At 39.0% G+C, this 72,089-nt stretch overlaps 3 protein-coding genes across 4 annotated transcripts in view; 1 reads left to right on the top strand and 2 right to left on the bottom strand.

Annotated features, from left to right (window-relative positions):
• Window positions 1-10,148, bottom strand: part of si:zfos-911d5.4 (uncharacterized) — a 17,473-nt gene extending 7,325 nt beyond the window's left edge. Inside the window, exons 1-6 of one of the 2 annotated variants that reach the window (XM_063482098.1) lie at window positions 9,829-10,148; window positions 9,259-9,383; window positions 8,163-8,263; window positions 7,762-7,910; window positions 6,706-6,934; window positions 5,257-5,477 (exon numbers count right to left, since the gene is read on the bottom strand). In XM_063482098.1, the coding sequence (XP_063338168.1) occupies window positions 5,257-5,477; window positions 6,706-6,934; window positions 7,762-7,910; window positions 8,163-8,263; window positions 9,259-9,377 (819 nt within the window). In that variant the 5' untranslated portion in view covers window positions 9,378-9,383; window positions 9,829-10,148. The remainder of the gene's footprint in view (window positions 1-5,256; window positions 5,478-6,705; window positions 6,935-7,761; window positions 7,911-8,162; window positions 8,264-9,258; window positions 9,384-9,828) is intronic. The other variant, XM_063482099.1, reaches the window with a different exon arrangement.
• A 19,004-nt stretch (window positions 10,149-29,152) lies between these two features.
• Window positions 29,153-36,100, top strand: LOC134633104 (G-protein coupled receptor 26-like). The gene is made up of 3 exons (XM_063481960.1): window positions 29,153-30,219; window positions 30,836-30,949; window positions 33,000-36,100. Exons 1-3 carry the CDS (start codon window positions 29,552-29,554, stop codon window positions 33,226-33,228), a joined length of 1,011 nt encoding a protein of 336 aa, XP_063338030.1. The 5' UTR covers window positions 29,153-29,551; the 3' UTR covers window positions 33,229-36,100.
• A 7,712-nt stretch (window positions 36,101-43,812) lies between these two features.
• Window positions 43,813-71,158, bottom strand: cpxm2 (carboxypeptidase X (M14 family), member 2). The gene is made up of 15 exons (XM_063481959.1): window positions 71,090-71,158; window positions 70,445-70,921; window positions 67,756-67,857; window positions 63,372-63,481; window positions 60,875-61,014; window positions 56,510-56,594; window positions 54,760-54,910; window positions 54,373-54,461; window positions 51,606-51,729; window positions 51,234-51,430; window positions 49,370-49,549; window positions 48,358-48,655; window positions 47,949-48,088; window positions 47,535-47,634; window positions 43,813-44,610 (listed from the first exon to the last, which is right to left on the bottom strand). The coding sequence occupies exons 2-15, from the start codon at window positions 70,725-70,727 to the stop codon at window positions 44,354-44,356; spliced, it is 2,256 nt and encodes a 751-aa protein (XP_063338029.1). The 5' UTR covers window positions 70,728-70,921; window positions 71,090-71,158; the 3' UTR covers window positions 43,813-44,353.
• Between the last annotated feature and the right edge of the window lie 931 nt (window positions 71,159-72,089).

Genomic DNA, 72,089 nt, shown 5'->3' with positions numbered 1-72,089 from the left:
TGGAATGGCTGTATTGTGATACCAATATTATCTTGGGCAACATATTGAATCATATCACGAGTTTCTCTTTGACTCCCAACCCTATCCATTAAGATAGAGGTGGTGACATTTCTGTCCATGTTAATAACTGTGCTCGTCTGAGGCCAAAAAAAAAGAACTAAACAAATTATATATATATATATACACATACACACACATATATATATATATATATATATATATATATATTTTTTTTTTTTTTTTTTTTAAATGCCTGGTTAAGTTCCGATTAGATATGACTCCCCTTCCAACCTGCCTCAGCTAACAGGAAGCCATTAGGCTGGGCAATAACCATTTGCATGCGGTCACCCAGCTCTGACTGTATTTCCATCCACATAAGTGCATTTTCTGCGAGAGGTTAAAATATGAATCCCCCTCCTTTTTCTCCTCAATAGGTCTGGTTGTCTGGCTGACTTGAGAGGGCACAATCTATGACTGATTTAATTTGCTCTTTACGAACATCTCTAACAGCATTACCCCCAGAGCATACACTGACTGCCCCCATCTGACTCCATTAACTCCCAAATCAGGTTTAAAGACCATATTGATGCCGTCCGTTATTAAGGGTGATTATCAAAACAACAGACAATGGGCCAAAGTGTCTGTTAACTAGTTTATCCATAATTTCACATAACTGTAACAGATGGCAGGGCTGTCAATTATATACTGTATCTGCAGTGCACAGCAGTCACACACTGTCTGGATATGCAGCATATTAGCATTTACATTAAAAGAATGAGAGTCTGCTCACAAATAGTCAAAGAAAGCCTGAGAACAAAAATAAAATACAAATGTATCTATTCAGAAAAAAAAAAGGTGAGAACCTGCATCCATCTGGCTTTCAGGTAGAGGCTTGCTGTAATTTAAAAAAACGAAAAGTGACAAAAAAAATTTAAAAAATTACAGTTTTTGCCGTTTAAGCCACTTCAGCACCTTTATTCTCCTCAATTAACGAGAATGGCTTTTGAAGCTGTAATTAAGTGCCTCTGCTCCACTCGGCCTCTTCATTATTCATGAATCCCTATTGATCATATCTTCGAACCTATGCTGCGGGGATCACTCTAATATCCTGAATCCATAAAACAAATAACTGAGCCTACAGAGATAAAAATGAACATGCTGGCCAATGACCACAGAAAAGTTTCTTTTAAATACTAAAACCAGCATTTAATGCCAAGTTAGATAATGTCACAGAATCATCAACTGGAGAAAAAAGTTATCTATGAAGCTTACATGGTCTTATTAAATGTGCTATGACAAAGGATTGTGCAACAATTCAATAATGGTTTCTGACTTTCCGTGGTGATCACAGAATCATATAATAAAGGATATAACTAATGATTTTCATTTCAAAATACTTTATTTTTGTTGTTGTTCAAATTTGAATGTTGAAAATGTTCAACTGAACATTTTACATAGCTGAACATTCAGATATTTGAACTAAGTGAAGAATCACACTGAAATACAGTTCACTGCATGGAACTTCATATTAATGGTGCTAACATATTTAAAAAGAAACTCCTGTTAGTGCAACCATATTACAAAACCCTATTAATGCACATGCTGTATTTTCTAGACAAAGTATACAAATTAACAATATTCTATATATATGCATGCAGTACAGCAGATATTATTACCCACAGTGCCCTGCAAACCCGGGCTCATTCCACATTCACGGAAATTATTTGCTAATGAATAATAATGGCTTGGAGCTTAATCTTAAACATGTATTCAAATTTAGTGAAACTCAAACTCCACCTGTGTTAAGTAGGAATGTGTAAAACATGAACTCTAACGTTTCATGTTTAACTAAATTAACAAAAGAGCACTTGAAGAGCCCTCTAAAATGACTGGAACTGCATGCTGGGTGATGAATTTGGAGGAAACACATTGAGTCATCTTCAAACTGACAGATGCAGAATCTCTCCACGGGACTCTTCACTGTGGTTCAGTGCTCGAGTGAAAAAATAGATTTTTTTTTCTTTTTTTTACTAAGTTTAATCACATGCTATTACAAGGCAGCTTTTATCATTGCCTTCCACTATATAAGTGCCGGTGTCTTCACTAGTTCATTACAGACACTTGTGATTCTGCAGCACTCTTCTCATGTGTAATTGCACGGTTATTTTTCCTCCGTAGCTTCCTACACACTCTTTGGCGTGAATTATTTCCAATTCCAGTTTCCTTTCGAGAGCGATCCTCCAATTACAGAAATCTGAACATCATGGTAGTGTCCACATAATTTTCATCTCTGCTGGGAAATGCAATGCAACTAATAGATCTTTCTTTCTAGAAAAAAAAATCAATCTAAAAACTTTTCTTTGAAAACTTTTCCACAGTGGAGATATCATCCTACGCACTGCGTCCCTACAGGCTTGTTGGGTACGCAATGAAATAAGTGAGCTATGAATCTAGAATTAGCACCTAAATTGTAGTCTCAGTGACAACTTTAAAGTGTGCTTTGTTTAATTTTGCATAACTGAAAAAAAACTACAGCTGTCTTCTTTCTTCTTTTTTTTTTCTTTTAGTGAAACAGATCCTTTGATAAGTGGAGTTATAGCCATGCTCATACAGAACACATAGAATATGGTTTCTAATGATTATCATAAATATTTGAAAGTAAGAGTAATGGGGAAGGCATATATTTACCTCAAAGGGGTGAATGCTGTTTTTTCACTACAGTAAAAGAAACCCAAAAAGACACAGTGGCTGACAATATTATCTATTTAGACAGCAGAATTTGCAGGCTTTGTAAATGGCCTGCTCCTGGCCTTTTGTGTGCCTCCATTCATTATCACACAAAGCAGTTGATGTCTACCCTCTCTGCCTTTTCTGTGCTAAGCACCAAGTGCACCAGCTGTCCATTACAGGCTCGTGACGCGTGCAGCCTGGGAGATGGCCAAATGGAGAGGAATGTCATGGTGGAGTTAAATTAACAAGCTACATTTGTGTGGAATCTGTAGCTTGTCAGGGAGACAAGATGTATCTCCGGCAACCGAGATCTGATTATTTGTACCATTCTCCGTTAGCCGAGATGTTGTCTGTGAATTTGCAGATTTTCACCTACCGGCTTTGCCTCTATTAATCAGCTAGGAGGGGCTGTGTAGTCAAGTTACGCTCAAAAGAACTTAATTGTTGCTTCACAGCTCTGCAATTAATAGATGCTCTGTATAGGCTGACTGCAAGTCAGAAACTTTTTTTTTTTTTTTTAAATCAGGGTCTTCTCTTGAATAAACTGCATTATATGAACTGGCCTTATTAGAAGAGGGGACAATATGAAGATGAATATCACAAGTAACCTGCACTTTAAATTATGACATGAATAGATCTTCAGCTCTTTCTCTCTCCTTAACACACACAGACACACACACACACACACACACACCGTAATTACCCCTCAATCCATACAAATTGAATGAAGCCAGAACCGTGGTCTAAGAATATAGACCATAATTAATAAATTACAGCCACTCCACTCAATCATTCTCCACTTTGGTGCATGTAGACATCCCATTCTCTGCAGAGTAATTGCCTGCGCTCACAGAAAACACACCTACTGCCTCCACGGCAGCTTTCTGAATGCATCTGGTGCCACTTCATGCAACCTAACAGATGCCCGAGAGAAACCGTAGGTCATGTTGGAGATCTTCTAGCCTGTGTTTACAAGTTAAAAAAAAAAAATCAAAAGCATGCATTATTTGTAGGCTCTGAAAATGGGGGTAGCTATCAGGTTTCTTTGCTGCCCCCCCAAACTTCCCCTGGCAGCTGCTGCACATGAGCAGAGAGCATTTTTTTCTCTCCTAAAGACAAAGTAGGTGACACAGTGAATTAAAAAGGTCAAAACCTCCAAATATTTAAAGTCCAAATTCAGGGCCAGAATCGATTTCCTGCATCAACACACCTAGAAACCGATCAGAGAAATAAAACCAATTTCACAAAAGCATATTAACCATCTATTCTCCAATTTCCTTTTTTTTGTTTTTAATATGAGGATGAGGTTTGCATCATTGTGCCTCCATTTGCAAATATCTCTTTGAAAATAATATATTTTCTTGTCATGTTTTGTGTCCCCCTGGGCAAGAAAAGAGCCCACTGGAGACTGTCTAATGACTGCTGGGTCATGTATCAAATACACAGCAGCTGGAGGCGAGGGGGGAGAGTACATACAGTCTGGGGTGCTGGGTGGTGGGGGCAAACTAATGCCTGAGCAGGCTTGCATGGACATCGCAGGCTGAGTGTCTGGGTGTTCGAGGGTGGGTGTGAATCTGTAATGGATGCTGAGCTGGGTCACACTCACTGGTCTTTAAAGAAGTAACATTTAGTTAACTGACAAGCAGAAAAGAGGCACCACTGCCAAGTGAAAATAATTAAAGGTTCGATACTGCTTTTTGGAAGAAAAAAAAAATGTAACAAAACGACATTTTTTTGTGTGAATCTAACGTTCTATCATCACTGCAATTTAACTTCTATATAAACCACCTTTTCAGTCATTGCTCTAGTGACTGCTAAGATTTGCCAATCGCATCCTGAGAGGCAACATATACCGAGTCTGAATGAAATCTGCTTATTAACCCAAAACATAAAATCAATTTTAATCAGCTCAAATTATACCTTTTAGACTGTGATGGAAACAAAATCCCTGCCCTAACGCTTCAATAACACCCAGGGTGTCCATTAAAATGATCTGAGAGAGAAAGAGTGTAGGTGGTCGAACTGGTTTAAAAAAACGAACCAAATTCAACCATTTACATTTTGTGAAAAAAGCATTTGTTTGGAAAATTGGTCAGTACAATTTGAATTAATTTATATCTAAATGCTGAACACTGTACTCAGTTAGACCGCTCTCTGTGGTGTGGTGCAAAAAAAAGAAAAAACGGTTCACTTTCTTATCTTAATTGCTAAACTGTATCACTTCATCTGTGTTTATACAGTAATTTTCTCATACTTCTAAACAGAAATGATCCTAATTGTATTCAAATAACTGTGAAATTGGTGTCATGTTCTGGGGGTCTTCAGCACAAATGAAACCTGTGTTTTTCCAGTTACCAGAACAACAGGGGATAATTGACGGAGGCAGTCATAAAGTGCTACTGCCACCTGCTGGTTCATGATGAGCGTGATGCTTCACATTATCATTTGGACAAAGCATTCGATCCCAAGTTACAAATGGCGTTTATGTTTGTGACTGGTTCATCAGAACCACAGTAGTGGACTGACCTGAGGAGCGTGTCCCAGCAGGGCCCAAAGCGAGTCAGCAGAAAGGGTCTTGACACTGGAAAACTCAAGGGTGTCCGTCTCCTGGCGGTTGAGAGCGATATACGGGCAGCTCTGGAAGTCTCCTTTTAGCTGCTCGCCACAGTGCAGCCGCAACAAATCCCACGTTCCCACCCTCCTCAGGACCTCTCGCACTGATTCCATCTGCCTGTACGACAGATGACCTGCAGGTCAAGAAAAACACAAGTTTAACTGGCTTTTTATGAGCCTTTGCCAATTTAGTCATATTTATTGCTAAATTTAAGTCAGAAGTTTACAAAACACCCATGAATGTCGTGGTAATTTGGGGCTGTAAATGATTTCTTTGAACTGTTCTGTTTACAGGTTGGAATAATTGCACAGCATAGATCTACATAAAACAAGGGGTTCACAATTGTGAATTGATTTTGGATTTCCTCTAATCCACACACGGTCAAAAATATACATACAGGCTAAAATCTACACATACATTTACTTCAATATTTTAATAAGTAGTGCTAAAAATTATACGATGTCTTTTAACTTGACAAGGCCAAGGTCAACTAAGTTTCTCTTTCTCATAAAAAAGTATATGTTTGACAGCTCTCATTGGATTGATCAACACGTAGAACAATGGAGAAGGAACTCAGTGAAGATCTAAGAAGGAGCACTATAAAGTTACAGAAGTTGAGATGGTCTCTTGGAGGAATTGGTAAACTGCAGATTCCAAGACCATCAGCTCAAACAACTGTATGAAAGTACAAGTTATTCAAATGTATGACATCTTTGCCAAATGAGAAGAAAATGGTTACCATGCTCAGGACCAACTCAGGAACCACCAAGCCTGCCATGAATTAGAAATTGCTAGAATACTAGCATCACTATCCTGTTGGTGGTGGCATCACTCTCTAGGGCTGTTTTGCTGCCAGTGGTAGTCGTGTATTGCACAAAGTGGATGGAATAATACAGGAGTAGGATTACCTCCAGTTTCTTCGGCTTGATCAGTTGCAGTGATCCTAAACACACATTGATAAAGCAAGCTAAACCAACCAATTTAAACATATATCCAGGCAGAATTATGCAAGACACTTGTTGATGGCTATCAAAAGTGTGGAACTTGCTAAGGAACAGTTAACCAAATATTAGTGGGGGTATATGTTTATATTAGGCCTGTATTGATACTTTGGCCATGTGTGGATTAGAGAAAATCCTAAATAAATTCAAAATTGATAAATGTATGCTGTACAAATTACCATGACATTCGTGCCCATGATGAGTGTCTGTAAATTTCCAATTGATTCCACCAGAACTTTAGGCAGCAGTGGATATCTTCACAAGTTTTAGGACATAGTAACAGACATATATCGTGTTATTATAGATCAATTATTTTTGCAATGTGTTGGAACACTGAGCGAAGTGTTAACGCATATTCACCAGAGATCCAGGAGGGCGTCAGCGCATCTGATATCCAGGCAATATAGCCCTCCTTGAAAGATTTGAGGAAGTCCTCTATTTGGCTGTGGGAGACCAGCTCCCTCTTCTTCCTCAGCTCCTTATCCAGTTCACAATCTGGTGAGAGGAAGATGATTCTGGGGAAGAAGAGACTTTGGCGCACAGACACTCCACTCCTCTTCAAATGGCTGCATAAGTTTGCTGTTTTAGTCTAAGAGACAGACATTAGGTAGATACTTATTATTTCATTTTCTTTATTAGTATCTAAGTAATAAAAACCTTTTCAGAAGCCTGGATTGTTTTGGTTAAAAAGATGATTTGTTTCATCCAACCAGCCAACAACCGATATCCACTTTGCATAAAACACCTGGAGAAAAGTAGCAAAATGTTCAGCAGTTATCTAATTTAAAGACCAGCCAATTAACGTATTAAATGTTCCAGTATTTACGTGAACAGGATGTCTCAACATTCCTCCTGCAATGACCTGAATCACACACGATGTAGATGTGTACTTTTAAATTTCAAAGAGGGCCCATTTAGAGAAATTATGTAACCTCAAATTTGTCGTGTTTTGTGTAGATTAATGAAGTTAATAGATCCAATTCAAGCAGAACACGTTTCAATATTGCAGTGTGTGTTTGCCATTGAACTGTTCTGTCAAGCTTCAAGTCCAATTTGAGCATCTATAGAAATGGAAATGAATGACTCCTAACAGACCCAGCCACATAAGGTAACAGCTGTGTTTAGGCACCTGCCTGCTTTCATTCCCACCCCCCACCCTCCTCAAACCGTGAATACAATTATGGCCTTTCAAATGAAGAGTGCCCACTTAGGAAGTTTAGGAAGCACTTCTGTATTTAAAATTTCCATATAAATTGTTATAGTGACTCAGAATCTCTTAACCCGACCACAGTTTGGATGAAAACAGTGTATTGGACAATTGGTTGGACCTTGGACTCGAGTGTGCCAGACAGTTTGACATTTAGGTTTTCATGGAGCCATTGCAACATTTCAGATAAAACTTGTCTTTTTTTTTACCATGATAGCTTTGAGTGGATCTTCAGTCTGCTCAATGCAGGTATTGGTAAAGTTCTGGTCCTCTTCTTTCACTTGCACATGCCAGTTTTGGTTGTGAGCAGACACTGTGCCTCTCCAGGGTTTAACATCTATGCAGAAGATCCCATGACCTTAGCAAAGAGATCAAGAAACATTAATCCTTGTCACTAGTCTTATACTATTAGTGTTACTGTTAGAATATAACTTATCCTTTCCTAAAGCCATTTTAATTCGTAGCATGCAGCAAAATAGACAATTACAAAAACTGCTGTCCGCTTAAATAATCTTAAACATTTAGATGGAGATGCTAAATCTTACATCCCTATGTCATATGTATATTATTTTCACATATTATTCCATGCATTTCTTCAGCAGATACCCACCTGAAAGAATAACAAGGTTGATGTCATCTTTGGTTGTCTGAAGCTGGTCGGGGATACGCAGATTACAGAAAACATATTCCTTTTTCAGCCCGGTGAGTTTCCTACAGAGGAAGTAAATGGTAAAAATATATATTTTTGTTACTCCACTTGAGCATAGTGGTACAAGCTGCAAGCAGAACAGTGATAAATTATCATGTTGCCTTTAAACTCCACCAATGCTACCCCGATAGAGGTTATATTAGATCATCCTAAGCTGCTCCATCTCCACTATTATGCTGTTGAGTGCTGTCACAGGTTGTGGACACCAGTGTTAGGGTTGCAGGTTGTAGGCGATGGACAAGAACAATGAGGTGAAAGACACTGCAATGCTCAGAGTGAAGTGCATGGGCAGAGGATGGATTTCAGCGGTGGGTAGGGGAACAGTAATTACAGGCAAAGATTGCTATAAGGGACAACTCTACCCAACTTAACCAAAAAACAAAACAAAACAAAGATTATGGGCTTTATTGCCCACAATACTGCTAGCTGGGGGTTTGGTTGATGCATTACCTGTAACGGATTATAAACGGTATGCAGGACCACAGTCACTTTTTCTCAGATGTTACAGAATTATTCTGTCTCCTAAATTTAAAGTATCTGATTTTATTTTATTTCATTTCATTGTTTTATGAACACAAATCTTCTATATTGCTGCTAAAAAGGAAAGCTGTACAAAATAAAATTCCTTTACAGTTTTGGACTGTATTGCAACTCACTTCACTGTCTCAATAAAGTGCTCTGTGTGCTGAAATAAAGTAGAAAAGCACCTCTCCACCACACTCTTACCTCATGGGACCAAGATCTAGTTTAAGGGTAGACTCTTCTGCTGCTCCTTAGAGCACAGGTGCTACACCTTTAATATGATGCATCAAGAAAAAGACAAATCTGGACTTCAATCATTTCTAAGCCCCATTTAGGGCCCAGTGACCCCCCCCCCCCCCCCCCTGCCCCCCAAATAAACTGTGCCCCTGGGGGTTTACCACTGCCAGTGTATCCCTGTACTTTACTTGACACACACTAACTGTACGACTAAGGTTTAAGTTGACCTAATACTTACATCACGCTTTGTAAAAAGTCAGGTACTGTCGGTGTCTGCTTTGGGATTTGGCCATGGGCAGCTTCTGAAGCTTTGGAGGTGAGATGGAGCTGGCTCAGCAGACTTCCAAGCTGAAACATCCTAGTCTTCATTATAAGCACATAAACAAAATGAGAATAAAGAAAAGCATAAGCATTACAGTTGTTGGGGTATTTTTACAGAAAGACAACGCCATTGTAAGGAAATGTAAATGATTTGTCTATATGTAACGGGAGATGTTTCCCGTAACTCATAAACTGGAGACCGAAACCCCTTATTAAACGCTATATTGTCGTAAAATCCAGCATGTTTGTGTACACTTTTGTCCCCCCCCCCCCCACCCTTTCTTTTCTCTTTTTTCAGTCCAATCAAACTTTTAGCAAAACAAATTCACCATTTTCATCACTCCAGCATTTGCACTGCTTGCGTTTAACGGCGTGCTCGCAGCTACAGTCGGTTTAACCGCATTGTTGACGGTCTTTGGACGCTTGAACTTTAACGAACCTCAGAGAGGAGAACAAAGCGGCATGCTGACGCCAAACAAATACGTACTGTTCAGGTATCGCGCTGTTTACGGAGCCTCTGAAGATGGAAACATCAGAGAATTCAGTTCGACATTTTCCCGGCGTTAACGTCAGCCTGCGCGTCTTTTTCCCCCCTCTCCAAGGTAACTCTATCCAGAACAGCTGTTTCAAAATTTTGCCGACTCCCCCTCCTCCCCCTTTCTGGCTGCACTTCCACTGTTCCTGGAAGAAGTAAACAACAGACCACGTGCAAGACCTGCAGCATCGGATTTCTCCCACGGAGGAGTGACGTCACTCAGCCATCACTGCAGTGTTTGCATGATGATGCATTCAGGGAACCATTACTGTTGTTTTCATCCGCTGTGTAAATCGCAATAACGCTGTACAAAAGTACAAAGTCGGTACATGAAAAAGCCACACAATGATATGTGTGAGTAAATGTAAACAAGTGTAGGTGTATTTGGAGACTAACGTAGTGAAAAATGAACAGTAGCAGAGTCTAGGAGAGGAAAAATATTAGACCAAGCTCCATCTGCTTCACACACGGGCAAAACAGCCCCCCCCCCACGTGACCTAAAGGAGGAACAAATAACCCCCCCAAAACCAACAAGAGATAACATTATGCAAGAATCTACAGAGGGGGAAGGGGGTCAACTGCCCACCCTGCTGTAGAGCCTTATTTATCCCTCCTTCCCCCTATTTTAAGCTTAAGCTCTCCTAAAAGAAATAGCTGAAATCAGTCCTGTACAGTAATTTAAGCTCTTTTCCTGCATTTGTTTTCTTTTTTATTTCTTTATTGCTGTATTTGTTTTGTATTTATTTGGGGGAAATGTTATTGTTTTATTTATACCTAAAAATGTATTCGTTTTCTAAGAAGAGATCATGATACAATGAATAGTTTTAAAGTGTTTTTGTGTATATATTGTTGATTCCATTTACATATAAGGGCTTTTCACATACTTTAATGAAGAGGTATCTGCCACCCTGTGTATACCTCTTCACCCTCTTTTGCCCCCCATGTAAAATTTTCTAGATCCACCTCTGACAGTTCTGCAATATCAGACAACTGGCAAGATGTAGGTTAAGGTTGATGTAGTATCATTTTCTTTCTAATCAGAAACCATGTTTCTATTTCATTGTTCATCTGCCTATATCATCTAGCAGCTTTAATTTTTACGTCATGATCATTCTGTTTTCTTTCATGAAATTTCAAAATAAATAGATAATAGAAATAAATAGTGTTGGGAGGAAAAAGATCACTCCATTCACATGGTATGAAAAACAGCTCCATAACTGGTACCAATTGGACATTCATTTGTCTTCTTTGGATCTTGTCTGCCTTTGTTCTGGTATCTGTTGAGGTCCGGGTTCTGATGAGGCCAATCCATGACTGAAACTGCTGTCAGGCATTTTGTAGATGGCACTGCATGATGGATCAAAATCTAATCATACTTTTACTTTTCTGCGTTCATAATTCCATCAAATGATGAAATGCAGGTCCAAACCATGAAAGAACCTCCACCGTGTTTTACAAATGGCTGTAGAGTCTAACTGTTCCTGATTCTCTCCTGACTTTCTCAGTAAAAAATTTACACCGACTTGAATTTTAAATTTGGATTCATCACTTCATAACACCTGCTGCCACTGATTTTCAGTCCAGTTTTTGTATAATTTGGCACATCTCAGCCACTTCCCTTCCTTAAGAATGGCTTCTTGACAGCCATCCTTCCACTAAGACCATTTCTGATGAGGCTTCAGTGAACAGTAAATGGAGCAACTGAAGGGAATGACTAAAGACTGAAAATGTGTGAAAAAGCAGCAACCACATCCCTCTCTGGAAAACTATTGCTCAAAACCATGTTAAAAAATACAAGAAAGTCTGGCTCCTTGGAGGCAAAATATAAAGAAATGAAAGGTGCGTCCAAACTTTTGCATACACGAATAACCTTGATTTGTCCAGGTAGTAGTTAGTGCATTTACCACCTTTTCACCATATCGTGTGTTCAAAACCAGAATGGTACTGTGTTCATTATTCAAAAAGAATATCTGTGCTTTTGAAGGTGGAAATGCATCTCACTGAAGCTAGATTTTATTGTTAACAAAACATAAAGTTGCCAGAACCTTTGTGTAAATATGTAATTATTTGTCAGTAACAAAAGCGAAAAGTTAAAAAAAAACACAGAAATGTATTGAACTGAGCTTTTTGGGCTTTTTCTTTTTTACATTACACTGTATCTGAGGCCACTGGAACAAATTGGACATGCTGATGAATATGAATGTGCTTTGGGGTTAATGGGTTAATATACACACTACCAAGTCCAGACTTCAAAATAATTTAGTGAAGCTGTCTAAAATAGTGTGACTTAACATTTTCAAAGCATACACAGATGACAAATACATGTTCCACGCTGTTTTTTCTTCCTGAACTCATAGATCGTCAGTGAGGATTTGCTGGCACATCCAACAGGATTCTCACATCCTGCATGAGCCTACAGAGAGGATATTACAAAAGTGATGAAGAATATTTAATTCAGAAGTAAATACACAGTGAATATCTCAATGTGGTGATAAACAATATCCGGATAGCACAAAATACTATGAAAGAGCAGATAGCCAAATCAGCTCATATGGGCTCAATGGAAGCCAATAAACAGAGGCACTCTGCCTCTCCTGACCTTCACTTCTGGTTTAGATCGGGGCGATAAAGCAGGCGCAACCTCAATAAAACCCGTACAATGGAGTAAAATAAATAGATATTAAATTAAAGCAGAGGCGATACTGGCTGAACCGCCGCAGGAATTTGAGAACAAAAGCTCCTTTGTGAAGTTTAATATTGTCTACAATCACCACCTTATGATACATTTGCAATCAATTTCATCTCTTGCCTTGATGTATCAACACATATAATCATCTTGTATTGGAACTTGCAAATGACTTGTGTGTGCGAGAGGTGCCACGTTTAGATATTAAATGTGCTCCGTGCTCCCAGTTTGGCCTTTTTGGTCGGCATTAATATCAAATTCATAATCTCTGAGTCTCATCGGTGACTGGCCAAGGGAGGAGTTTATGGTGTCAAATATTGGCATGAGTGCGTGTTTGTCTGGCACAAACTTTACACTGATTCATTCGATGCTCTTTTAGGCTCATCAAATTTTCAAAAAGAAGTATTTTGCAGATAAATTTGAAACTGCTTACAGATACTGCTGCTGCAGAACCTGCACTGTTATCTTCTGCCTTTTGTCCTGGACTAAAATATGGGTGCTCTTCAAGTCTATTGCATCCTTGAAGTGGATCCTGAAGCCACCATTGTTAGCGTCAATATAATTTTCACCTAATGCACCTGAAGAGCTCCACAGCATGCACGTGAGGAGTTTCGGAGGGGTTTCGGGTCCCCTTGAGAGGGGAATTAGGCTCAGAGTTCACACTTGGGGGCTTAGCTACTATTTTGTAAAGGGCTTGGTGGCAGTAGTAGAAGGAAACACCATAATCTAAAAAATGCTAGCAGTATGGATTTCATGCATTTACATTGCTAGTATCGTGCTGCAGTGTACATGAGGTGTCTTGCTCTGCAAAAGGAGGTCATTTTTCACACTGATGACATTTCCATTTTAAATCCTTCATATTAAATACCTCATTTGCAGAAGTAATGACTGCGCAACATCACTGATGCTCTGCTCACTAATTTTTACTCATTTCCTGTGAATTATTTATATGAGAGATTCTCCATATGCTCTCTGAGGATTCATGTCCATTCGTTTCACAGAGAATTAGCATTTTACAGTGAAGAGTATAAAGAGCTTAACTGCCCCAATCAAATAGGGTGATTTAAATCCTGTCTAATCAAGATGTTTAATAGGAGGGGTTGCAGCTAGATGTCTCAAATAAATGGTATGAAAATATCCTAGGTCATAATTCCCCCCCCGCAAAATCAGGGCCGTGTCACCTGAAACAGACTGGATGCGTGAAAAAAAGTCGTTTTTGGGGGCGCACTGCAAAAAAGGAAGCTCAAAATAGACAAATAAAAATGTATTTGATACAATAAATACAGTTAAGCCTGATCTAATAATGAAAATCTGAACATCAGCCCCAGGACTGACCCTGGATAAGCTTCTTTGTGACTGGCCTGCTGCTATAATTAGTTGTGCTTTATGAAGAGGTAATTTGTCTGCTAAAGTTTAATTGTTCAATTATCACTGGATGTGAGAGGATGCCTTGATGCCATTTCATCAGGTTTGAAAATAGTGTTGAACCCCTCGTGCCACGTATTGTAATAGTTGGCAATTATGGAGAGAGCCCTCTACCTAAGTTGAGTGATGCATGCTGCCCCTGCTGAAAAGCCTTTGCTACCTGCCTGCTGCAGTTGTTGGCAGTGAAGAGTGGGTCCATTCAGGCTCCAGAGCTGAACCAGACAGGCTCTCAGTGCAGAAAAGGACCTCAACCAGCTCCTGATAGACAGCATAAATACCAACTATATAAGCACTGCTGAGGACTACATGTCAAAACAACATTATCGCAGAGTAAACAAGAGAGGACGAATTGAGCTTTCAGTCTTTTCAGAAAAGAAACGCTTGCTCCTTTTCGTTTTGAAAAGAGGGCAAAATCAGTATGAGCTGAAATAAACTGCCTCGTCCTCAACGTCACATTTCAACCTGTGAAACATGGCACTGAAACACTGAAACTTCTGAATGCGTTTGTTGTTGAGCGCAACTCACCTGCTGATGAAGTACTTTCCAGTTGTTTTCTCGATTTCTCTGGAGAAACAGCAATATAAGAAAATGTACAAATGCATTATTATTCCATTTCAAACACATTTTTCCTCAATGCCCTTATTGTCAGATTCATTATGTTTTATAAGAAAATATTTTATTGAAACTAAAAAAGACTAAGAAATCCATAGTATACAGTCTGAAGAAAACAACAAAGATGCTAAATCTGTGTGTTTTTAGGTATCTGTAACAAAGACATTTATCATGTAATTACAGCAATATCGTCAGTTTCAAATGACCTGGGTTGTTGACCAGTGATTATGGTCTTTTCAGGGGCCCAGATGGAAATCCAGGAGCTCACCCAGCAGCTTTTCAGTATTCTCATTAGTGCTTTAAATTACCATGTGTTACCAAATGTGTGATTAGTCCCTATAGCACCAGGGATGACACGGCAGAGAAAAGGTCTACTCTATTAAAGGTGACAACACAAGATGTCTGTGATCAGTTTTTGGGGTTGCGACTAATCCTATTTGTAGTTAGGGAACCACTAACGTCCAAAATGTTAACACAGTAAAGCTATTTTTCTATAAGGATGTCAGCAGCAGAAATGTTTGCCCTCTGTAACGTATACGTAAACTAAATGACGCGTGTTTGGTTTCATACTTGACCCTGTGACTCAGAAAAATTAGGAACTATTTTTCTGTCCACATTTGCCAATGCAAATAATCAGCTTGCACTATCACTGGAGTTCTGCTAAGGGGGGAATACATTTAGTTTTCTGTCAGGCTGTCACTACCATCTAGGAAGGTAGTTAGATGCTTTCATCTGTTAACTAACAAGGTGAGTAAAAAAAAGAAAAGCTAAAGCAAAAACATACACGGAGAAAGAGAGACGCTGATAATTTTTTACCAAAACAACGACCACAGGGAAGACATAAATTTGTTCTTTGTTTGAAAAATGCTTTTTACTCATTATTGCATCAGACTCTATTAATGTCTGATACAACATTAGTTTTTGTTCTGAAGAAACACTATTGTATGTGTTTATTGCCTGTTTACAGGAGTTATAATTTAATATTTTTTAATATTACCCACAGAGCCACAGCAACCCCACTGTGGATCTGGAGAAGGACCAGGGAACCTCCTAATCGGAAGGTTGATGGTCTGTGTGCCAAATATTCTTGGGAAAGATGGGCAAGAATGTTAGACAGAAAGCACTTATGTTTAAAAAAAAAAGTGATTGTATGAATGAGGCAAGTTGTATAAACTGTGTTATGTACTCAGAGTAGAAAATTACTATATAAGGGGGGGAAAGTAAATGTAATAAATTTGGTTATTATTTTTTAGGATCATCATTATTATTATTATTATTATTATTATTATTATTATTATTATCATCATCATTATTATCATTATTATTATTTTTAATTCTTACAATACTTTGGAATGTGTCAGGGAAATTTTTTTTAATTAGACTAGAAGAAACATAACAATTTATACAACATGCATATCTCCAAGTCTGCAAAAATGAACGCCATAATCACTTCTAATGTTTAAAATACTGACAATCATATTGGCAAAAACCAAAAATTAAGGCTATTTCTGTACATTTTATTTTGTTTTAGTTAGTTTTATAAGTACAAAATACTAGTTTTTTACTTATTAATTTCTTTTGTTGTAAAGCCTAAAAAAGTTGTTTTTTTTTTAAACTTGTTAAACATGTACCAATTCTATGGTAGTCCTGCTGTTGTATTTCTAATAATAAAGATCATTCTTTTTCACTATTACAGCCCATGGTAGTAACATTGAAAGTCCCTTTAATGAGTGATTTGTTAGACCAGGTATAACAGCAGATATTTTCAGCTCTATCCAAACAGTAAATATCCCTTTCATGTTCCTCCAACATGGCATTCACAATCTGAAACAAGGGTACAATTGTGGTTGTCACCAAACAATGACATTTTTTTCTTTCTTTTACTCCCTAAATTCCCCATATCATCTCTACACTGATGCGCAATTTGTCTGTCATGAAGTCCGGGTCATCGGCCCACTCTGGGCCTATTTCCACTGACAACACTGTTATTAGTGGTAAGCTGAGCCAGTGGCCAATGAATCTGCTTACTGTTCACAAGGCCGGGGCTCTTTTCAGCGATTAATTTGATAAATGTATTAATTATGAATCTGGATGACAGTACAATCAGATTGTCAGGCTTCCAGACTTGGCCTTTGTGATAATTTGGCTTTGAGATTGGGGCTCCTCGGGTTTCAGGAGCTATCATCCCCAGAGCTCAGCCTCTTATCAGCGCCTGACCCATTCACTCAGTAATTTCCTGTGTGTTGTAATTAAATGGGGGCTTTCTGATTGCAAGTGACTCTCTTTAAGAGGTCCTTCTTGGGTTTCAGGTGGATGGGATGTTCAGTGGACTGGCTGTCTCCCTCGCCCTCTGCAGGACTCAGTAGGCACTAAAATTGCCCAACGTATACAGACGTGTGTACACTTGTTGCCTGTTTTATAAGACATTGTTTGTCTAGCTGGTTATATATAGAGTATATAAACTGCTTTTTAACATCACAGTCTAAATACCACAAACTCCGACCACTACTCTCATATTGACTTTGCTTTGTGAAACCTGACTTATGGTATAGTTACTGGTGTGCTGGGATCTTATGTCTACTGCTACAAAGTTTAGGAAGTCCTCTGCTGGTTGATGACAGTAGACCACGGAGGTCCAAGTGGACATAGATTCTACCAGTCTATCTCCAGTTGGATACTGTTACAGGACTGGACGATCAGCATCCTGAGCTAAGGCGGGACCTGAAGCAGCAGCCTGTCAGTCTAGCCAGAGTTTTTTCAGTGAAACACTTCTTCCTGCTGTATAATTTCTATACTTGTAATTAAAATAATAATAAGATAAATGGGATGATAAATGCCATTTTAAAATTTATGTTTTAAAGTCAAAGCCTAATAATGCATATGACAAATACTTTTGCCCATAAACTGTGGCAAAAGGACTATTTTTTGACCATAACCGAGTTGAATTTGGCTTGTAAAAATTGAACTTTATCAGTGGCGGGGAACACTAACTAGAGAAGTGTAAGAAAGAAGACCAACAACACCACCCAGGGATTTGTACTCTAGAAAATATGAATATAATAAACCTTAATTAAATTACCAGTTGGTAGTAAAAGCACACAGATTCAGCATGGCAGATTCTTTCCAATAGTTTATTTGACAAATCAATAAATCAACAATTATGACAATGACCTGCAACAAAAGAAGGAAACTTAAAGCTCCCTAAAACAATAGAAATATATAAAATGTAAAAAATAAGATTAAAATATTACTCTGAATATCCCAATTGTGTTTTTTCAAGAACTTGAGTCTGTGGAAATATCCACATTATTTATGTTGGAAAGTCTCATGATACACATTAAATTTTAATAACGAGCCATCTTGAGTCCCCTGTAGTAAAACACCTTCTTCTTTTGGTGACAGAAGGTCTCCCTGCCACCCCCTTTTCACATTTTCCTTTTTGTTTCACCGAGGCTTACAGCTAAAAATCTTTTTCTTCTTTTTTTCTTTTTTCATGTGACCAGGGAGCATCATTAATATAGAGAATGGAGCCATTATGGAGGTTGTGGCTCCCTGGGTAGCACTGGGGAAGAGGTGGGACAATGGCTCCTCAGCATTAATGGCTCCTGTGTGCGCCTGCTATTAATCTCAACAAGGACTGAAGTGGCGTTACAGCAGCTGCAGAAGCAGGACAACGCTCCCAAACCAGTGCTGAGATTAAATGGAGTTAGTCTTGGGTCCTTTACTCTGACCTCTGACATCACCGTAGCCGCAATTTACATTTGCTTAACATTACTTTGTGAATAAAATCAAGAATATTGCTATGCCTGAAATCCAGTTTTAGCACAAGCATCTTGGCATTTTGGACTGCCTCGAAAAATATGCTTTGGCTGGAAGCCATTTTTATGGGACGCGTCCTGTTTAGCTTCAGAGATGTCAAATAATTCATGTAACCATGACAAGCTGGGCAAGCAATTTAGAGATTATGTTCAAGGAGTCAGGTACTTTAGCAGAAGGAATATGACAAAGTGGGTAAAAACAGCACTGACCTTGCTTTGCCACAAGGAGGACCCACTGATTAAATTTTGCTGCAGTCTCATTCATTCCAACAGTTCAAAAAACCCTTGGAGACTGCTTGTAATACTGCAGAGTTTCACTAGATGGCAGGAATACATGAGCTAACGAGCGAGATCCTGGCAATTAACTTCCAAGGCAATCTCTTTCAGAAGCAAACCACCTGAACAAACAGGACAGGCACACTTTTTGCTTTTTAGTTTAACAACAGTGATCACTGAGCTATGAAGAAGGTTTCTCTGTAGCATTTTAATTAAATGATAATTAAATGGTCTGGTGCTAAATCCAAGCTACCAGGCTACATCACATTCCTTCATAAACTTAATTAAGCTTGTCCTTCAGAAATCTGATCAGGTTTCCATCTGCACAAGAGCATATGTGTTAAAGAAAGGCTGGTAACTTAATGAGACATTAATGGTTATATCACTGTATGAGCTGCATGCTTTAGAGGAGACACCAGAATTTAATTGAAGTCTCCGTCAAGCTTGATAAGGTGCCTCAATGCAAACGGGGGTGGTGGGTATAGACACACATTCATGTAAACATGCTGATATGAGATTATTTTTTAGCTGATATCTGCTGTCATCCCCTTGTTCTCATGTATTCATGTGCTGGCTAGCTTAAGCTGGAAATAAAAGAATAATTATGCATTAGCGTTTCTAATTAGGGCTTCTCTCAAAGGTGAATGGACCACTGATGAAATTTTGGGGGGACTTATTAAATTACTGTGAAATCAAATTAGAAAGGCAAATTAATCCTTGCAATGAATTAGATCAGTGGATGAGAAAATTGACTTTTCAACACAAAGCAGGGATGAGAAGGTGGGATTGGTATAAAGCACAAGAAGGACTGCAAGCAGCCGAGTTCAGATTACTATCGAGGAGGCATGGCAACAGCTCTTATTTCACTGACCACGCAAGTACCTTATTTACATTTAGGTGGGAGCAGAGAATCCACAACAAATCCAGAGGAGAGAAACTGATTCTTCTTTTAATCTGGGGCTACTCCAGAGCACTTCGATTTATTCTCTCACACATAAGTGCATATGTGACATTGACTCTAGACATGCTCTTGCATACCATCACTGTATTTGCTGGTATTTTCACAGGGACCTCAGAGTAAACCTCATCCAGGTAATATATTATTTTTGACTTATAGAACTGTTGTTTTAGTATGTTAAATATGAGGGTGTATATACTTAATATACACTCACCAGCTACTTTGTTAAATGCACCTTTTCAATTGCTTGTTAACTCACATATCTAATCAGCCAATCACATGGCAGGAACTCAAGTCAGCAACTCATTGGGCACATAGATATAGTCAAGAACATTGAACATTGCATGGCTGTAGGTGCCAGATGGGCTGGTCAGAGTATTTCAGAAGCTGCTGACCAATTAGGATTCTCCTGAACAGCCATCTCTAGGGTTTAAGAGGAGAGTGAAAAAAGAGAAAATATCCAGTAAACAGTAGTTCTCTGGGGAAAATGCCTTGTTGATGGAAAAGCACAGAAGAAAATGTCAGGCTGCTTGGAGTAGACAAAAGGTGACTCAAATAACCGCTTGTTACACCAAGGTATGCAGAACAATGGACAGCATGTTGAACCTTCAAGCAGATGTTAAATCCTGAATTCAGCTCTTCTCCTTGCATACAAGGCCCATTAAGCCCAGTCTTATCTTAAAGACCTGTCCTGTCTTCCTCCCATTACCTCCAACTGGTCGTGACAGATGACTGCCCCTTCCTTGAGCCTGGCTCTGCCAAAGGTTGCCAAGTGTTTGCTCATAGGGGCTTGTCTCACTGTTGCAGGGTCTCACCTTACAATAAAAAAATGTCTTGAGTTGACTTTCGTTGTGATTTGGGGCTATATAAATAAAACTGAAGCAGATGAGGTACAGCAGCAGAAGACCACACCAGGCGCAACTTATGAAGAGAAAACTGAGGCTATAATTTACTCAGGTTCAGTTGGAGAGTAGAAAAACACTGCCTGGTCTAATACATCATCTGGGTCCCTGATGCCAGATCCATCCATCCATCTATCCATCCATCCATCCATCCATCCATCTGTCTTCTGCTTATCTGGAGCCAGGTCACAGGAAGAGCCCCAGGGAGGATGGAACTTCTTAGACCCAGGGAGGCTGAGGAGTGCAATCCCCTGTAGTTTGAGCACACTGTCTGGTCCCACTTCTTAAAAATGGGCCCACCACAGGCACTGCCCCAGATCGCACAACATTGTACCTCTGTCTTGTCAACCAGGACAGACCTACAACATCCAGGAACTCAGGGCGAACCTCATCTACCCCAGGGGCCAGCCACAGTATAACAACAATGCCACAGCTTACCTGAGTATTGTTGTTGTCTCTGCACTCAAATGGCCTCCACTGTCATCAGATCTCAGTCCAATAGGGCACCTTTGGGATGTGGTGGACCAGGAGATTGGCATCATGATGCTGTCAATTCAATATGGATCAAGATCTCTGAGGAATGTTTCCAGCAGCATGTTGAATAAGGGCAGTTCTGAAGTAAAACGTTCAGCCAAATTCTAAAAAGATGTACATAACAAAGTGACTGGTCTGTTTATGGTTATTCCTTTCTTAAAAGATGATAAGAGAAATCTCTGAATTCAAGGACAGATTTTGCTACCTTTGAACACAACTGTTTCTCATCAGTTTCTTCAGTCTTTATGCTAAGATAGTCTGACAGCCTTCCAGGTCCAGTTTCGTACAGACAGACTTCTTACAAGCATATAACTGTTATCAGTATTGTAGATTTAAAAAGACTGTGAATTAACACATTTACAAAAAAAATATTCAAGTTTTCCTTTAAGTGTCATTTGGCGTTTTAACATGATCTGTCAAATTCAGCTTTTTCAAAGAGCATAGGAAGGTTGAGGGAAAGTCTGTGTAATCATTATTTGCCGTGTTATCACAAATAGTATCAATAAATTATCTCTAAATTATCTTCTTTCTTTTTTTTTCATTTTTCCTGTCTTGGTTAGCATTGTTATTTTGTTACATCTCAGAGTTTTTCAACATTTTGTTTTTCAACTTCAGTAATTAACAGAACCAAATGGCTCCTGGATAATTGTCATCACAGGAATAGATTATTTGTACTTTTTATGGCTGCCTTTACTGTCAGTGAAGCAGGTTTCACCTACATTTTGATGGCGGGATAACACCCACACTTAAAATAACAAATTTGGAACACTGCGTTAACTGTTGCTATTAACAGTATAAACTTCATGATTTGATATCAAAGGAAGATAAATATACAGCAGAAGTGAAATTCAGAGGTATTAGATTCAGGTTTTATTTGGGTCACAAGGTTCAGCCTCTATGTCTCGATGGCTCACAGGGAGAACTGATTACCTGTCAGACATGCTCTGTAATTCTTAAGCCCTGCATTAAGGTGACTGACTCTTATCAAATTGTTGGTAGTAATAGACTATCTGGGTCCACAGGAAAAAGAGGATTGCTTTCTATTTTATGTATCTGAATGAAAAACTGATTTAAATGCTGTCAAGGGGAAAGGGTTCAGATCACAGTCCAACATGGGGGAGGAATCTAATCAAGTCCAAGTGAACTGCATTATGAAAAAATACAGGCCACTAAAGTGCACCACAATAAAAGCTCTCATGCTCCAGAAACACTAGACAAAACATATTTCTCCCATCAGTGCTCATCTAGATACTTCCAGATAAAAAAAAGACAAACTCTGCATCTCAGCATCACATCCTGACACTTCGTGTTCTGCCAGAGAATTGCTAATAACGAGATCAATACACTGCAAATTGTGTTTGCTTTCTCTCTTTGATGTACCACAGGCTTCGAGGAACGGCTGACAGTGTCGCTGTGAACTCGTCTGTGAAATCAAGAGATGAAAGACGGATATATTTGACTTGATAAATGACCTGAATTTACAAGAGTGAAAGTGTCTTTTATTCTTATTTATTCTTAAGCTTATCCAGATGATATAAAGCTCCCTTGGATTTTTTTTCTTTCTCCTTTGTCAACACTAGAAAAAAATACAGCTCATTCCAGCTCCGTCCTGTAAGGTTCAACAGTTTTAGATAATTATGCTATAAAACTGACACCATCCTACAAAATCTGGGCAGCAAATGTTTGCATAAAACTGTCCCGCTAAAGATAATTATTGCACTCCAATGTTTTAGAGTACAAATATCAAGCAGGAGGCTGAAAGCAATTTGTCGGCACCTATAATAAAACACTGTCAAGCTGGAATGCTTTGTGCTTGTGTCTGTAGGAGTTGGCCAGCCTTGAACTCACACAGCCAGCGCCTTCCAGGATCCATAATGAAAATAAGCTTGTACTAGCGTCTGTATTAACTGTGCACTGATTATACATTTCTGGTGGTGAGATCAGAATTGGTGCTGGGTTTTCTCTGCCTCGCCACATGTGGAAAGACAAGTCTCAGATACTACAGGAGGATCGGTATGGTGAGCAGTTCAGCAGGGCATACAGATGGAGGACATGAACAAAAGCTTCTTATGAGGGAGGCTTTTTTAAATTCATATGCAGCACTCAGTATTTTCTGTGATTACATTATTCTATTATTGTGACCGATGCATAATGCCTACAAGCATCAGTCGCATTTAATGTAGCTGATCGAGTTGAATTAATTTCAAGTACTTCTGGATGTTGGTGCATCAATAATAAAATTAGAATTCGATATCGTTTTAAAAGTCTTTAAAAGTCTTTGAACGCAGTTCAGTGGAGTACAACATTTTCAGGAAAACGATGACAGGAAAAGAACCAAAAGATTGTCCAAAATTAATGTAATTATCTAGTACAAAATGTAGCTGCTGATTGGTTCATGTTTTAAAAAATGTAAGGTGTCCAGTATATAAGTGAAAAACTACCTCAATACACTTAAATAAGATCAAGAGCCTATTTAGAACTTTTACTGTACTGTGGGCCATATTGTGATATTTTAACACTCATATTAAATAAATATTGCTGACATTTTGTTTATACATTTATAGTGACCAGAGGATTTGGTTACTGGCAGAAATATACTGGCTGGCCAATTTATTAGGTGCTCACCTGCTTAATTGCTCATTAACAAATGATTTAATCACAAGGCAGCAAATCAGTGCACTTATGTAGACATGGTCAAGATGACCTGCTGGAGTTCAAACAGAATGGGGGAAAAGGTGATAAAAGTGACTTAGAAAGTGGCACAGTTGCTGGTGCCAGACAGGCTGGTCTGAGTATGTCAGAAACTGCTGATCTACTGGGAACCATCTCTAGGGTTTACAGAGAATGGTCTCAAAGAGAGAAAATATACACTGAGCAGCAGTTCTCCAGACAAAAATGTCTTACTGATGTCAAAGGTCAGAGAAGAAAGCCCAGACTTCTTGAAGCTCATTATGCAGAAGAGCATCTTTGAATGCTGAATATGTTGAACTTTGAAGCAGATGGACTACAGCAGCAGAAGACCACACCAGGTGCAACTCTTATCAGCTAAGAGCAAGAAACTGAAGTTTGGAAAAACATTGCCTGGGCTTATGAGTGTTTGATTTGTCACAAACAAGATGAAAGCATTGAGTCTCACTTGTTCAGGCTTGTGGTGGTAGAAAATGGCACGGGGAAAACTTTCCTAGCACAGTTTGGGCTCCTTAGAAAAACTCGATAATAACACAAAGAATGTCTTAAAGCTCAGATCATTTCAAGAAATTTTTTTGAACATGACTCATTAAATAGTTTCCACACTCACCAATTTCAATCCAGTAAAGCACCTTTGGGATGTGGTGGATGGGCAGCAAATCTGCAGCAACTGTGTGATGCTATCATGTCAATATGGACCAAAGTCTCTGAGGAGTGTTTCCAGTACATTGGATAATCAATGTCGTACTGGTATGTGTCTATTATATATTTCTATTTCTAATCAGTACTCACTTTATGGTTACTAGACAACGACTCACACTGACTTCGGTTCTCACCTGACTCTCCATACATCATCATGAAGTACAATGGGGCCAAGTTATGAAAACAAATTTACCTTTTATTGGTGTAAATGTCCTTTACCTGTGTAAATGCACTTTTTACTTTTTTATACGCCAGAATTTAGTCATTTGCAACAAATTATTATGTGGAGCTCTCGCCTATGGGTTGCACATCTCTGGGGGTTTTGGGACTCCACTTTGAGAACCAGTAATATCTGCTTCAAGGTATTAATGCCAGTAATAGGTTTCAGAAACTCTACCAGCTTCACTCAGTAATTCTCTGCTGCTTTAGGTAACTGCTTTGTATTTTAACATATGTACAAGCTTTATTAGATATCAGAGTGGTTGCATTGGTGATGACTAAGTCAGAAGCGACAGGAAACTGGCCTCTCTCAGCGTTATAGCTATCTGTGTAAACACCTTCCTTTTCTCCTTACTTGCAAAGTGGCACTTCACTATGTTTATATAAAGCTTCTTGTATGAGTGAGCATCCCTACCGTCTTCACCGTCAGACCTTTATGAGCCATAAGGCTGCTGTTCTACAGCTTGCATGTACTCTTCTGAGTTACATAACTCAAGTCTTACTTTTACAAGTTTTCCAGTTGTCATATTTGCAGCACAACTTCTTCTCGGCTCAGAAATCCTGCATCATTTTTCTTGGGAAGGTTGGAAATATAAGTGACACGTCTATATTCACAAGAGTCAGGAAAACCAAGAAGCTAAAGCACAGCCTATATCAACTGTGGGTTTTAAATTTATACCAGCCTGCCAATCAGAGGGAAGTCAAGGGTGGAATTGGAACTGGCAGCAAATTCAAATTCACACTGTCACAGCATAAAGGAGGAGTGCCGCAGGCTCTCTCTCAACCTACTGTCTCTCACAGTCAAGTCCTGCACTTGTTAAATCTTTTGACAAGAGGTATTATCTTCAAAGTGAAGATCCGCAGACTTGAGATTTTTTCTCAGCCACAGTAAACCCTAAGGATTCCCTTACAAAACTGAGATTTTAAGTAATAAAACCCATAAGTTACACACTATGGGGCACTGTGATAGATTAGTAATTACAAAAGCTGTAATATTAAAAAAAAATTAAGAACATATCAATATTCTCAATAATAATAATAATTCATATAATGCAGTCTGTGTCCCCAACCTTCCTCCTGACATTTCAGCTTATAGTGCATTGACAGTAGGTGCCTTATCACTGTCTATTAAGTGTAATTGTTCCTTTTTGTGCCTTTCTGTAAAGTGATGGTTATACACTCTCTCCATCTCCTGACAAAATGTTCGTGAAATTCATTTAACAGAAAAAAGGATGAATGACCTGAAGATGAATCCTATTTGTTCCTTGTTCCAGCCGGTATTAGAAATAGATAATATAGTTGGTTGGTTTGGTCCAGGTCTTGTGCCACCAAGCAAAGACTCACTTACTGGCTGGCCAATTTGTTAGGTACACCTGCTCACTTGCTCATCAACACAAATATGCCATAATCACATGACAGCAAATTAGTGCATTTAGGTATGTAGAAAGAAATGTTATAGATGAATTTGATTGTTTAATTATCTGTTGAGATCATGATAGTGTTTATTCTTGATTATTGTTTTTGTTCAAATGATCTTAGGCTGTATCAGAAACCTTCCAGGTCTTAAAAGTGAAGTCTGTTTGGAAATGTCTTAGATCTGCACTCTTTTCAATACTCAGCAGGGGGTAAATTCTCCTAGATGCAGCTGGATAGAAGCTTCTTATTGAAGCCTGATCCATGCCTTCATAAAAAAGTTTCCTGATGAAGCCTTAATTGCTAATTTCAAGTTTTACTTAGTAAAGCATGTATTTTATTTTGGAACTTATGGTCCCTATCAATGTCCCGAAGAATGAGTGGGGTATGTTGACAAAGAGTGTTTATACGCTCAGTTAGCACTTTATTAGGGATACCTTGCTAAAACTGTTTTGAACCTACTTTTGCCTTCAGAACTGCTTCAGTTGTTTGTGGCTTTGATTCAACAATTAGGTGCCAAGAAAATATCTCCCACACCATTACACCACAACCAGCCTTTACCTGAATAAAATGTCACTGCATAAATCAAAACACCTCATGGGATAATGATTTTGAAATCATCTGTTGTTCAGTTTTGGTGAGTGTGAGTTGTAGCCTGTTCTTAGCTGACAGGATTGGCACATTCTTCTGCTGCTCTAGCCTATCTGGTTCAAGGTTCAATGTGTTCATTTTATGTGAGATGGTTTTGCATTAAGATCCCAGAAGATCAACAGTTTCTCAAATACTCCACCAATACTAGCAATCATGCCACACTCAAAGAGTCTTAAAACACCTTTCTTCCTCATTCTAATGCTCGACTTGAACTTGAACAGCAGGTCATCTTGACCGTATCTACATGCCTGAATGCATTAAGTTGCTGCCATGTGACTGCCTGATTAAATATTTGCATTAACAAGGAGTTGAACAAGGTGTACCTAATGAAGTGACCAGTCAATGTGTACATCTTGAAGCCCTAAACCTAAATTTTATTATTAATCAAGTTAGGGTATTAGTCAACAAAAATGAGAATTTATCCCAAAGGAAATAAGCCCAATTAAGCCCAGAAATCAAGACCGATCAATGTTTGTGTAAAGATGTGTAGCTTTGGTGTTTTTGCACATGAAACTGGACCATTTTGAATGATCAGTACTGACAGTACTATTTGTTGCATTATACAAACATAATATTGGTTGTAAGTAGGCACAAACTTGAGACAACATATTGAATTATGTTTCATTCTTTAGCATTGTTTGATGAGTCAGTAAATGACCTCCATAATGTTAGTTTGTGTAATTCTTAATAAACCATAGTCGATAAGATTTGTGTGAACCGGGCATTATTTAATTGACACAACAGGAGCTGTGTACAGTTTTTTTATTCTGGGTAATCTCACGGGATGCTGGGAGGTATCAAAACCCATGTTTCCTTGAACCAGGCCATATTTGGATCTGTAAAGACACAGTGCTCTCTGAAAACAAGCCTTCTGTAAGGTGGTATTAAAATTAAAAGGTTTTCCTTGGCATATTTGTCTAATGTGGTGTAGTGCTGTGGAGAAATGTGAATGTTCTAAATAGTAAATCCTAATAAAAAAAATCTGCATTTTAAAGAATATTTTCCAGGTGGAACTATAAGTAGTATCCCCTTGTCTGTGGATATTATTCATCCATGTCCCTCTGTCCCTTCTAAGCCATATTTTTAGAGCACTTTCCTTAGAGACATTATTGTCTCTGGACCTGACATTTAATTATGAAAAGAATAATTAAAATGATGCATACAAAAAGCTGCACTTGTGCCTGAGATCAACTGGTGGCTCTGTGCTGATAAGTCCCTTTAAGTGACAAGAAAAAGCCGCAGAAGCAGTTGCTTGACAGTATGCAAGTGTCCCCTCCTGCAAAAGCTGATTGTCCCATCACATGCACAACATGCTGATAATGCATCCATCACAGCCAAAGCCTCATGGGGTCCAAGATGGAGCTCCATTTCAGCCTAATCATACGCAGCAGCTGCCAGGGTTGTCTACCCCTGCAGCCACCTTCTCTTGGCATCAAGAACAAACATCACCCCTATACTCCACTACCTCATAGGATATGACTTTAATGAGGCTCACTTTCAACACAAATCGTCCTCTTTTCCTCCTGTTTCTGTTCACATTTAGCCAAAGAAAGAGGACATGGTAGACTGCATTTATTACATCCTCACACTCAAATATCACGTATGTGTGTGTGCACGGTAACAATAACTCCTTCCACCCACACAGTACCCCCTCCCGTCCCCCTCCCCTTCTGAAAACCACAACCACCACCTCACACACACACTGCTCCAGCGCCTTCAGTGGCTCACGTGCCACAGCACACTCCGCTGAATCCCACGCTTCAGAGGAAAAATTCTCCCCACACTGAAGTCCAGAGGGGCAGCAGAGTGTGGGGGTGTTATCCAGCTTTCAGGGAAAAAGAAGATTTTGCTCCTTATCAATGTGATGATGCAGACTTAATTAGTAAAGATGAAGAAGCAGTACTGCTGGAATGCAATCGTGATTTGGAAGAATGAGATCAGAATCAGGCACGAGAACTCATGTTAATCTCTGTTTTATTAATGAGTTTGACAGGTTTAAGGATTTTAGGTGATTTGGTGAAAAGTCAGATTCGTGCCTCTTAATTGTGTACCTTATATGCTCTTTAGTGTAGTATTTATATTCTTCTTTCACCTTGATTATGCTGTCTATCTTGTATTTATTGTCAAGATAATTCCAAGTCTCCTTTTACAAAAGTCCTGAAGGAGAGTTTAAAATGGGGAAAAAAGCCGTTTTATGGCTTTTGCGAGTTTAACATTTACAATAGTCCAAAATAATATATTTTTTCTATTTTTGAAAAACAAAAAAAACAAAAACAAAACAAGCACGCTTATTTTGACCACATCTGTCATTTCCCGTTAAATGAGCTTAATAATTTCTCATTTTAGCTGTAACTAATGCTCTTTTTTTTTTCCACTTTTACCCAGAAGAGGAGAGAGGAGAGAGATCAAGTAGCCCACACACTGTGCAGTGTGTGCGGAGGGGTGATGCCTCGGGAGCGCATCACAGGACACAAAACCCCACTGCAAGACGCAGTGCCAGAAGAGAGCAGCTTTGGCAAGAGAGCTTGTTTTCTGTAGATTAGAGTGGGGAGAAAGAAGGAAGTTAGTCCGTTAACTAACAAACATAGGTTTTTATCATGTCGGAATCCTCCTGAATATCTTTGCCGAAGAGGAAACAATGTAGTTGAAAGAAAAGGGAATTTCCACCGGTGAAGAGATCCGGGGATGCATGGACACAGTTATGGGTGATTAGTGTAATTTTGCAGCTGCAAAATAAAGACTGGATATGCGCAGAAAAACTGGGGAGAAGTGAGTTTCGGGTGTCCACAGGATGGACACTGCGGAGGTAATTCTCTCGGTGCTGGTGGTTGTGATTATTATAGTGTCGCTGCTGTCCAACGTCCTGGTGCTGATTTGCTTTTTGTATAACCCGGAGATCCGCAAGCAAGTCCCCGGTCTGTTCAACCTCAACCTCACCTTCTGCAACTTGTTGCTGACCGTCTCCAACATGCCGCTCACTTTGGTAGGACTTGTCAGTAAAGCTCAGCCGGGGGGAGATAGCTTCTGCCAGATCGTGGGCTTCTTGGAGACTTTCCTGTCCACGAACTCGATGCTGAGCATGGCAGCTCTGAGCATCGACAGGTGGATCGCGGTAGTGTTCCCCCTGAGGTACCACTCCAAAATGCGCCACAAAGACGCGGCTTTTGTGCTCGGGTACACGTGGGCGCACTCCATGTTCTTCTCCACGGTGGCCGCCTGTCTCTCCTGGGTTGGATACCACCGGCTTTACGCATCCTGCACCCTGTCCAACCCCAGAGCGAGCAGTCGGACACAGTTTGTCGTCTTCACCATCTTTTTCCACTCTTTCACCTTTCTTCTGTCTTTCATAGTATTATGTGTCACATACCTCAAAGTACTTAAAGTAGCAAGGTTTCACTGTAAGAGGATCGACGTTATTACAATGCAAACTTTGGTGCTTCTAGTGGATATACATCCCAGGTGAGCGACTTTAAGTTATCAATCCTGCAACTATAACGTTATATGGTATAGCAATCTGGTACCTTTATATTTGTAAAGCTTGAAAAGTGTAGAAGAAAGGGTTTAGCCTCTTTTATTATCCTATCTAAAACAGCGAATCTCACATATGAATTGAGTCCTCGCTCAAAATCTAATATAACTGAAATGTCATCTGGGGTGATTGCTTTATTCTGTCTCCGTGCAGAATAACTCCCATGGAAATACTATACAATCTCTGAGTGTGTGTGTGTGTGTGTATGTGGTTGAATAGCCTACTGCAGATTATAAATCCTGTTATTACTCACACAGATGACCTCTATTTCATAAAAGAAATCTCCAAAGCAATGTGTCACCATGGCATCACAGCTGTGGTGCACTCAGGTATCACACTATGTAATACAGGCACAGAGAAAATGATTAAACTGGAATTCTTAAAAGGGAGATCCCCACTTTGAGCCTTTAAGTTGACCCAGTTGATTTACCTGAACTCACCCTATACTGGATCTCCGCATGCTTTACCCCTACATGACACCCACTCCCTGTTGTCTCATATTAACCCACTTTGTGGGCATCCCTCTTTATGTGTCTGTGCTTGTAGTGTTCGTCAGCGTTGTCTGGAGGAGCAGAAGAGGCGACGACAGAGAGCAACGAGGAAGATCAGCACCTTTATCGGCACCTTCATGCTCTGCTTCGCTCCCTATGTGATCACGAGGTGAGTAGTAGAGAGACTGGGTGACCAGAGGGAATCCATGCTGGACCACCATGCAGAGTATGCAACCCTTGGATACCTCCTTGCACTCCAGTCACAGATACCCATATCCCTCCCCTCCTGCTTCCTTTCTCTCTCCCCTCTGCTTCCTCCTCACACTGGCCAGAGCTGGAAGATGAGATTGGCTGACCTTGTGATAAGTAATATGCCTCTGCTCTGCTGTTGCTGCTGCTGCATTAGCACTTTTTCTCTTCAAGTTCGCGGGGTGCATATCAGTTTGTCAGGTAGAATCCACTCACATCAATCACTAAACAAAGACAGGATACCAAATAAGGCCTGTAGTGAGTGAGACACATAAGTCATCGGCTTGCTGTCATGTGAGACATTTACTTTAATACAGTCAGACCCACAAGCATTTGGACAATGAGAACCCACCACCACAACAGAATTTAAATCAAACAATCAAGATTGTTGTGATTGAAGTGCAAAATTTCATCTTTATATTAAGAGATTTGACAAAAGAACCTGCTGTAAAGGGGTTGCTGTAAAATCTACAGCAACTAGATGGCAGCTGGATGCCAGTAACTTACTGTAAATAAAACTCACAGTAGAAAAAAATAGAAGTAGACGTGATCTGAGTTAAATGCAGTAGGCTTTGGCAGTAACCTGTTCTTCTATGTGCACAACAAGTGCTCCTAATGTATTGTGTTTTCAGTGGTTAACAAAGCTGAGCTGCAAAAGTAGGTATGACCCCAAATTACTTTCTCATATCGCCTAAGCCATAAGTTCTGGAGAATTTCCTTTCTCCTGAAAAAGCAGTTTTGCCCTCCTAACAATTTAACTGTAAATATAATTACAGTAGTCTATGTAATGTTACATCATGAGATAATATGTGCTGAAAGCTCTTGTGCTAACTGTGTATGTGTGTACGATAAACAAAGATTTTGAAAAATGGACTCTGCTTAAAATTGCTTTAGACCACTGCCTACCATTTCCCTAACATCTTTACTTCTACATAATGGGATGAAACCTACTAGCTGCATCTTCAACCAGTTTCCAAGAGGTTCAGTTTGGGGTATTCATTTCATGTTAAATTTTCTGATTTCCCATGATCCTCTGCTTCATGGAGTTCTAGTTTCTTCTGTGTTAACTCATGTGAGAAAACACCTTTGCATTTGTGTGGTGCTGTGACCAACGTACACTCTTTGGTTCTGTGAAGTGTGTGTGAACAGATGACAGGGATGGCTAGTAGCCCATGTAAGGCCTGTGGTAATACGCTGACAGAGCTCTATTTTGGATGGCCTAATCATACAGAGTGCAAGTGTAGACAATCAGCGGTTTTATACAGCTTTATGATGGTTTAATAACTTACACTTCACACAAATTTGTCTAAAAGCAAAAACAAGTTGGGAATGCCATGAACTGCTTTGGGATGCAGACCTCACAAGACTGTAAAGCTTATTAAGAGCTGCATTAAATTAAATATTTATGTTATATTATACAGTAATGAGTTGGTGGGGTTTTTTTTTTTTTTTTTTTTTTTTTTTTACCAGACTGGAAGAATTCACTGTCTGACATTTTCTGTTCAGTCTTCAGTCTAATGTGGTTGTCAGTTACACTCAAACTTTGTTCCCAGACACTCATTACTGCTTATCTGTTTTACTCTTCTTTTGTCTTTTCTGGCTTTAAATACTGCTGACTGCAAATTTGAAATGAAATCTAATATAGCCCCACACTGTAAATCCACATTCATGAGAGAAAGGCGGGGAAATCTTGTACTGTCATTTGACAGCTACCTACATTTTATCTTGTGGGTGGATGAGAAAAATAACTTTATACAAATATGTGTTTAATGGGATCCCTGTATTTATACAGAAGCAGAACATTTTTGTAAGTAACTCCCTGCTTACTACGGGGGAAAATAGAACACTGTGTTGCAAATGTATTTCTGTTTCTGCACAATAAGCTTAAGGCATGCATGTCTTTTCCAGCATGTTAACTTGCCTTTCTACCACGCTCTCTCTCACCACCCTCTGTTTATGCTTCCCTGCAGGATCGTGGAGTTATTTCCAGCGGTGCCTATCAACCCTCACTGGGGAATTGTCTCCAAGTGCTTAGCTTACAGCAAGGCAGCTTGCGACCCATTTGTGTACTCCCTCCTCCGACACCAGTACAAGAAGACATGCACTGACATCATCAACAAGCTGCTGAAGCGCAGCTCCTTGAACGCGTCCGGACACCGGCACGAGAGCCAGGTGAACAGCATACCCACCGTGGAGTGACCGGCATTGCCCCGATGGGAAGGTTAACCCGACAACTGTCAGGGAAATAAGAACCTAGTTTACTGTCGATGAAGAAGTGGAATATATTTTGGTAGTTCATGTCCATGTCTGCTTGAATTTGGTCTACACAAAAAGGAAAGAAAACAGAACAGACAAGGTCAACTCCCTGTACAGGAATACCACTGCGCTTTCATACCGAGTGCTCAGAACAGCAAATCAGTGCAGTGAACTTGCTGTGAGGACAATAAAGAGCAGCAGATTCCATGTCCACCTGGAGAGACAGATGTGCTTACCCAGGATGAATGGCCACCTAAAAGTTTTATTATTTTAGGGTAGCTTTCAGTCAGATATGAGATACAGTTTATTATATACAGATTTTGCAGTGTGTCTTTTTGTTTTGACATTACTGACATTGACAATTTATCTTAAAAGGGGGGAGGGGGGCTGTATGTCTGTTTTAGTCTGTGCAAAGTGTTTGCAGTAATTTATACATTAATTCTGTATGTAGCACTGAAGACTAGTCTAACCAAAACTTGACAAAGTAGAAGAACAAGTTCCCAAATTGTATTGCAGATGAAAACATACAGCAGACTGTGCACACTGCGGCTCAGGTATAGCCCAGTCCGAATTAAGCAAATTCTTTGGGTATTTTTATTTTTCAGTACATCATCTGGCTGTATTAGTACCACTGGATGTAAATATATATTTTTTTATGTGTATTGGCATTGTTTATGCTTTAGCACCCATTTTAAGGACTTACTGATCTGTCCAAGAAGAGTTTTAGCAGAAAGAAAAAACCTTCAAACTGACTTCCTTTGCTGTCATGACTGACATGTGGCCCTCAGGTTGTTAAGTCAAGTGAAGCATGATCAACTGTACTTGCCTGGGTTTGTACTCACAGTCACAAGTGACCCGTAGAGACTGCTCGATGCTTTTTCACACATACAGGAAGGAAAATGCACGGGACATGTCTTTTGGCAAAAAGATGAGATGATTTAATAGAGATGACAGACACAGACATGAGAAAATATTATAGCAAAGCACGTCTGGATGCAGAAATAATCAGTTTGAATGGGTAAAGTAAAAAAAAAGAAAAATCTCTGAACAGCTAAGGCCAACTAAATGTGCAATGGTAATAGTTGAGAGCACTTTTACCACATAATATTATTAAAATCAGTCTGAATTACTGAATATGCTCAAAACAAGGTAAGATAATCCTAGCTAAGCTAAGCTAGGATTAATAACTTGGACCGCAAAACTAAATGATCCTAGTCTGTGATTCCTATTAGTATTTTTTTTCTTCCTAGATAACCTGCAGCAGCAGGTTTGCCAACTACTTTGCCAGGAAGTCAGCTACAGGTAAGAGCTAGTAGTGATAATAGATAAGTGGGCAGCTAAGCTACTAACACAGATCTTAGATATTGATACTAATGCAAGGACTAATGGAAGGACTCAATTGTATTTATAAATATAGCATATTGTTGTCTTTGCTGATAAAAAGGTTTTTCTTTTAAATAATCACCCGAAAGCAGTAGAAGGCAGATAAAAATCATCCAGTGCCACTTATATTTGTATAAAGCTTTGGCAAATGGTGGTGAAAGGCACCAAATAGAAATGATTATGACCTTATAAACTTCATTTAATGGAGACGTGCAACAAACAAGTCTCTAACAACACCAGGCTACCAGTTGGACCCTAACTCTAACCCACCTATCCCACTAACCCTACACAGTCCAGCTGGAATGGAATGAAGCCAGATAAAATGTTATTCAAAATAAACTACTGATACTACAAAAGTTATTTCATTTTTTTTCTTGGTAAAGAGATAAAAATAATAGTTTTATTTTGTTGGTTTGGTCCATTAAATCTAAACAAACATCCAAAGATAGTGAATTTGATTTTATAGAAGACTTTTATAGAAGACTATAGAAAACCAGTTATATCTACTTGTTTACAGCACTTTTTAATTTTTTATTTTTTTGTCATATGAAAACAAAATGCATCAAACTGTACATCTGACAGTGAGATAGGGAGTGAAAATTCAGTGCCAAAATTACTGACGATGCCCAGTGAGCCAAATATAAGGAGATGTAATTAATTTTCTAAAAGCAGAACAGGAAACAAAAGAAGTGAAGATTATTTTATGTAGGGTGTAAGCATTCATGATTTTACAAAGGAGAAACAGTTGTCTTGACTATATCATGCATTGTACGACGCTCCAAGACAGCTGATGCCTTAAATTCTATAATATGTTAGTTTTAAGTTTTTCAGACATATAGACAACTATATTACTGGAATCAATAATTGCCTTATTCGCTTCTGTTCATCAATGTTACTCCAAATCTGCTTCCTTTTTGTTATCCTCTAATTCTGATTTCTTGAAGTTCTCACTTGCCCACATTAAATGTTTCTCATAAATGATGACTAAAATGAAACATAAAAGGATACATGTCGACATATTTAGATGAAAGGCAATGTGAAAAGTATTTTTGAATCTTTTGATATATGTAAATGTAATTTATTGAGACAATTTATCGTATGTCTGAGTTTTACAGAATGTGCTGCTACAAATGCAAATGAAATTTAACCTGTCGTGGATCGGTGGCAATGAGTGGAGTGTAATATACCTCATTTTGTTTATCAGTGACTGACCTGACTGCCTAAAGTGTTCTGTTATGTACCTCCTGATTTATCAAACCGTGGCTCGATGCTGCTGCTGCTGCTAAAGATGGCTAAGATGACAAACTCATGATGTTGGCGGTGATGGGATGAATGCTTTTTCCATAATATTTTTTTTTAATGGAGATTGTAATTGTTATGTTGGTAAAAATGACAAAGATGACTGTTTTAGATTTTAACCATGATGATTAAACCGATGACAACTGTTGTTGATGCGACAACAAAGAAACACTTACTCTCACACTCACACCATCGTAACACAGCTCACACTTGCACATATAACTTTAGTTCTATTTGACATAATGGATAAGATGAATCCATAAGAGGTCTTCATGAAGCTTCTCAGCCTCTCGTAATGGAGTCTTTGTGTCTTTGTTCACAGACATAAACACTAGTGCATCTTAAAAAAATTGAATATTGTGAAAAAGTAAAATATTTGGGTGATTTAATTCAAAAAGGTAAAATTCACACAGTGAAATAATTCACACCCTTTTGTTTTAATGTAGCTTTTTATGGTTTATAACTCATGACAATCAGAAACCCTGTATCTCAAATTACTAGAACATTTCATTTAGTGTTTTGAGTATATTGCTTTTCAGACAGTGTCTTATTCGCTACATGCAACCACAATCACAGGAAAGACTGCAGACTTTGCAGTTGTTCAGATGAAGGTCGTTAACACTCTCCACAAAGCACCACAGAAGGTCACAGCTAAAAAGGCTGGCTGTTCGCAGAGTGCTGTATCAAAGCATATTAATGGAAAGTTGACTGGAATCGAAAAGTGCAGAAGGAAAAAGGTGCACAATCAACAGGGATGACTGCAGCCTTAAGAGGACTGACGTGCAAGGTTGATTCAAGAACTTGGGGAAGCTTTACAAGGAGTGGGCTGAGGATTGTGTCAGTGCATGAAGAGCTAGACACACAGAGCTCTTGAAAGGAGCTACAACTGATGCATTCCTAATATCAAGCCACACCTGAACCAGAGATCTCATAAGGGTCTTACCCAGGCTGAGGAGAAAAAGAACTGGACTGTTGCTCAGTCCAAAGTCTTTGAGTTGCTGAAGTTGGTGTTGGTGTCCGTATCTTATTAGGAGCCATATTTCTTTTCCTTCTTTTTTCCCTATTTTTTCTTTAACTTCCTGCTTTAGCAATAACAACCGATAACTATGGTGAATAGATATAGGCCTTCTGTCTTGCTGTAACACAGCTCAAATGAATTGTGTTGTCACCAAGTGCTTTGACTTTAGGTAAAATGATTCAACGCCCAAGTTTATTTACAAAGCTTTAAAGGGAAAATTATCAGTTTGCTACAAAAGCAGTCCCCCCATAAGTCAGTGCCTTGAGTCTCCAGTCTTTTTAGATTTTGAGAATGCATCTGTGTTGGACAGAAAGGGGAAAAATGCAAGGGTTTGACGAGATGACTCTCATGTATCTGCGGCAATTCAGACTGTTACCACGAGCAATCAGTCTGAGTCACAGGGATGCCATTTTTTCTGTTCACACCACAATGCAGGTGGTAATGAAACAGCACCAGCTGACAGAGAAGGGCCTGGCTGTAAAACACTTTTATTCTGTACACTGATTACCACCCCAGGAGCCAGTGATTATCTACAGGTGGGTGGCACTGACCATCTAACACGGTTTAATTGTGGTTGGCTTCAGCCCACTCGGGCTTTTGGGGGGTTTTTCAGTGAGAAATATGCCACAACTCAAAGTGAAAAGTAGACACCTCACACAAAAAGCAAAACACAAAACAAAAGAATATGTTGGGATCTTTTTTCTTCCATATGATCCTTTTGTTTAGGACTGGTTAGGTTAGGTTCAGAACCTCTAGTCCTTTTATTTTTTATTTGATGTAACATAGGTACAATTTGTAAAACTTGATTATTATAAGAGTTCAATTTTTAAATGTAACTCAGGATGATTATTATCTTCCTGTGTGAAAAACCCCAAAACATGTGGGGCTTATTCCTGCAGTTGCCCTTTTCTTTCTCTCCCATATGCTACCACATGCTTTTTGTTTGACTATATTTTTTTATATATATATAAAAAATGTGTGACATATTCTCACTATGCTGCTATGTGTGGCTGCTGCATGAATATACTTTCACTAAAATGATATATGTACTTGGCCTTTTTTTTGTTCCTTTGTTTTTCCTTCTTTTTTTTTATTACATCCTTACACATGCTTTCACTTATTTGTCTGATTACACTTTTTCAAAGCAGCCCATTGGACAAAAACATGAAGTGCTTTATTAGCAAGGTGTGCCCAGAGGTGTATCAAACAAATATACAAATCTGCTAATGAGCATCAATAACGTACCAATATAATAAAAGAATTTCACTAACACTTGTAAACTTTTTTAGGTTATAATGAACCATGCAGCAATTATTTCTCAGATTACTGCACTGAAAATGTTCCTAAAGGTACCAAACAGCTAGCAGTCAGCTAGCAGCCAACCTGCCAATCAAAGCTGACCTACTTCTAATAATAGATCATGCACAGTGTAGAGACTTTGAATTAAATTGTTATTTAAATAAAAAATCTGTTACCTTAGAGTTTTCACAAAGTTGGTAATTAGCTATAATGACCAAAGTGGTTTTTGTTCCCATCTTGAATATACTGTATTGCCAAAAGTATTCACTCACTGATCCATATCACTGAATTCAGGTTTTCCTGTCCCTTCCATGGTCAAGTACCTAGGCTCGCTGTCACGAGTGAAGTCCTGTGCAGCAGGTCCACTCATAAAATCTCCTTGCTACTAAATATTCCACAATCAACTGTTAGTTGTATTATAACAAAGTGAAAGGTCATTGCATGCTGAGGCGGTAAGTGGGAAGAGGTCAGCAACTTTCTGCAGAGTCAATCACTACAGACCTCCAAACTTTATGTGGCCTTCTGATTAGGTCAAGAACAGTGTGTAGAGCTTCATGGGATGGGTTTCCATGGTTGAGCAGTTGCGTCCAAGCCTGACGTCACCAAGCACAATGCAAAGTTTCGGATGCACTGGACTCTAGAGCAGTGGAGACGTATTCTCTGAGTCACACATCTGCACCTGTCAGCCTGGGTTTGTTGGTGGCCAGGAGAAGTACTCGTCTGACTGTACCAAGTGTAAAGTTTATTGGGAGAGGGATTATGGTGTGGAATTGTTTTTCATGACTTGCCCCTTAGTTCCAGTGAAAGGAACTCTGTTTCAGCATACCAACACATTTTGGACAATTTCATGCTCCCAACTTTGTGGGAACAGTTTAACGATGGCCCCTCCTGTTCCAACATGACTGCACACCAGTGCACAAAGCAAGGTCCATAGAGACATAAATGAGCAAGGTTGTTGTGGAAGAACTTGACTGGCCGCCACAGAGTCCTGAATTCAACACGACAGAACACCCTTGGGATGAATTAGAATGAGCCAAGCCTTCTCTTCTAATATCAGTATTTGACCTGACAAATGCACTTCTGGAAGAATGGTCAAAAATTCCTATAAATGCACTCTTTAACATTGTGGGAAGCCTTCCCATAAAAGTTGAAGCTCCAAAGGATGATCCAACATCATATTAAACCCTATGGAATAAGAATGGCATGTCATATGTAATGTCATATGTAAGTGAATGCAGACAAAAGATTACTTTCCATTCTCGATTTGGGCATTAAATAAAGATAATTGACCATTGACACAGATCCAGCAAAAAGCATTAAAAGGCATTTATACATTTTTCCTTAACCTCACCTGACTATCATCATTGAAGTAACATTAAGTACAGTAGCCTACAAAACCTCCCAAGTATAGACATATACGATTTTACTGACTACAGATCTTTCAGAAGACCATCTGTGTGTGATCACTCCGTGCATTGTGGTAGTGGTTGCATTTGGTTTGCTCATAACCTGTGACATCTGTGCTGGAGCTGCTACAGTTTAAAAACTGTATCTCACAGGGTGGTAACCTCTTCTTGCAGTTTTTTTCTTTGTTTGTTTGCAACCTCCCACACGATACTTCACCACTAGTCTGCTCAGTAAGAGGCCAAATCTAAAATCAAAGTCTCTCTGCAAATTGTGATGCCTTCTTCCAGAATAATGTGGCCATTACAGCTTTGTTTAAAACTTTTTAGTTGTCTGACTGCTCATGTTTCTTGCTTCATCAGACTTTGTATTATTTTTTCAAATTGGCATTTACTTTCTTAAACAGGCTATGTAGCATATGACCAGGCATGAAAACTAAAGCCAACTAAATGAGACTTTCCGAAATATTTGTTTTATGCTCGTTAAGGAAATGTAAACAAGGTATAATGTGTCCAGTAAAATGAATCCAGAGTTTACAAAACTTCTCAACCACCATTTCTTCATGGATGTGCTTGTTGCTATCAAAACCAGAGTGTCTAATCTGTCTCGGAGGCTCCAGAGAAGCAGAGGGGAGACAGGTTAAGAGCTGGTTTACCAAAGCTTTGTGACGTCTCACTCCTGTTACATCCAGAATGACGCTCTAACACTTCAAGGGCTGGACCGACTTCTGAAGAAGCACTGGCCTTTTAGCTTCTGGCAAGGTCAGCTGGTGCCTGTATTTTCCCACACATCTGCACGGTATCACAGCTGCTGGCCACAGCAGCTACACTGCACACACCCTACTTACAGTACAACAGATTTTATTTCACAGGGATTGTCTGCTATCCATATGGAGCAAGTATCATTAGTTTGTCTTGTAAGTTATTACTATTCATGAACATCACCAGTATTTTATAATCAATGTCCAATGTCCCATTTTTAACAAGTGACTTGCTTCTTTAGGTGGATTCAGCAGCTGTTTGATTTAACATTTACAAATACAGTAACATGCAAGACATTCAAAGGTAAGCATAGGGATGTAAATTAGGTACATAATCAGCATTTTTTTTTAAACAAATCTCTATATTCGAAGGTGTGGTGAACCAAAATAACCACATTTCTTCTCTTACAGTAGAGAAAGGGTCTTCACTTAAATCAAAGGCTGAACCCTGGTTCTGATTTGTTACAGAAACAGCAACAAAAGCTGAGCTGGAGACTTCAAGTTCTTAAAAACTTTAAATAGAGGTACAAAGAAGTGTGACTGTTCAATGTCTATAAAAAAAAAGTATGAGTAACTATGTAAGACTAACTCACAAATATGGTGATCTTGGGTTGTTGGGATGATGAGATGGTGATCTTTCTCTGCCACTCAGTTGAGTTGAATTTAAGACTAAAGAACATAGAACTATTTAAAAGTAGAACGAAAGGCAGAGCCTTCAGTTTTCAGGCCCCTCTTCTCTGGAACCTGCTTCCAGTTTGGATTTGAGAGATAGACACGGTCAGGTAACCCCGAATCCTCTCTTAGTTATGCTGCAATAGGTGTAGACTGCTGGGGGATTCCCATGATGCACTGAGTGTTTCTTCTTCATGAGCATCCTATGAGCTCTTGCTCATAGGATGGAACCTTAGATTCACATCAATAATATACCGCTGAAAATTCAAACCAGTACTTGCAAGGTGTACCTAATGAGGTAATTCTGTCCTAGAAATCTGAATTTGTTTTTTATTACTAAATATCTGTAGCAGAAGTAAAACCACTCTGAGTGCTGTACAGTACAAATATATATATAATGTTTGGCAGCCCTGTGGTTTGTTTTCAGTGGTTTTAAACTCTCCATCTCCCCATCTGCACATCATATACATCTCTGTTTCACTTGCTGTGATGTAAATCCGCAGAAAATACATCAAATTAACAAGCTCTGTTCTTCTATTCTCCAGTGCTCCGAGATGATGACAGGTTTGCGAGCCTCCATTCAATAATCATTGAAGAACGAGTTAAGAGGCTGAGGTCTTCCTCTAATTGCATGTTGGTCGAACAGAAAGAAGGCTGGTGTTGTTGTCAGAATAATCCAGTGATGTGTAAAAGCCCCAACAGAGTTCTGATAATTAGAGTCTTCCTACCCTGACACTCCTACGATGCACCACTCGCCACTCCAGAAATCAAATTAGATGGTGCTTAAAATTAACCACAGTCATTACTACTACAGTATGTTATGGGACTGAAATGGAGTTCCATCAGGGAGTTTTAGTCAACAGGTGGAAGTAAAATGTTTCTCAGTTTGAAAATTAATCATACACATAACCTGCAACATCATAGTGAAACCCTTGTGGCTCAATCAGTTTATGATCTTGCTTGTTTTTTTAGTAGTATTTTAGTATTGAACTGCACTCCCCCAAAATTGCATGTTCGATGGACTGAATGCTTACCACTGCTGATGGATTCGAGGGTAGGTGTTTGCCTGTCAGTATGTGTTAGCACTCTGCTGGAATGATTATCTTCTATTGCCCAGTGGAGACAAAATCCAACTCATATTGCCTTGATCAGTGTCTAAAAAGGGAATTTAACAGAGGTGTCTTTACTTACTTACATATATTTATAGAATCACTGGTATATGTTGTCAATGATCTCAAAGAAGCAATGACATAGTACAGTAGTTGCAGCAGAAATAAAATGTATCCAAACACATACATATCCAACAGGGTTTTGTCTTTCATCTAATTTTTCCTTTCATGATTTCTGTATAGGGTTGAACTTTTATATGACTTCATAATGATAAGGTTTTAACTTATGCATGTTTTATGGCATGATCGCTTTGAGTGACAGGTAGCTGTCATCAAGCTGTCACCTGTCTTCATGCATCAAAGTTATTTGAGTCACTGAACTGGGCCTTCTGACCGTTCTTGTGATGCTGCTCACATCTGAAGACTTTTTAATGTATTTTTAAGTTTTTTAATTAAATTATCTGACAAGCAGATTTTTTACTGGCACATATCCATGCTACAGTATTGTTTGGCCTGTTTGAGCAACATAGACTGTAATAATATATCCTGATAGTTGAGAATTTATCAAGCTGAACTACTTTAGAAACTAAAGTGATACGTTGTTTTCATAAGCTATTATAGTGGATATATTATGTCTGATTTATCCACATATTATTATGTGCATACATGCTAAACGTGGTTAATTTTAGCTCACTGCTAAGTTGTTGCTAGGCAGCATGATGACATCATATTATCAGATATAGATAAGAACCTTCAGGTGCTTAAGATGAAACTGTGTGTCAAGTTTGGTTGCTCAGCTCCTGATCTCTAGGGAGAGTTCACCACACAGACAGACACAGATTTTGTGTATTATAGAAGATTTTAGTAGTAATAAGCATGTAGAGATCATGGATCGCCCATGCCCTTTCCAAGCTATATGACCACTTCTGGCAAGATGGCAGTAATCAGTGGTGATGATTTTATGGTTTATAATGATTGCTGTGAAATTTTAGCTTCTTATAACAAATACTTATTTAGATATATATGTACAAAAAATTACATTTTTGTGTTTTTAATACCTCTTTGAATGTTTTTACCTTCACCTGAACCCCCCACCCCCCACCTAGGGCAATGTGCATATTTTTGTAAATTAAAGAATCCATCTGTTTAGCCAAATTAATTTCCCTTATTTCTGATTATAGAATCATCTGGGTACTCCAGTTGGTTCTATTTGAGATTAGACTATATTGATATTTTTGTTTTTCTGGTAAAGTCTGCTCAGTTCAGCATGAAAATTGAATGAAAACAGCATTTTCTCAATTTCTGTTTCTATATGTAAGAAATTGACATTAGCTTTTCTGGACATGTCTCTCCAAAATTACAGATTCTGATATGTAACTTTTTTCAGGATGTCTCATGCAAATTATTAGAAGCTTAAAGTTTTATACATGTGGTGACAGGCATAATGACTAGCAAAAATCTGTATTAAAAAGATGTTACACAGTTTGGCTTCCTGAGTTCAATTCACACACAACATAGTCAGCTGAACGAGTTCACTTTGTGCAAAACACAGCTTTTATTTTAATAACTAAAAGAAAGGTGTATAAAACAGAATCAATGACAAACAAAGGTCACTAAGTCCACAAGCTTTTTAAGGACTCAACATTATACAGCTGTTGGTAATAAAGCTTTTGTAACTGTTTACATAACTGTGTTACATAAGTTATTAAGTATGTGCATAATGACATTCATGGTAGTTCCTCACAGTGGCTTAAAGTTTTTATTGTCATTTATTAAAGAATAAATAGCTCTAATATGATGACAATCTCTTATCTGTTGTTATAGCTAATGCCACAAGATTTGCCCTATTAATAAACTTGACCTTCCACCAAATGAAAAGCATAAATGTTTCCCGTTGAGAAAAGTGGATGATGACAGTGAGTGCAAAGAAGCTCTAACCAAACAAGAAATCAAATAGAGTGCCCCGTTTAAATTAATCCACATTTTTAGTCTCAAAACACTAATTCCACTGACAGCACTCAGAAGGAATCTGACACAGGTCCAAACCCAGGCTTGGCCTTCACCGCAGTCTGATCAGAGCAGATGTTTGTTTTTAATTCTTCCTCCAGCTACCTCATACGGTCATTATGTTCCCAGACGTCTCCTTCTGGATCCCCGGGCCGCAAGCTGCCTCATGGGCAATTTGATGGGTTGCTTTTTGAATTTTTCCATTATTTCTTTAATTCGTGACATGTTGGTGCGGCCAATGGTGAAGTCGCAACGGGTGGCACCCATCTCATAGCCCACCTCACACTTCTTGCTCACGAGGCTGTATCCCTCAGCCCTCGCTGTTACTCTGTACTCCCCTGGGTTCAGCAGGCGCCAGTAATCACCGTCAGCAGCTGAAGACACAAACACTGACAATTAACTTTGTTCGTAGGACAGTGCTGTAGCTGTCATGGCTATCCTGAGTAAAAAGGTGAGCGGATTTCAAAAATACTAAGCACTTAGTGCTGTCAAAATAATATGTTAGCATCTGCGATTAAATGAACAGGAGGACAACAAAAAACACACAAGAAAAGAAAACATGTTCCTCTGAAAATGGTCGGCTATAAGGACTGGATGGAAAATGAGTGAAAAAGCATCCAGTGTTCAAAGAAAAACCTTCTGAAATGTTCTGAAAGCCTGGAAAACTACCATTCAAGACCACCTAAAAAATATCCTTGGAAACAAAATATACAGAAATGACAGGTGGCTCAAGACTATTGCACGGTACTGTATATGACAAAAAATAAGAAACATTTGTCTATTTTAAGATTCCATAGAAAACTTTATTCTATATTTTGCTATTGATTTGATCTTAAATACAACTGTGAGTGTTGTCTTAAAAGGAGAAAAACAAGAAATTTATCACCTTTAATTTACAGAAATAATGCATTAATTAGTTCCTTTTTATCAGTTGAAAGCACTGTGAGCTGCCTGTGTTGTCTGCATACTAGCCATACAGCCAAATTATTATTCACTTCAGTTATATTGCTGGCCAACCAGTTTCTTTTTTTTTTCAAAAGCATCATGAGCACATTGATCAGAAGGGGTAAATTAGCTAATAACATCTTAAAGACTTGAGGAAAATATGCAATGACTCAGCATTTCATCATAGAAGCTGACACTTAATGAATATTAGTCTTTTAGATCCAGAGTTTTGTAATACCCTTTACTGGTATTGCATCTTTAGGCTTTTCCCCCCAGTGGCTTCATTTTTCTAATCCAGTGACTACGTCCATCTTTAACCTCCTAGGACCTGGCATCCACATATGTGGACATCACATTTTGGGTTATTTAGACCAAAATACTCAATTTTGCTCTACAAGGGCCTGATATCCACTTACGAGGACATTTTACTGCTACTGTTCTATCAAAATTTTAAACGAATATCCTCATATGTGGCTCTTATTTTTCTTAAAAACAAAAATTAGGTAAAAAAAAATCTGGTAATTGTTTGTTTTTACGTTCATCAGGTCCCAATCAGCCCAAATATCGAAGAGAAATTAAAAATGCATGCCGTGGAAGAGTTCGGGTCTTAGGAGGTTAATATACAGGCCATGATATAAAGCTGAAGCATAAATTATGGTGAAATTAATTTCTATAGTCTTGGCACAGTCACGAGTAAGAAATTTTACTATATGTGATCCACCCTTAAGTGTTTTACATATTATGGACTGTGAAAACACATTAAAGCACACTATTTTTGCCACAGTTGCAAAATGCAAATTCTGTCCTAGAAATCTGAATTTGAACAGCCCAGTAAGCAGTGGCAGAAAAACAAGCATCATAAAAGCCTTCATTTGATGCCTAAAATAAATGTTGGCGAGTTCTGTGTGTTCTACTTTTGACGAGGTAGGTGTTGTGTAAAAGTAGAAAGAAGCTCTTTTAAAAGGAGCTCTGCTTTGTCGTGTTGGATTTTCTTGGTCTCTCTGTGCCAAATACTGCCTTTACGTGACCTCAGTACACCAGTGCGCCTATGGAATATTTTCAGCCTTTGACTCACTCACAAAAACGACAGTGTTGCGTCCCTCCTGCCATCAAAACACCCACCTGACGCGTCTGAACAACCACTGAGACAAATGAAATATGAAAGCAGGTCTGGTTCTGCTGCTGTCAGTCCAAATAGTTACACAACAGCATCCATGCTCATATTACTAGCATTTAGATGGAAGAAGAGAATTGAATTGTTTTCTGAAGTCACTGCATGAAAAATGCAATGGAACTAGAGTGTATTTCCATTATCTATTGGATATCAGTGTATCAGCAGTAAAGCTTTCTGTCATGTCTTCTTGGTGACTACAGCTGTTTCATCTTGATAAGAGAGAAACCGCCTTGCAAACACTTAATTCTAAGGGTCCATAAAGTTCCAAAGGAAATTCAAAGCAGCTGAAAAGGTACAATCATCAAAGTAAATACCCTCACATCTTTCCTCTCTGCAGCTGAGAATGGCGAGAACCCTAAGGAAGCGCTGACTTAAACTTAGTTCCAGGAATAATAATGGCTAATGTCCTTTTGAACATTTGATTTCACGCTCTAAGTACAAAACTACTTTGGCTTGGAAAGCTGCATTTTTTTAGGCATCAGAATAGATTGCCTTGAGGACTCACACTCGATTGTTAAATTCGGAGCAGGAGGCCTCGGCAGCACAGGCTATGACTGTGAATTGAGTCAGAGATCCGCTAAAATACATAACCTGCTTTTGTTTGTGCCTTTTATCCCGTCTTATACCGAAATACCAACTCGTTGCAAGAATGATTCATTTCTGAGGAATAAGCTGGACTGTGGAGACAGTTGAGTCAGAGCGCCCCGAGGCAGCTTCTTCTGCTTTGATTGCAAAATCTGAGCTTACTCGCAAAAGATTTCAGACGAATGCAAAAACGCTGCTGCAAAACAGACGCTGACAGCTAGCCAGGTCCAGACAATTGGAAGGGGGGTTTCTTGTAAATATGTTTACTTTGTACTGGGTTACTGGCTCAAACCATTAACCATTAATGACTCAGAGTACACACAGAGATCAACAGTTAGTAGCTACTGCTATTGCATGAGCTAATGGGGATCTCAAAAACTAAAACTAAAAACAGTGAAACGGCCTTTCATTTAGATGTCAAGCACACACATATAAAGTGGCAGACAAATAAACACACAGCAAAGTGCTCACAGGCAACTTTGCAGCACCAGTCACCAGGACAATATTTTTCAATGTTTACACACACACAGAGGATAGACTGAATAATAACCTCACTGTCACAGTAATAAGAATCAGGTAAAAGCAGCATGATACCTGTACGAATGTCATGGTTGATGCCCTCCACAGAGATGATGGCATTAGCTATTCCACGACCTTGGTGGTCCTTGACTACACCTTTGATCCCACGGTGCACCTGCACGTGGAAGCATGGCACATGTCATTATGTGTGATTTAATGATGTGAAGTGTACCGTATGTTGACAGTTAAGGATGCTATAATATAGTTCCTCCTCATGCAGCACCAATATTCAAATAACAGCTAGCTAAACCTACATTTGACAACAACATTAATTTAGTATAAGACAGTTATGGTATTGGTATAACATTAGTAAATTAAAACCATGTACATTATAAAAAAGCTCAAACTCATGTGTAAGCGCCTTTATTGGTTATTTGTTAAGTTTTTTATGTACATGTGTGAAATTTAGGGGCTCCTTTGCCTCTGTACCTGCTCCATGAATACAAGAAGAGACTCGCGATTGTTCTCCCACTCCTCAGGCAGGTCACTCTCATGAGGAAATTTGTCACAACCCACATACATCGACAGCTCAAAGCAATTTGTGTGCAGATAGCTGAAATCATTCATACCTGCCAAGAAAAAGAGACAGCAGAAGCCGTCAGAATTAGGTCAGGATTTAGTTCACTTACTGGCCAGATCTGTGAAATTAGAAGTGGGCTTAAAAAAGCCTTTCATTATTATTTGTTTGTCTGTGAATTATTACATAATGCTTTGGCTAAAACCTAGAAGCTCTGAAAGCAGAAGTTTTCCAAATATGCAGATATATGCTAACAAAAAGCTACAGCTCAAAGGCTCAGAGCTGAGCAGAGAAATCCACCCTCCAGATATGGACACTAACTGCCGGCTGCAGTGTGCCAGGATGCGCCGTTGATGGTGCCATCCTCCTTGGCAAAATCTTGTGTGTGGCAGACCCGTCGGTTGGCATCAGTCATCAGACGGTGGGTGGACGCGTAGGAGAAGGCCAGCCAGCGGAAGATGTGGTCATCTGGGGTCGGGGTTTGCTCCCTGACCACCCCTTGGGAGCGAGTTCTGTCATACGGGAAGGTCACCACAAGCTCCCCACCCTGGAGGTTACCACCCAGCACGAAGGGCATCTTCTCCATCCATGCTATCAGAGCTCGTGTCTCCAAGGCAACCTACAGGCGGGAGGGGATACGGGAAAGGGAATGATAATGTACTTCATGCAATCGTCTCAGCACAGTCACTAAATAAACTCACTCATGCTGAAAACAATTTTGCTGCAATGTGCTGTCAAGAGGGAGTAATAACAATATTTAAATGTTAAAATACTGCAGTAGAATTTTAGTAAAATCCACTTTAAAAAGTGGACAAATATTCATCAAGAGGCAGGAAATTGATAAAATTGCCCCTGCTGTTCAGGCTCACGTAACCCCTTTTATCTCCAAGCACAGGCTGAACCAGTTAGCCAGGCAGGCAAGGATAGTTTTCACAGCTTTGTGAGCACAGATGGGGATCCCAGCTCTACAGCTGCAGCAGCTATTCTGGAGGCTTTGTATGACTCACTCGGGGCTCTCACCAACGTCAAAACACTCGTGAGGATGAGCTTTAAATAGATTGCTGGGTATATTTTAGCTCACAGCCCCTTTGTCGTCACACAGCGAATGCATCCGCTTCTCCCAAAATAGACAGCACTGATATGCCCCCGTGAAATGTTTACCCTTTTCAAAAGACTGATGATCTTCTCTATGAAATTTGTTTGTTACGCTTCTAGGGAGTCCAAGACAAAAATACAGTGTCAGAATTTGTCACCTGAGGGAAAAGTCACTGGAAACCAAATGGCAATCACAATTTAAAAGACAGACTATCACGGGGAAGATTTACTGACTTACTGAGGCATTTGTGGACTGGTACCAATCTGGGATGGCGATATGGTGGTTGAACATTTTACGAGGAACCCACTTCTTTGCCTCACCTGCCCACAGAATAGCGTTAAGATCAGGAAAGTTATGGTGAATGTCGATTCCATCGTTGCTCCATCGACCCAGAGACCAGCCGATGAGCTCGGAGCCCTGCGTAAAACAAAAGAAAACCACAATATTTGGAAAATTCAAAGACAGTGGGAACACAAATCTATGATCACAGATGGAATTCTGTCAGCGGTGGAGGTGGGAAGTGTGGAGTTTTCATTAAGAGGCTTAGCAGAGGTATCAAGCCAGGCACAGGAGGGACATGGGTTGCAGAGACTGATCAAAAAATCCTGTGGTCCATCCACACAGTTTGCCAAACAAACAACATGCTGTAGAGTGGAAGGTCATCACCTGCAAGCAAAAAGGGCTTAAAGCAGTTTTAAGTCTTTTTTTTTTTTTTTTTTTGGATCACTGCAACACAGTTTAAAGCATCCTTAAAAGAAATTTATGGAAGATATCTGTCCCTCCCTACCTTCTTGTATACCAAAACAGTATTTTGGGGCAAAGTCGCCATGCTTTTATTTGACTGATGATTCATGCAGCTTTAAACCCATCAAAATTAAAGTTAGAGGTCTTGTATGCCAAAATATCTGATCAGAACTGGTGGCTGCCGAGTGCCATGGCAACTGATTTTTATTTGACAATATAAAGCCTAAATTTTTAATCTGTGTTCCTAGCTTGGTTAACCCATTTGTTACATCTTTCTTTATGATCATTGCTTGTTTGGGAGTGGACACTGATAGCGTTTGCTGAAACTAATTGGCTATGGTTTGATGAGACTTGGGGCTAGCAGGAGCCAACTCAAACTTAAAGGGTATGTAGAGCCACAGGACCAAATGCTAAGTTGAGATGCAGAGCTGAGCATTTAGTTTAAGTGAATGCAGCAGTTTTCATGTTACATAAGACTTTTATACACTGAACAAAAGAAACTGTGATCCAAGAAACTATTTTAAAAAAGTCAAGTTTGAAAAAAGCACTAAAACTTTATAATACACCCCACAACAAAGGGCATAATCCCCTATAATTAAATGCATGTCAACATATTTTATTTGAAATTATAATGTAATTATATTTACCTACAAATACCTAAAGGTAGGTACGCTAGAATAAGGGGGTAAAAAGTCTAATTTTTACAGGAAACAAAGAAATAATTGTAATGTAAGTAATTGTAAGTAATCGTAGGGCTTTTGCAACTGTTGTTGCAATTTGGCTTTATATAAATACCATAAAAAGCTTTAATCCATGGCTCCACAGTGTAGTAGTCATTCACCTAACAAGCTAAAGTTCCCTTGTTTTCCTGGGAGTAGACACAAATCCCTTCGGGATTGCATCAGAAAGGGCAGCTGGTGTAAAAGAATCTGTCAAATCAAACATACACAGCTACCTGCTGTGCAGACCCCTGGTGAATAAGTGAGCTACCAGAAGTAGATTCTTCTTAAAAAAAAAAACTTTAATCACTTTAATCAGCCAGGAAAACACGATAACTTTTAAAAAACTGGCTTGCCTTCTGCCTTTATATAAGCGTCACAGGGTTCAGTAGCTTCATCTCTTTTAACTTTGCATGTACTGAAGTAAGACATGACACTGAAACTGGTTGTTAGCTTTTGTGAAAAGTGTGTAACAGTATGCAGCGTGCACTCACATTGTTCATTTTCTGTACATCATTCAAACTAATTTTCCAGCACCACATGCACTTTTATTAGGAGGAGACCAAGCAGAGAGATGCTGCTTTCACCAGAGGCCAGATCATGGTATGAGGTCACAAATGGCTGTCTTGCAGACCTACCACTTCAAAGGCTTTCTCGTACCCATCAGGGTTGACAGATGGCAGTAGATGGATTCTAGTCTCTTCCACCAGGTGACGTATCCGCTGGTTGCCAGATAGGTACTCCAGGCACATGAACTGCATCAGCAGGAGGAGCAGTTCTCGTCCCAACACCTCATTACCATGCAATCCTGCCGTGTAACGAAACTCTGGTTCGCCTAATCAACAGTTTCATATTAAGGGAGAGATGGAGAGAGAGAACAGATGGAAATTTATAGAGCCATCACTACAGCTGTAGAAAGAAAATAACTCTTAGGAACACTGTGTATCTTTGATGTTCCTTTTTTTCTGCATTATATTCAGCAATCATAATCCACTTACTTAACTACTCACCAACTTCATGTTCTCCCGGATTGTCAGAGATCTCGATCGCATACAATTTGAGGCCACTCTGACTTTTTCCTATGTTATAGATCCGGGTTATGTTGGGACACATTTCATTAACCACCTTCATAAGCTGTGGAAAGCAAATAATGAGGCATTAGCTACTGATACTCTATATAAAATCTGACCTAAATGTGAGATCTTTGGGGCTCCGAAAAACTACTCCCAGAGGTACAAGGGATCAAAAAATACATTTATTTAAACAGCTAGGTGGAATTTTTGTGGTATTTACAGCTAAGATACAAAATTTTCAAAGTCACAGAAGTGCTCAGAGGGACAGAAAATCACGGCACATCAGTCATTTCATGACAAGAGAACAGCTGTCATCTTCTGAAAGCTGCCCAACAAGCGAGCAAATCGACCTTGAGTTGAGATTGTTTTGACAACTGCTGTTTTCAAGATAATGAGCAAACTGTTAGGCTCAACATATGCACTAGTTTAAAGTTTCACATATTTCAATCAGAAAATGGTGACGAGTGGGTTTGGTCACAAATTTGTCTGCTTCTTCACATTTGTCTGAGGAAACAGATAAAGCTTGTTTTGAGTTGCATGGATTATGTTGTATATCATAACTGCAAATGTCTCCTAAAACTTAACCTATGTTGTAACCTGGCATGCACCTCATTGGAAATTTCACGTCTGCATGCCAGGTTACAGACTATAAAGATCCATCACTTAAATCTAAATCAATAGTTACACTAAGTTTCTTAAATGTCCACTGAGAGCTGGCTCCAAAAGTGAGTTAATCTGCATATGTTTGCTTAAAATATTCAAATTTAATGATTAAATTAACAAATTAGCACATATTAAAAATATATTTTTTTGGTTTAAACAAAGTTTAAGCAAAGTGATGCCTTGGCTTTTCGCAAGAGGTCACCTTAGCTAATTCACTGAACTTGGCCTCTCTACCTTGTTTGTGTTATTAGTGCCCTTTGGAGCAATTGTGATTGTGATTAGTTTGAGGTTTATTGCTAACAACTTGTTCAAGAGCACTTAATCAATCAATCAATCAATCTATCTATCTATCTATCTATCTATCTATCTATCTATCTATCTATCTATCTATCTATCTATCTATCTATCTATCTATCTATCTATCTATCTATCTATCTATCTATCATAATAATAGTTGTAAGAACATGTGCACATATCCTTAAAGCGAAAATATAAAAATAAATGACACTCCAGAAACACATTCTCCAGTGCTGTGTTAAAGCCCTTATTTAATAACACTGCAGCCAGTGAGAGGGGCTTTGCAGCAGCAGTCAAGGCAATTATGAAGTCTGCAAGAAAGGCCCATTGAATGTCCCCCACAGAGGCAGATTAAAATAGAAACAATTATTGTATACTCCTCTTTGTAAGAGTGGCGACACAAAGAACATGTGCAGTTGGAGAAAAACTAACTAGCTGTTAAGTAAAGAAACCCCAGTAATGTCAGACATTTGTGTGTGCTAGCTCTTTCAGCTGCAGCAGAAGTTATTAGCCGGTCATGGGGTTTAAATCAAGTCTGTGTTTAACGTAACTTCTCATGTAAATCATTAAACAAACGTCTGCTTTTTATTGATAGAAATATAGGATCCTAAGTCTCAGCTCAATAAAGCACAGCATGCCCTTGATAAATAAACCTGGGCTGTTATTTACCATGATCACTGGGGGACATTCTGCCTTAGAAGAAGGAATCTTTTGCCCAATTCTCTGTCATTTTTTCTTACAGAAACATAATAAAACAGAACGCAGCACATGCTACATGCTTAAACTTTCTACTTACTCTAATGCTGTTATTAAAGAGAAGCATCTCTGCCACCGTGTTCTTGGGTGATATTAATTTAGAGTGTGAAAAGTGCTCTTTCCTCACCATTTATAATGTCTTTTCATTGTCTGTGTTTGGCAATATCAGTAATCCCAAGGGCGCTGTATTATAATCAGCCGTGGTCCATGGAAACGACAGTCCTTGAGCATCATAACGGATATCTTTTTCATTCCCTTCATTGGACATGTGCTTTATTCGGGAAGCCGCAAAGGGCTATTTCCAATTTAAAGTTCTGGCACAGCAGTATTTAAACAGCAACAGATGAAGGGGAGATATGGTACATACAAGAAGAAGCAAAATGCCAAGGGTGCAAGAGCCCTACAAAAGGAGTTTTAAAAATAGCCATTCCTTTCTTTATGGAGGCCTATTGGGGCTGAACTCCCTGTGTGAGACACTTTAGCTTTAAAAGAAAAGAAAGCAAAGAAAAACAGAAACTTTGATATTTCTATAATATAATTTCAGGCACTCACAGCAGCTTTCTAAAGACCCATACATAGCAGTCTGAGTGTGCTAAAGAGCAGTTCAGAGCACCTGTAGTCGAATGTTTGACACATAGAACTGCTACATTAGAGACAATTACAATTCACAGTCACCCTGGCAGAGTGTACGCAGTGACAAATACAGCTGTCCTCCTTCTCAGTACAAACTAGGCTTCTGCTCTTGACAACTATATGAATAAGTAATGTCACAAGCAGAGATGCTTTATGAATTTTTATGTGGCTGGCACTGTTCGCTTCATTTGTTACACTTGTACACTTTGTTCTTGCAAAGGACGCAACTTGTCTAGTGTTGGCTCGAAGTTATACGCCATTTTTATTGCTTCACGCTCTGGTCTGAATAAGAAACAGGTTGAGTCTTTTCTCTTTTTTTAAGGAGGTACATACTGGTCTGCTTACTGTAACTCACCTGCCTCATTTCTTTGTAGCTGTGATGTCTGAAGTCCAAGTCATCTGTTGTTATGACTTCATTGCGTCTGTGATAATAATTATTTGGATCTAGAATCAGAAGACATACAGTTACTGGTTTTTAAAGATTAAAAAGCTTCAGAAAGATTTAAAATTTGCTCTCTTAGTTTCAGTTTCAGTTTAGGTTTAGCCTGTGCAAAATGAAAACATTTTCTTTCTAGTCTTGTCCTGTCTTTTGCACCAACAGTGTCATGATTACTGTGGATAATCTCTGCAGATAGAAAACCTTTAACTGGGAAAAGCAAAAGTAAATACATAAAAGCAAAATCTGCCCTGCAAGAAAAATTAAGGACTAATTGTGTCTGCTTTGTACATACAAACCCGTCACCTGGCATAGGACAACCAAGGATCTCCACTCGCATACAGATGCTGCCCCTGGTAAACCAAGAGCGAGGGTTAATTCGAATGTATCGACTGACCACAGGTTTTGGGAAGATGTTCCGGACTGGGATCTCTTTTTCCCTGTTGCCCTTGAATATCTACTGAGACAAAAAGATAGACTTACATAAAATAAATGCTAAAGAGGCTTTTAAAATATTAAAAAAAAACCAACCCAAATATTATAAATATAAGTACTTATTAAAAGAAAAAGAGGTTGTACAGTTAGAACCTGCAAAGACCAACAAAAAATATAAAAACACACATAAGTGCACCTGTACAATGTCATGAAACTTTGATACCACTGGGAGTTTATTGTAAATTTTAACACCCACGGTAGGAGCTTTTATCCGCACCTTGTGGCATTTTGAAAGACCAACAGAACAGTTTGGCATTTGGCACAAAAGGTGGGTGAGAGGGAGGCTTGTAGCAGACATTAAATTACCATAGGGATATTATCTCCCACACTGATGACATCACCAGCCAAGGGAGTGCACAGTTACACCAAAATTTAATTAACTGGGATGTGAACCACAGAGGGAGCAATGAGGATATGATTTTCCTCAAAAATATTAAGTTGATCCGATTTGCATGTGCAGAAGAGATTATTAATCTTTCCTTTTTTTCTTTCTTGCTTTCTTTCTTTCAGCTGTATTTGGTTTCAGTTACATAAACTGCAGAAGTGTTAAGTGGGGAGAAAGATCCATCTCTGACAATGAGCCAGGATGAAGTTCCTATCTGCTTCAGCATACTCACTGTTTTTCTATTGCACTGCGGCTAAGCTAAGAAATAACCAGGCGTCTAAATCTCTCTGTGTAATTGCTCTGTAGCCTTTTTTAAAAAATGGTTCCATCCAACCATGGACACGGAAAACAAGAATCCTTATTAAGCTATGGTTAATAGGGAGAAAAAATGATGAGGCTCGAAATATTAACAGTATAAGTATTTTTCAGTATGATACATATGTCAGAAGACTTTAAATACACAATACTGTATGAAAGTCTTGAGTGGAAATACAATATATGAGTTTGTGCAATTCTAACGAGCTTGAAAGGCAATATTTGGTTGGATAGTGACTGATAGTGTTTCATTGTATGTTTTTCTATGCAGGTATGTTTTAGTGCATTGGAGTGTGTTTGACATGATTGTTGTGCTGAAAAACAAAGCTGCTGCCATTCAGATGCTGTCCAGATGGTATTGCATGTTGGATCAAAATCTAATGATACTTTTCTACATTCATAATTCTGTGAAATTTGAAGATTGCCAATACAGCTGACTGAGATACAGCTCTAAACAAGTCTCCACCGTCTTTTATAGATGGAGTAGACACTCACTGTTGTACCTCTCTCCTGACCTCCTCCATGCATATCGATAATGATTTGAACCACAAATTGGATTTGTCATTCCAGAAGACCTGTTGCCACTGATTTTCAGTCCTGTTTTTGCGTAATTAGAAATACCTCAGCCTTTTATCCCCGTTTCCCTTCTTTAAGAACGACTTATTCACAGAAACTCTTCCACTGAGGCCATTTCTAATAAAAAGCAGATGTATTAGCTGAAAGGCCAGATGCAAAAAAGAAATTCAGAAAAGCCTGAAGAACCTCAGAAAAAAGTCTGGCTCCTTGTAAGGAAAATATAAAGAAATGAGGGGTGGATAAAGACTTTTGCACAGCACTATAAATGTCTAGATTGTTACTCACCAAGTCTTCTGAGCCATTGTTCAGTGTTATCCAGGTATGGCTGTCATTGCTAAACATGACCTTGTACGAGGTGACCCAATCACTCCTGTTAAAAATTATAGGAACATCGGAGAATAAGGGAGAAATGTCATTTGAGGCAGTGCATTAGAAAACTGCACTGCAACTATAAAATCAAGATTTTTTAGAGTATTAATCATGTTGAATAAAAGGAGCATTCAGGCCTAGACCAAGCAGTGTGCCATATTCACTGGGGGTCTAGTGGGAAACACTCAATTATAATATCAGGCTTAAGAAGTTATCTTATTTAGATGGGCTCTGTGCTCTGAAAACCTTCTGTCTTTTAGTCATTTTAATCTATTTTCCAGGCTTTTCCAGGCATCACTTGAGCTCTATTAATCTCCTTAAAGAATAAAATCTATTAGTGCACTCTTGTAACTTGCTCACGCTGTTTAATCCATCACAGTGAGCATCAAATCTGTAAGACTGAGGACAATATGCATTAATCCTTCCTAAAGTTACACCATACAAACTTTTAAAACCAGGTCTCAGCGGCATTATCATAGAACAATCAGGGCCATTACTTCCACTAAAGACACAATTTTTCTTTGATGTTGGTGGGCTACGTTGCACATTTGAAACTCATCATGTTGTCTGTTACATAGGCAGACTCCTGCAATTAAACATAAACATACTGAAAAATAAATGGTGAACTGAAAAAACTCAGTTATACATATTTTTACACAAACTAAAATAAACTAAACAGAAAGAAATGTAAAAAAAAAATAAAAAAGAGGAATTTAATAAATATGAGAACAGAGGAGAAATAATTAATCAAGTGTGCAAATATACCAGCTATGTCCTTTAGAGGTACTTTATGTTGAACACAGACAGGTGAGACATCACTCAGTACAATGCCTTTTAAGTATGCCTATATAAAGAACTCACAGATGGCTTAATGTCCCATAGCACCAGACAGACCTCTAACCAAAGTCTGCAGTATGTAGGTTGGCAGTGACTCCCTTGTGCCTCCTATGCTTCTGGATAAAGACATCAGTGCTGAGCTGGTCTAGCCTGGTAAGAATTCCCAGCTCTGTTAATTAAAGCACTGTTATAGAAGGAAGCCCCTGAGCTGGCACTGCAGACAGTTACATACCCTACAGAGCTAATTGCAGAAAAATTCTGTCTCGGGCATCTGTGTCTTCTGTGCCATTAGGTTGCACCAGCATTGAAGGGAAATTACAAACACAACTTGGTAAAGTCTCTCACCTTGCTCTCTGACTACATAGCAGTTTTCTACAAAGTCTGTGCCACCCATTCCAATTAATAAGTACAAAGGTCTGAAGTGTTCAAATAATATTGTTGAGGAAAGTTGAGAAAGGTAGATGGCAGGGGAAAATATGTTGACCTTCTCGCTTAAATGCAAATGTGGTCCTCAGTTCCCTCCAGTTTTCCACTTTCTTGTTGTCAAAATTGCTCTTACACTTATTCTAACAATTTATTTAAGGCTTTTAGGCTTAATAGATAAGTACTGCTGTCCATCAGTCCGGAAGGAGTTATATGGGCATTTCCACATAACGTGAAGTCCACCATACTTCAGTTAGAAATATTATTCACAAGTGGAAAACATTCAAGACATTTGCCAATCTTCTTGGGACTGAATGTCCCAACAAATTCACCCCAAGGTCAGACCATGCAATGCTCAAAGATCTTTTTAAAAACAAAAAGTCTAAAAACAACATCTCAGACTCTACAAGTCTTGTTTAGGATGTTAAAAGTTAAAGATTATGACAGTACAATTAGAAAAAGTTTGAATGAGTATGGCTTGTTTGAACAGACTGGTGGGAGAACACCTCCTCTCTCTAAAAAGACATCAGCAGCATGACTTAGGTTTAAAAAGTTGCATGTGAACAAACCACAAGATTTCTGGAACAATGTACTTTGGACAGACCAGACCAAAGTGGAGACTGGTCATAATGCACAGTGCCACATTTGGCGAAAACCACACAGCATATCAGCACAAACACCTCATACCAGCTGTGAAGCACGGAGCTGGGTTTGTTTTGGGTTTGTTTTGCAGCCACAGAACCCTGGAAATTCTCAGTCATTGAGTCAAACATGAACTCCCCTGTACACCAAAGTATTCTGGAGGCAAATGTGAACCCATCTGTCCGACAGCTAAAGCTTGGTCACAATTGTATCATGAAAAAGACAATGATCCCAAGCACAGCAACAAATCTACAACAGAATGACTAAACCAGAAGAGAAGTCTAGACCTCAACCTGACTGACATGGTATAGTGTGACCTTAAGGGAGCTGTGTGTAAACGACCACCTGCAAACCTCAATAAAATAGAGCAATGTTGTAAAGAAGAATGGACCAAAATGCCTCCATGATGTGAGAGACTGATACAGAACACAGTTACTTCAACATACGCAGCTAAAAGTGGTCCTAGAAGCTGCTAAATCATGGCATGTGCTTAGTTTTTCAGAGCACTGCTTCTGTTTTGTGGCTTCATTTTTGTTAAAATATTGACATGATGAAATCTGTTTATTTATGATTATGTCATTTTAAAAACTTCAGAAGCTGCTACAGTACCAGAGGATTTTTGGTTATGCCCTGATATAGAAAACCTTGGAATTGACAGAGAGAAAGAAGAATTGCTTTCTTTACAACGGCTGTCAGTTTGTAAGTAATAAATTGACCAGATTGAAAAGGTAGAACACAAATAGTATCATTAAGTCTAATGTTGGCCCATTTTGTTACCTTTTTGGCTACATGGGATGCAATCAAATCTAGTTTAAATTTAGTTTTTTCACATTTGTGGGTCTCTGGTAGCAGAAAAGCTCTTTTGATGTACTAACATGTATAGTTGCAGTTTTTATAACAAAAAATGAAGATGACAAGGTGTTGTGGAATGTGTTTGAAATGTTTTTTACCATTCTTACACACATGCTTACACACAAAATGACTGAAACAAAGCTGGGGCAGTTTCTTAAATCAAATGATACAAACTTAGATAACTCTACTCACTCCAGCTAGAGTGACAAAATGGTTTCTTACCCACAGTGAAGTGTTTGTTTCCCACTCTGTGCTGTGGAAAACATCCTGATTTGATTTTAAAATGGCTTTGAAAACAGTATACACTGCGTCACAGTAATTGAAGCAATAGTGACTTGTAGGTGGTTTCTAAATTTAAGAGTAAACGCATGTGTGGATACTCAAAGAAGACCTGGCACACTTGTTGTTCAGATGTAGCAGTGGGAGGTGGGAGATATTTATAATTAAATACATAAGACTCCACCGAGCCATTATGGTGCTGCAGTTTTTGTCTTACATACAGTTTTAGCTGCACACTCTTTCTGAGAGCGTTTTAAAAATAATAATCCATACTTGTTGCATCTCTTTTCCCCTCTACATCTGACTGTGTTCAACACGTCCAAAAGCCTGTACAGTCTCTCTCCTCTGAAGTGTTATTTCTAAAAATGTGGTGACCTTTTAAGAGTAATGAAAGAATCAGGCTGCACTCCAATCAGTCATATTCATAAATCCTTAATCCCACTGTGAGGGGATCAGAAAAGCCTCATGAAAAGGCCAAACACCAGTGAAGGTTTGGTGCCATGTAGACAAGATTGAAAAGCTTGTTTTGTTTATGTTCGTGGAGTTAAATTTTCCAGATGGGTTCAAGGGAAAATCCAAGAATTTCGGAATGGTTATGTCCGTCTACGTTCAGTTTTATTACAGAGAGTCATTTTGAAACTCATGCAATATGTAAACTGTTTTATGACCATTTACTGTGCTTGAGTTTGTATTAGCAACGTTAAGGGCGCGGCTCCATGAGTAGGAAAGCTAAATCTGTGACTCTGCCATGCGAGATTTACAGATTCATACTGAAACTTTAAAAAAAAACAGTATAATGCCATACTGTACTGAACAATAACTGAATAAGAGCAGAGAAACAACATTTGCAAAGGAAAAGGATTCTCAATATTTACTCTTGATGGAAAATTATTCAAGTTTCTCTATTCAAAGTTCAGGTAAATGGTTGCATAATAATGTTTTCAGTCTTGATTTTATCTCCCTGTTCTATAAAACATAAAAAAGGACTTAATCAAGGTAAGTGGTTAATGCAAAGATTGCCTGCATTCATAAACTTTACATAACACTGCGCTTGATATTCAGTTATAAATCTCCTTGCAGATTTTCTTTAGATTTTTTTTCACAAATATATCAAACCAGGCTCCAATACCCTGCATAAAATCAATCCCACATATTTATCCTGTTATGTTTCATGGACAAGAACAATCTAGATCCTCACTGTGCAACCATCTGCAACTCTCCATACATGTCTGCTGGGTTCCTACTCACGACCAGAGGGAGCTCCTGCCTTGTGTGATGACCCCAGTGAACTTTGTCAGCCTCCTGGCATCCACCTCAAACCACTGTAGAGTGTCATCTCTCCCAGCACACCAGGCCCCGTCATAGAGGTCATCTTCATAAAGGCCAGCCTGCAGGTCAGAAAAAGCCGTACGGAGGGCAATTTAATTCCACATGCGCTTACAGTCTGAATATGGTCCAACACACTGACTGGGAACATTTTTTCTTTTATAAAATTCTAATTAAAACTTACTATTGAAGTGTTTTATAATGGAGACAGTGAAGTGTGAAGAATATCTTCAGAAATAAGGTGTATTAACTATAAATTTTACTATGTATGTACAAGCCTACTCTTTTTTTCTGTCACATAAAAAGAGCGAACAAGAGAAAAAAACAGCCAGTGAAGCAGAGTTATAGGAATGAGCACGTCTATAAAACAGGGCTTAGTGTTGAAAACTGTTCTTCCTCTCCTGCAACTCTTTCCAAATCCCACCATTTCTGTTTTTGTGTAACTCTTTTAGTATGATGTACGAATCTGGTGCAATAGCTGAAAATGTTGCACTGATTATAAGGGATCAAATGATACTCTGTAAAGCCTGTGCTGTACCAGTCAACACACTGGCTCAGAGTACGAACACTCATTTTCATATTGCATGCTTACAGGCTTGACTGCTTATTTTTATCATCTAAATTTAAACATTAGAATGAGATACTTCACTACAGATGTTAAGGGCATGGGGTCATTTCCTCCTTACCATGACTTTCACATGCTTTAATCAGAAAGATTAGGATGTTAAAGGCCATAGTATAAAGTCAACAGCTGATCCTAATTCCAGTTACAAAGGGGTTAGGCAAGGAAAGGGTAGATACATTAACTTATGAAATCCAACAGACATGTGAATGTCTTTAAATGCTTCTTTAATTTATACTAGTGTGTAAAAATGTCTTGAGTCACTCCTCATTTCTTTATATTTTCCTTCCACAGAGTCAGACTTTGTTGCAGTTTTTTAAAAGTTGTGTTCATTATAGTTCTCCAGGCTTTCCTTCAGCCAACATTTTCCTTTGGAACCCTGACATTTTCAGAAAATATTTTTTGTTCTTCTTTGCTAAGGCAGTTAACACTGACCGACAAATTACTCAAGAATAAAAAAGACACCTAACTCAGGCATGAACCAGTGTTGTGTCTACACATAACAGACAACTTAGGAAAGAATCAATTTTAAATTGTATTTTTAGGCACTTTGTTACTAAACACTAATTTCTTTAGTCAAAGCAGCAAAAAGTTTTTGGCATAAGAATATTTGGCTAATTTGAACTAAACGTCTGGTGACATTAGATGACATTTGTAGACTCTTTTATGTTCTGTTTGTCAGCCAGTTAGAAGGGTGTTTCGAGATATTTAAATGAAAGATGAAATCACTGGCTACAGAAAAAATGATTGATTCCTGTATCACGTGTCTTGTCCAGGTGCAGACAGTGAGACCTTTTCATGAACTATTTAGTGGAATAAAAGAAAGATGGCACATCATTTTATACAGTATGTTCTGCTACCAGATGGAGACTCCGTTTTGAAGCTCTTACATTACATGTATTACAGATACAAAATGTATATAGGGCTTACTTTTCCTGGTTTTGCTTTTATTTCAATTTTGTTCCTCCATAGATTTTCCTTCTAATGCATGTCTTTCAAACTATAGTTAGGGGTTAGGGTTATATAAAGTTATCTTATAGTAGTGTTTTATGTATAGTTAAATGAATCCCAGCTCTTTTAGTATCTTTCATCTAAACAACATATAACACGGAGCACAGGCCTGAGTCAACAGACATCTGCTTTTTGTGGTCCTCCTTATTCTCTTGACACCATCTGTCTTTCTATCATGTCTGCGCTTACACACGCACGCACACGCAGATGCACACATACACAACAAATCCTTTGTTTTGTTGTTTGCCATTTATTGTCGTCTTGAGTGAATTAAGTGCATTTGTGCGTGTCATTAATTGTGCAGATAGATTTGGGGCAGTGGAGCTTGCAGAATGTGAGGCTAGCTGCACACTGCATGCAGGCTAATGCACTCAAAGCAAAGCTTGCACTAACAGGAAACACTTCTCTTCTCCCAGATGCCAGTTATTTTTTATTAGGTCTGGGGATGTGCCCCTAGTTTGATGGTAACGCTATTACTTTCACTGTTTAGTTAGCTTGGGGTATTAAAATATGCAGTGAGCTGAAACAGGAGGATAATGTCATTCAATCTTACAAGGGAAAAGCCAAGTTATCGCAGCTCACATCTTTGCATGCAGCTTAAATATGGATTAAAAATAATACTATCTTTCAATCTTATTTTTTTGTATTTATAATATGGAGCCGGAAAAAAAATGCCTTCACAAAATGTTAAAGCTTCCAAGGAAAGACGAGATAGCCCAGGGTATAATACGAGTCCCAACATTTCTGGTAAGCCTGCTACGCCAACACTTTACATTTCCTTCTCACCTGAATGTTAAGGCGACCTCTGTGCGCACCAAGGCCATAGCGTTTGGTAGATGACGCATGAAGCTGAAAATCATCAATCTTCAATGACTCCAGTCCAATGGGAGGGCATTCTAGGTAATGAGAATTACAAATTGGCTTGTGATGGTAATGTTATGTATTATGTGCAGCTGTGGTAGAAAGTTGCTTTTTGCAGAGTATGCAGATGCCCTGAGTCAGACACAATGCATCTGTATAGCTTGAGTAAACAGTAAGGTACAGTTTAGACTTTTCACAAGAAAATTAGAGGATCTAATGATACAACACATAGTTTTATGTGACCACTTTCATTCTAGTAAAAGGAACATTTCTCAACCTTTATCATAGCTGTTGATGATCATTTTGTGCCTAAGTCCAACTTAGCATAGGGGTCTCACATGAACTACATTTACTTCAACAGTCTCACAGTGTGATCTGTGTTTTGATTTTTAAACTGATATGAATTCCAAAACGTGTCAGCCTTCACGGGTGATTAATGACTCTGCTTTTAACGCTTGCTTTTTATAATTTAGCAAAGCACACCTATCAAAGTCATCAATCTGCACCCTGAATACATGATTAAATAGCTAAAACGACTAAAGTGATATCAGTATCCCGAAGGAAGGAAAAGAAGGGGGAAATTGCAGCAGCTACTGCTTTTAGCCTGCTGATAACTTTTTAATGTTATGAATGAGAACACGGCTTGAATTGGGAAAAAAAGGTCTATTTTCATCTGTATTAACATGCATTAACCTGCACTAAATAATGAGAATATCAGATAAAAATAAAAACAGATCCCTCTATAACTTGTTTTTTATGTTCTTTGGCGTAAAGCTAGGGTTAGAGTTATGGGTAATTTATTAAAATAGATAAAACCATAACCACAATAAAATAACATCTTGAAATTTAATCTCTTATATGGATCAGGCCAAAAAAAACTTTGAAGATGTGGCTTCCATTGTGGGATCATTTCCTGCAATGCAACCTGAGCCCACCCTTTCAGATAAACTTCACAACCACCATGTGTGTTATTTTGTTTTTGAACTCTTTCTATAAGCCGAAGGTAAAATAATACTAATTGGATGTAGCATCATTTCGCAGACTTTCTGACTTTCAGACCCAGAGCATGCAATTGTCTTCACAGGCTGAAAGTCCCCATTTAACCACCATACATACGGTATGAAGTCAAGCAGAAATGCTAAAGTGTAAACAGAATACACTTGGCTTGCACAGATCATGCTAATTAACTGCAGATCTTGTTTGTTTTTTTCTTTTAGCTTTTCCTCACTTGAGTCTCTCTGGAATTTCTTTCTACTTTCACAGTGTATGTGTCAAAAATGTTACTTTTATTATCACAAGCTTGACACAAGACAAACTGAGGTGACACAACATTTTTTGTTACATCCTGAACTTTACGGTTTTAAGTCCAAATCACAAATTTAGAAATCTACGTGAATGCAACTCCAATAAAGAGATGTCTAATCTCTTATCCACTGGATCCCATAAAATACTGATAGTTTCAGTGATGACAATTAGCAGCCATCAAATCAAATAATCAACTGATAATTATCTCTGTGAGTGCAGAAGTTATTCAGTATCACCAACTGATGCTACAGCAATGGGTTGGTTGCCAAGCAGCCATACTCAAGATACATTTCCGAAAAACACGCAGATAAAACTCAGTCCCTGAGAGCTGCACGTCACTAAAAGAGCTTTTGTTTGCTGCTGTAGAGCATTTGGAGTTTATTTGGACAGATGCCTGTATTTAAGTGATTGCAGAAACTGAGGTGGTGTATACTGAACAGAACAACTTGGGTGAGATTGGCTCATCTTTTAACAGTGCAAGGGAAATCATCCAGTGAGGGCCAAATGGGCAAATCAAAGTTGACGTGTGAAATCTCTGCTGCCCAAAAGCTCTTTAGGTCAGATCAGGCTGTTTGCAGACTTCCCTGGATCACAGCAATGGAATTTCAGAGCAAGAATTTCCGATTGGGCACCAGAGTGTTTGTACATGCGGCATATGCTGCACATGTCGCTGTCACACAGCCAGGCTGGCCTTCATAAATGAACAACCAGAAGTGTAACAGGCTGAAAAAAAGAGAAGTGAACTTTCCTTCTTTGCATACCTGACTGAAATATTTCAAACATTGCCAATCACAGTCCCTGAGAGACACCACAGACAAAGAGGATCAGCATGCAGAATCTGCACATGCATGACTTGATTTATGTTTGATGCATAAAGCAAACATAGCTCGAGCTCAAATTAATTCCTGCTGTAAAACTGAAGCGTAAAATTTGATTAACAAGCCAGAGGCAAAGCCGCTGGGAAAACCAGCTAGCGTAGTATTTATAGTAACTCTATACAGTAATAAAATATGTGTTGCTGCACTTGCGACCCTGTGACTATATTTAAAATGCTCTCAGATTCACATTGTAAGTCTGTGGGCCTTCTGAATGCAGCGATCACAACATATTAGGGACAAGCCTAGCCCACAAAGCAGCCCAAGGATCAAGGTTAGCAGAACAAAAAAATAGATGGTTGTCTGCCTTCCTGCAAAGTCCTAAATCATCATTACCATCTGCATCCAATCCTTCACAAGAGGACCCCCACATACACACATCTGCCTTCAAAAGCAATGTGTAATAAAAATGACAAAATAGATACTGAAGGCATTGCTATTTAGGCTAACTGCCTACTTATCGCTGAGGCCAAAACCTAATTCTGGAGTCAGTTACAAGCTCTCATTTTACATTTTGTGGTATAATAATGAAATATTTTCTGTGTATGATTTATTCATATTAGGATGTTTATGTGCTGTGAGTTTGAAACTGTTTCCAAACTTAAAGAAGTCAGCCCTTTATTTATTAGATACACTTTGAGGAAACACTTTGAACAACTTTGAACAACTTCAACTGTTTCCAGTAAACTTTATTTAGTTTTTTAAACTAAGTAAATAGAATCACCATCCCTTGAGTTACAAAGCCCATATGATCACTTCACCATCAGTAAGTACTGCATCCAGTGTTAGGAACTCAACTTTGGCACCCGCCAGTGTGTTGAATTTCTCAACATTTCCCAAGACTCTGTAACTCATTTTTAAATGACACAATACTTACTATTTATTCCCCTTACAAAAGCGACATTGTTTCGCCGTAATAGGAAAATTATTTAACAACTCAGTGTGCCAGAAGTAAGCCTCCCTACAACCCTTAATACTTTTTTTTTTTCATCAGCCGAGCAGAAAGAAGAATGGGGTTTTTATCAAAGCCAGCATCTGCAGCTTTACAGAGTACATGTGACAAATCCTAGTTGAAATATTTGTTTCAGCTGATTTCTGTTACATCCGACGTGAATAATGAATGAGCTGTTGAAACATCTGCTGAATGAAACCTTGAAAATCCCTTTTGGTCTCAGATGTCCAAAAATTCTCAGTTGTTTTGGTATGTGCATGTGGCAGACACTCATGTTCTCCTTGAATTTTGACAACAGCCAAATAATTAACATTTCAGAGGTGGAACAAGTTCTGAGTATTGGAGGTCTTGATCTATAGAAAGTATAATTCCTGCCTCTGATAAATTAGCTGCTACCAGAAGCTGCTGAAACATATTCAAAAACCATATTGAAGTTTAAGTCATGAAAACATGATTTTTTAAGTCTGCACCACATCTTGACAGTGCAAGGCATGCCAGGCGTGTCGGCATAGAGTTCCTATTTTCCATCATGAAATAGCATCCAACTTTCTGCTCTGCTGCATGAATGCCAAATTAAAAATGGCAAACTTTCTCCCTGTCTTGTTTGCATAGCTTCAACATAAACACATAAATTTGCAGTTGGCCCCAGTCACTCTTAATTTCCCAGTATTAATAAATAGAGCTTCCTGCAATAAAAGAAAGGTCTTATCCTGTGTAAATAAGTCAAATAATGGCAATATTAGTACATTATGAGTTGTGGAAATTGTGAGGTTAAAGCACACACACTTTGCACTGAATCACACTTTGAGTGGAGCAAGTTGACGTGCCAAAAACACAACTGGGGCATCCTGGTTTTAGTTTAGCAAATATACTGTGATCCATGGAAACCAAACACAATGCTTCATAGGCAAAGAAGACATCAGTGCCTCTGCGGCTAGACTCCAGTTCTGAGAGCATCATCTTATACTGCCAGACCTTTCCTCTCAGGGAAAATATGGTTTCTGAAAACACTTACTCTACCCAAAAGATTTGTCATCTCTGAGAGAGCTTGTATCTTTTTTCCCACCATAGAAATGATCCTTGCACAGTGCAGTATAGATGAATTTTTATGAGATCATGAATTTCCCATAACAAGTGGGTGTCAACTTTGATTTGCCCATTTGGCTTTTTTACTCACCCTCTTTTATCGGGTTGTATTGTTGTTCTCCTTCTGAGACGCTGTTTGGGTTTTTCACTGCAGTCTTCTTGGTCTTCTCTGCCTTTTTGTTGGGGGATTTTACTAAGGAAGGAATTGAAATGTTAAAAAGGGAAAAGAAAAGAAAATTATAAAAGGCTGAATCACATTTTAAATTGCTGATCCGCTGATGTCAACGCAGAATTTGATAGGAAAAGTGATGACAAAGGAGAAAAGGGTAATGGATTCAGGAATGGGGACTGAACCAAAAAATCATTTCTGGGCAGAGAATCTGAAAACATTTAACTCTTGTGCTCCCTACATTCAGTTAAAGTCTGTCTGCCTCTCACATTAGATAAATAATGCATTTTAAATTGCACTTTTCTTGAAGTTCTTGTATTAAATAATCAGGAAATCAAGGTTCAAATACATCATAAATACACCCAGTACATGCAGCAGGGTGTGGGGCAGTGAGTTAACATTAAAGGTACTGAAAATGCTTTTTGTTTGACTGAAGTTTGGGATGGGCTCCACATGACAACAGCTCTTCTCACATCTGTAAGTCTTTATCCGCATCTCTTTCTGGGGACAGGTTCAACTCCGCAGCGCTCTGAGCTCCACATGTGCTTCAGCAAAACCGATTAAGAAAGCACCAGCATATGGTTGTTGAGACACTGGTGAAATACTAGCACTACACATGACATTTAGTTAATCATAGTACAGTAGAAATATGACATTAAACTCCACTAAATGAATTCCAGAGATCCTACTTACGAGAAGCAGTGAAGGGATGGGTTCTTTCACGCAACAACCATCAATTAAAAATGCTCACTCTCCACATTTAAACTGTTCCCTACACTGACACTAAGATGTTAAGAAACTTCCATTCTTCTTCTTTCTTTAATACTCTTAAGGTAAAGTAAAATATTGATTGTCATAGTGGATTTAAGTTGAAAGCAAAACTCAATTCATGACTAATTATTTTTATTTTTTGGACATTTCAGTGCAGTCGTGAGAGCTGGAAATACAACATATATAACATGCAAGGAAAAAATCGAGTCTTCTGCTGGCGCACCTCAAACTAATGGTCCTACACTAGCTTTGTTCACCAGCTAGTTTCTGTGCATTCCTGTTAGAAAAAGGTAACGTACAGCTTTTTTTGTTCTGTAACTAGATGTCTGTTTTGTCTGCAGAAAGACGTAGATAGTTAATATAAGGTACAATTAATATTTAAGAAGAAAACAGTTTAAAAGTGCAGCTTTAAATACAACACTTGCATCTATACATTTTCTTCGGCTTATCCAATTCAGGTTTGCATCTGGGCTGGAGCCTATCACTGCTGTCATTGGGTAAGAGGTGGGGTACGTGCTTAGCAGGTCAGCCAGACTGCCATGCAACTAACGCTGACAAACAGACATCTATTCACACCTACTTTCAATTTAGAATCAGCTAAAAAACCAGCAAGCTTGTCATCAGACTGCGGGAGGAAGTCTAAGTACCCAAAGAGGCACAGAGAGAACATGAGGAGCACGCGCAGACAGGCCCCAGGCCCTGAGGCTCTGAGGTGACAGTGCAAACCACCACACCGACTCAGATACTGTAGATAACTTTATCTGGAAGACACTAAAGTGATTAAGATGCATTTAAAAGTGATTAAGATGCATTTAAATCACTGTAATCGTAGGGAAGAAGCAGTTTCTGCATCACTGTTAGCACCTTCCTCCTCCAGTCTCACCTGCAGCAGGTATCTCTGCTGAGACACGTGAAGTCAGATGCCTGAAACATGAGGTCACTTTCTACACAGCTGCACTACGCTATCAGCCACCAACCAGCACAAACCCTCACAGCCTGTTACTGTCTCCCAATGACCTGGCAGTATTTCAAACACACCTACAAACCTGCTCCTGCATGAGCAGAGACTCCTTGAGGACGAGATTCAAGCTGTCCATTTCAACAAGGACTACAGCAGGACCGCACTGCTTGTGCTTGTTACTTTTTGGGATAGCATAAGTTTCACATGTGCGCTGCACACCACCACACAGTGCAATCCTAATCTCAACCATGCATGAAGCTTTAAATCCTGCTGTTGTGCTGCAACCAAACAGAAACATGGGTCTGTATGCATACTGAGTAGTGAGGAGGATGACTACATCATGAGATCATTATTTTTATGAGTCAGTGAGCACATCAGGGTTGAATACGATGCCTCCAAATTTTTCATCTCTATTCATCGATTAGCATGAGTGTCGGCTGCGTGTTAGGTGACTCTGAGAAAAGGTGATTATGAGTGATGTTTCACTTTTTCCACACAGCAAGCACCCAATGATGCAAAATGCCAAATAATATGACGTTTGTGATGTTATTTAATTCCAAATAATATTGACTATGAAAAATAAAATGCTAGAATGACTGTTTTAAAAACTGAAACCTGTCTCAACACTATCTCATAAGTTTACCTTTCCTATGGATTTAACAGAAAAAGAGGTTGCAGCAGCACAAGATACTGTTAGAATTGTCTGTTATCCAATCTTAAAGATCACTAATGCTCATTGATTGCTAATGATCATGCTTTTGTAGAGGATTTCTAAAAGAAAATGTACAGCAATACACAAAAAACTGATAAAAACTCACTGATATTGTTTTTCTTTAAAAGTTGCTTAAGTTGCTCTCTAAGTCACAGCAGTGTTTTTACCTGTTTTTGCATCTGCTGGGGTTTTATCTGTCTTCTTACTGCTGTCTGACTTTGCCTTGGCAGTCTTCTTGGCAGAATGCTCCTTTGGGTCTTCCTCACCATCGGGTATAAAGGAATTTTGCTTCTCCAACACCTGGACCTGGTTGTATTGTTCTCTTGTCAGCAGCCCCTGCATGTAGTAATCCTCATCCTCACCGACAGAGCCGTGGGTAAGGTCTGCCAACCCCACAAGGAGTCCCAGCAGGGCTAGGGGGGTTAAGAGCCTGAGGTGTTTTCTTATCATTTTCTGGGGATTACCTCCAGTTGAGAGTCCTGATGCTGTCTCCAGAGGAGCCTGCTGCTGCTGCCGGGCAGCGTCCCATCAACTGCTCGCCTTTCTCTCCCTTCCCACTCCAACAGGAAGAGTTCACAAAGTTTTCAAAGCACTCCTAGTCACTGACGAAAGCTGGGAGCCAGAGGGTCCATGGACGCCTCTGCCTGAGAAAAATGCAGCGAGGGAGGGAGAAACAGAGAGCAGGAGATGAGGAAGCAGAAAGGGAAGAGGCAGGAAGACAGACAATACAGTTCTGTTTAGGATGCCACGAGGCATGGTAGAGACAGAAACGGACACATTTGGGATCAGCTGTCATATTCATCTCCTCCTACCTTCTCTGATCAGAGAAAAGTTTACTCTATCATGTGCGGGGGAAGCAACTGGGAGACCTAAGCAACCCTTAAACAGTTTCCAATTCTGGATCTTTAAAGGAAAAGCAGCACCAAGTATCCTTCTTGTGCCCACATGAGGTCTAAACTGGCACAACACATGTATCACCAAGCAAACAGGCACCGTGATCCACCCCTTTTTAGTTTGACGAGTCGGTTACAAATGTGTGTGCATCCGATAGCAAAAGTGTATTTAACGGGTTCAGAATCAGCGACCATCATACATCCTTTGCTTCAGCCAAGACATGTGTGGACTCTTCAGTAATCTGCACGTTAACAAGCAGCGGAAATTTAACAAAACACAGTCTCTGTGGAGCATTCAGGCATGTTCCAACACAGGGATGGAGCGCTGCCCTGTGTGTCACTGCTTATCACATCATGAAGCTTTTCCTCTTTTTTTTCTTCCCCTCTCTCTCCCTCGCTTTCATACAGCCATGACTACAGCAGCTGATGGAGCCTCACTTTCATAACAAGATGATAACAAAGCCTAAAGCGAGAGTCAAACTGGCAGATTCTTTATTAAACCATAATTTGTCCGCTGAAGAGATTTTTCTTTAGGTAAAATTAGAGGGGAAAAAAGAGATAGAGAGAAAAGTTTTCTCATGAGTGTGTGCTTTTTGTGTTAATGCTAAGAAAAGAAATGTCTAGCCTTGGGCTTAAAAGATGTAGTCATAAGGAGTGGGGATTCCACCAAGCATTCGCACAACTAATAACTACAGCTTCTGACATTTCATCAAGCTGAGGCAAGACAAACTAAGGCAGATATAATAATCCCTTAACAAGCCTGGTGGCCTGCCTGAATGCTGCCCAATTTAAATGTGCTGGTTCATTACACATAACTCATGTAGATGGACAGAAAACTGCAAAGGTTGCCTGGAAATCACTCACACCTGAGACTGAGACAGCCTCTGAACGGAGGCTAAAGTGGGCAGAGGCTGCAGGC

This window comes from Pelmatolapia mariae, linkage group LG8 (assembly GCF_036321145.2).
Source record: "Pelmatolapia mariae isolate MD_Pm_ZW linkage group LG8, Pm_UMD_F_2, whole genome shotgun sequence".
NCBI lineage: Eukaryota > Metazoa > Chordata > Actinopteri > Cichliformes > Cichlidae > Pelmatolapia > Pelmatolapia mariae.
The sequence above is the reverse complement of the archived record's forward strand: the minus strand, read 5'-3'. Positions and strand labels throughout refer to the sequence as shown.

Bases quoted from the DNA above. Each gene is read 5' to 3' on its own strand.
- LOC134633104 (XM_063481960.1), top strand. From the start codon at position 29,552: ATGGACACTGCGGAGGTAATTCTCTCGGTGCTGGTGGTTGTGATTATT. The intron at 30,220-30,835 runs GTGAGCGACTTT...CTGTGCTTGTAG, and splicing joins CTAGTGGATATACATCCCAG to TGTTCGTCAGCGTTGTCTGG. The intron at 30,950-32,999 runs GTGAGTAGTAGA...GCTTCCCTGCAG, and splicing joins GCTCCCTATGTGATCACGAG to GATCGTGGAGTTATTTCCAG.
- cpxm2 (XM_063481959.1), bottom strand. From the start codon at position 70,727: ATGATAAGAAAACACCTCAGGCTCTTAACCCCCCTAGCCCTGCTGGGA. The intron at 49,550-51,233 runs GTAGGTCTGCAA...TGTTTTACGCAG, and splicing joins ACGAGAAAGCCTTTGAAGTG to GGCTCCGAGCTCATCGGCTG. The intron at 48,089-48,357 runs GTTAGTGTCCAT...TTTTCTTGGCAG, and splicing joins CTGGCACACTGCAGCCGGCA to GTATGAATGATTTCAGCTAT.